A 72,089-nucleotide genomic window follows, 5' to 3' on the forward strand; every position below is an offset into this window, starting at 1 on the left:
AAACTCCCGACCCCCCAGCACTCTAGGTTGTCTCCTATCCCATCCTCCCCAATTTTCCAGATTCCACTCCTAGACCATTTCCAAATCCACTCCCAGTGGAGCCCATAGCTCAAGTGACTCCAGACCATTCCTGATACATCCACCAAGTGATAGTGCTCCCACTGCAGGTTCCCCTCCTGTTTCCTTGTGCTCTGATCACACTGCTCTGGACACAGGTCAACTCTACCAGGGGCCTCTTGCATTTATGGACCATGTAGGTACTCAGACTATGATAGGCCCTTTGTGTCCCTTAATTTCCTGCATGAGGAAATTGAGCTTCCTATCTGGGAGCAGTCACCATGCTCACCCAGATGCACACGAGATCTCACAGCCAGGAACTACTGCCAGCTCTAGTCCCTGTCCCTGTGCACAGAGGCTCTGCACACACCAAGAACAGTGACCCTGCCTGGGGAGGCTCAGAGGAAGCCTCACTGCTCAGTGTTCTCTCAGCTCTGTCACCTTTCACAGTGCTTTCTTTACACAAGACAAGGAAGGGCTCACTGCTCCCCGGCCTTGTCACCTGGAGAATGTTGTTCTTCAAGCCATAGTGAAGCCCTGCAGCCCTTCTCATTCTCCATGGATCCAACACAAGTTGCTGGGCAGAAGGAGCCTCTGTAGGCCCATTAGAGCCCTCAGCCCTGGAGGAGCACATCAGCAAACAGCAGAAGCAGCCACTGTCCCTGGGCATGCACAGCACTGACTGTCACTGTCCTCTCACACAGGTGAACATACTGATGGTAAAGCACACATGGAAAGCAAAGACCTGCACGCAGGGCTCAGCCTGCCACCTCCTATTCACACAGGGCCACTCTCTCTTCAAGGACAGCCCAAGCCCCAGGGACAGTGAATCCCAGCTGAGCTTTCAGCCCACTACACATGTGTGGGGACAGCTGTGGTGATGCACTCAACAGCATAGACAGGAGTGGTCTTTCAAGTCCCTAGAAGGAAAACCATGAACATGGCAAATCAGAAAGGAGCACAGTAAAAAGCACACATTTATTTCAGCTGCTGAGACAGTCAGTGTGCGGTTACTGTAGTGAAATCCTGGAGACAGTCACTATAGAGAGGAAATGTGATGAGGGGGAGAACCCCTCGACCTCCTGTTCCTGCAGGATGAGTGATCAGATGCTGGGTCCCCACTGAAGATCTCCCCTGCAGCATGCAGGCCATGTGCTCCTCAAGACCGTGAGGTATTTCTGGAGTCTGGGAAAACTCTCCTAAGTAATCATTCATTCAAAAATGGCCCAGGAGTGACAGTACAGAGGAGGTTCTCAGAAAGAGTGGTCTTGTTGGAGTCCTGTTTCTGAAGCCATCAAGGACAGCCCAGCACCTTCCTTTAATGCCTAAGCTCTTGCCATGTGTGAAGGCCTGGGACTACGAGAGCTCAGAGGCTGAGAATTCTCCACAGAGATTCAGATCCTGATACTGCAGAAGGCAGAACCCAGTCAAGGGCGGAGCTCTCTGCATCCTTTGGTTGGGTCCACAGAGGTGGGGACAAGAGATACCAGAAGCTCTGAGTTTCCACTTCCGTTCCTCTGTCCTGCAGCGCTGAGGTCTCCTCTGTCAGAGCTGGAGCCATCAGAGGAGGTGACACGATGCCTATGGTGCCTGTTCTGCTCTGCCTAGGTCAGGATAAGGTGGTGGAGGGGACCGGGTTGGGCTAGAGAGGGGTATCAGGTGAGACATCAGACAGAACCTATGACAGGACAGGAAACTCTCTTCCAGGGCTGAATGTGCACATGGCACTGCAAGGACCTGCAGGTGAGTCCTCCCCAGCAATCTGTGTCCTGCTTCAGCCTCAGCTCCTGGCCCTCAGTTGGAGGAACAGAGGATTGGCCTGAGCATGAGGATGGGGAGAGGCCTTGGAATGAAGTAGGGAACAGAGAGGGTCTTGGGCCCAGTCTCTGACTTCCTTACAGGGACCCTCCCCAAACCCACACTCTGGGCCAAGCCAGGCTCTATGGCCCCCTGGGCAAAGTATGTGATCATCTGGTGTCAGGAGATGCTGGGAGCCCAGAAGTACAATCTGTACAGAGAAGGAAGACCCAGGATCTTGGAGATGTCAATCTTACTCAACAACAAGGCCATGTTCTCCATCCCATCCATGACAGATGGCCATGCAGGGCGATATCACTGCTACTATCAGAGCACTGCTGGCTGGTCAGAGCACAGTGAGACCTTGGAGCTGGTGGTGACAGGTTAGAGGACAGTCAGGGTCCCAACTCCAGGATATGCCCTCAGTAAGGCGTTGGCACTTAGGGGTGTCTTCCTTTCACAGCACAGTGCTGGGGACAGTGTGGGAGGTATGAGTCCATTTCACATGCTGCCTATTTCTCTCCTAGGAGTCTACAGCAAACCCAGCCTTGCAGCCCTGCCCAACCACGCAGTGACATCAGGAGACAGTGTGACTCTCCAGTGTATCACAAGACAACAATTTGGTGGGTTCATTCTGACAAAGCGAGGATGAGACCATCTCTCCTGAACTCTGGACTCATGGCGACTTCCCAACAGACAGTTCCAGGTCCTGTTCCCTGTGGGTCCCGTGATTCCTGGGCACAGGTGGACATTTAGATACTATGGCTATTACAGGAAAAGCCCCCAGTGATCCCCTGTAGCTCATGGTCTCAGGTGGGAAGGCCCTGTCCCTGTCCTCTCTCTACTCAAAAATTTCCTTTACTTGTAAGGAAATTTTTTCTCAGTTTGAGTGAGGATGACCTAAGGATTCCAGCCAGGGGAGATTCCTTCCTCTATGCCAGCAGGGCTCCTCCAATGCATGCCCACCCAACTGGCTTGATTTGAATTTAGAAAGTGCCATGTGGGCAGGGGATAGTGTTGGAGAAACCTCAGGGGTGATTTTGGACAGTGATCACTGACAGGGTTCCCAGAGAGATCCCATGATGACACCTTCTCTTGTCTTCATTGCCAGGATCACCTAGTCCCTGCCCCCCAACCACAGGGCCCATCACCGCATCAGACTCATCCACAGGGTGCTCTGGGGACCCCCTCACGTGACCCTCAACACCCAGCTCCACAACAGGTGAGTCTTGGTCTCTGCCCTGAGCGTCCTGTGTCCAGGCTGCCTAGAGACTCTCAGCCCATCTCAGCCCTCGTCACAGCCTCAGCTTCACTCTTGTGCAGAAACCAGGGCTTCAGGTGGAGGTGTGGACAGGACCTGGGCAGGAGAGTATCATCTATTGTCCTTGATTTTCTCATCTGTAGACTGCCTGGGTGGAGAGAGCAGTGCCGTGTTGCAGGACTGTGAGGGTTTGAGGTGATGAATGCAAACCCCACACAGGACAGGGTCATCAGTAAGCACATAACTTCCTGATCTAGACATCACTCATGGCTATAGTCAAGGAAGGAACCTGAAAGTTCTGTCCTGCATCTTAGTGGTCTTCCTCCTCCTGCTCACACTCCTTGTGCTCTTATTACTCCAGGATCAGGGCCACTGCAGGAAGGCAGATGAGGAGGGAGATGGCCTGGGCTTCACTCAGGGAGTGATGGGAAGCTGGACTCAAGACCCTGAAAGCTGAAAGGATCCTGGTCTGACACCAGCCAAGAGACGCCTTGGCATCACACATGTGTTTCAGGGCTGCTCCTTCTTGTCACTAGGACCCGGCTCTGCTGCCACCTCCCCAGAAGACTTGTGCAGACTTGAGGTAAATTGTTCTCTCCTCCACTCATCCCCTCTCACCACACTCTGCTATTTTCTCTACACTTCCTCACCACATGATTTCTTAATCTACACCCCTGCCTTGTAGGCCTGAGCTCTCTGAGTGCAAGGATCCTCTTCTGCGTCTCCTCCCTGCACCTCACCAAGCTCCCTGCAGGCTGCTGCCTAGGGAGTGAGGAGTGGTGCTCTGCAGACCTCTCCTCCCTGAAGTCTCCATCACTAGCCCCACTGGGAGCGCTGCCTCCTCCAGGTTTCAGTCTGTGAGGTTGGTGTGGCTGATGCACCAAGCAGTCTGTGTCCTCAGAGCAGCCCAGAGCAGGGAACAGACAGTGGTGATGGAGCACAAGCCGGGCCCAGAGACCTAGGCAGTATACAGCGCTCTGAGCCACACAGGGCAGGGAAGGGCGAGTACATGTGGGAAGGGCAGGGAGGGCTCTAGGGAACGATTCAGAGAGGACCTTCTGAGCATATGTGTCTCAGGAAAGACCTGAACACAAGACATGTCTGTGACTGTCCAAGAGAAGAGCATTCCTGCCAGGGAACAGGAAGTATGATGTCAGCTGTGGACACGGCACCTTGTGCAGGAGCAGACTGAACTTCAGTGTCACTGGAGGTGATGGATGAAGGACAGAAGTGTCAGTGCTCAGGTGCAGAGCTCAGCAGGTCTCAATCCCAAGTGTCCCTAGGCCCTGATGGAGCTCGTGAAGCCTCTGGAAGCTTGCTCAGTGAGGATCTGAGCTGACTGCTGTTACAGTGCTCACTCTGGGGTCCCTGTGGCACTGAATGATGGCGCAGAGCAGAGTCATGGAGCAGCCTTTGTCACTCCCTACCTGCTGCAGAGCCCTGAGCATGAAGACCCCCAGGAAGTGATCTACACTCAGGTGCAGCCCTCTAGAAGGAGATGTGGCAAGGTCTCCCCTGCTAACCCCACATCAAGTGCATTCCAGGACCTGAGCATGAGATCCACAGGAGAGGACAGGCAGGTGAGTCTCATCACCTGTTGGTCCCCAATCTTTCACACTGCACCCACATTGCCATCTCTACTCTCTCTCCCTCCAGGAATCTGACTCTGAAAGTCCCCAGAGAGTGACCTACACCCAGATGAACAGCTTCAAGAAGAAATGGCAGCAACCACAACCCCTTCAACCCAGGAAGAGGAGCACCCAGCTGCACCCAGTGTGTACGCCTGCCTGGACACTCAGCAGTATGGGAGAGATCTCAGACCCCACAGTGCAAGTACTGAGACATGAGCATAGGTCAGAGCAGACCAACCCCATGGACACCCAGAATGTGAACTGCAGCTCCCTGGACCCCTGGCATGGACAGCCCAGGGCCCCTGAAATATCTTAAAATAGTTTGATTCTGCAGGAGTCATAGCTAATGTAGCATGTCTGGGGTATGTAACAACCATGTTTTCTAAATAATGATTGGGTAAAAGAAGAAACTCCAAACCTAGTGCAAAATGTATGGTAATGAAAAATTGCACATGAAACTGTGGAAATGCAAGAAATGAAGGACTTTTAATGTAACCCAAAGTCTTAAATAAAAACTCAGAAACAGAAAAAAGTCTGAAAATAAATCAATGACTCAAGTGCACATCAGAAGAAAAAAGGCAAATAAAGTTTTTAAAATGGTAGAAAGAAGGAAATAATAATCAAAATAAGGCATTGTAATTTGATTCTGCACTTCAGGCCCTGGAGCTAATAAAACTCTGGAGCTAACAAAAGTTGAGTGGGGCTGCGAGTTTTGCCTTCTCCACGTGTTGGTGATTTGAAGTGGAGAAGTGTTGTCTGAAAAACCACTGAAATCTTGGTGCCAACCATGAGGAAATGAGAGCCTGGCACCTAGAGAGGACACTTCCCCTTTCTCTCAGGCTGCTCACGAGACAACTCTGTGAAAGACAGAACTAGGCTTGGGGTTGTCCCATGTGTCTGTCCTTGCTGCCTTGAACCATGGTCTCATTCATCTGCACAGCCCAGGAAAGTGGATACAGACACCATGACCATCACCTACACAATCCTGCTCTGCCTAGGTGAGATGCGAGGAGGAGAGGAGGAGAGGGGACATCCTGGTCTAGGAGGGACCTCACCCTATAGCCAGGCCCTGTTCCATCAGGAGACCAGTGGCTCAGGAGGCTCTAGGGAGCAGAGGACCTGCTCAGGCTCCAGGACAAAGCTCTCACAGGGAACTCTCTTCCATGGCTGAGTCTGGGTCCCAGGACCCAGTGCAGACAGGTGAGTTTGTCCCCAGCTGTCATGGGTACCTCCTCCTCCTAGGGACAAGGGATTATCTCTGGATAGTAGAGATGGAGCACAGCAAGTGTGGGCTGGCACTGTGAGATCTGGAGGTCCTGGGGCTGACAGCTGGGATGTGAGGGGAGGAGGAAGGTCCTAGGACCCAGGTGTGATTTCCCTTCAGGGACCCTGTGCAAACCCAGGCTCTGGACTGAGCCAGGATCTGTGATACCATGGGAGGAACCTGTGAAACTTTGGTGTGAAAGGACCCTGGAGACTGCCCCTCCCTAGGCGTGTTGTAAAACTGCTTCACAAAGCTTCTATATATTCATGCATTATTTTAGAATTTTTCCCTAATTTTAATAATTTATAATTAAAATTTGATTGTTTGAATTTTATAGATAATTATAAAATGTACATAGGAAAGCTACTGAGTATATTGCTTTCCTGAACCCTGGACTCACAGGTCCCAGTGCCAAATTCCAGGTCCTGTTCCATGTGTGCCTCATGTTTCCCAGTCAAAGGTGGACTTTCAAATTCTACAGCTATCACAGGAGACATCCTCAGGCATGGTCCAGACCCAGTGACTCCCTGGGTCTCCTGGCCTCAGGTGGGGAAGTCTCGGTCCTGTCTAAAAGAAGTCTAGGGCACCAAGAAGGTAATTGCAGATATTTCTTCAGGACAGCTCCGGGTGAGGACGATGAATTTTAGAATTCTCTGATTCACGGCATAAGCATCTGCCTTGCAAGCAGGAGGTGGTGAGTTCGATCCCTGGTACCGATAAAAAAAAAAAAAAAAAAAAAAAAAAAAGAATTCTCTGATTCTGTGAGATGCTGGAATATTGATCAGAACAGCATTAAATCTGCATATCATCTTTGGAAGTCTGACCATTTTCACTATGTATGTTCTTCCTACCCAAGAGCAAGGATGTCTTTCTGTTTGATGATATCCTCTTCAATCTCTTCCTTCAGAGTACTCTTCAGAATAATTTTCAATGTAGAGATCTTTTACATCCTGCAGTAGATTGACTCCTAGGTATTTCAGTTTTTTAAATGCTATTATGAAAGGTGTTGTTTCCCTAACTTGTTTCTCAGTGAGTTTTTTATTCATGTACCGGAAGGCTATTCATTTCTCAGTATTTATTTTTGTATCCAGCTACACTACTGAATTTTGCTTATTAAATCTGGGAGACTTCCAACGAGTTTTTGAGTGCTTTATCATGTTATCTGCAAATAATGATAATTTAACTACTTCCTTTCCTATCATTATTCCTTTCATTTCTTTCTCTTGTCTAATTGCTCTGGCTAAAGTTTCCAGGACTATACTGAGTAGGAACAGAGACAGTGAACACTCTTGACTTGGTTCTGATTTTAGAGTGAGAGCTTTCACTTTTTGTCCATTTAGTATGATATTGACTGTTGGTTTTTTCATCAATGACTTTAGTCAAATTGAGATAAAGATCTTCTACGCCAATTTTCTGTAGGGTTTTTTTTTTATCATGAATGGGGGTTGGGTTTTTGTCAAAAGTTTTTCTTGCATCCATTGTGATGATTACATGTTTTTTTGCATTAAAATGATGTATTTCATTTATTGATTTACATATGTTGAACCTGCATCCTGGGATGACTCCAAGGGGGTGCATAGTTTAAAAGTAAATAACAATTTTCCAATTTTCAGAGAACCAGGATGTTGCATTCCTTAATTGTGATAAATAACTTCTTAGTATCAATTCTTCTTATCCTAACAATTAAAATTGTTTCTTATTAATAAAATTTAGGAATATTTTTAAAGCTAATTCATGAAAACTTCTATGCATGCATGTGTAATTTTAGAATTTTTTCACTAATTTTAATAATTTCTAGCTAAAATTCAGATTAATTGCTTAAATTTTGTGCTACTTGTAAAGTATTCATAGGAAAGCTCTTTACTTTGTATGTTACTATTGTTTTTAGTTAAGTTAGAATTCTCTGCCTCTTGGTTTTCAACTGATCGCTTTTAATTTAATGATAAAATTTGTTTCAAGGCTGGGAATATAGCTCAGCAGCACAGCAATTAGTTTGACTCCCAGTACTAAAAATATTTTATATCAAAGAAAATTAGACAAAAATTTCCCTTCAACTGAGGATATAGCTCAGCAGCACAGCACCTGCCTGGCAAGCATGAGGTCATAAGTTAGATTCCCAGTACCAAAAATAAAAATAAAATAAAATAAAATAAAATGTTTGTGGTTTGTAAATTCCACTATAGCTTTTCCTTCTTCAGTTATGTACATGTGTCACTTTACATCTGTCAACCATCATATGAATGTGCACACATCCTCACGGTTAGTGTTCATCATTCACCATATACATGCACTTGTAACAAGCAGGAACACTGCATTTGTGAACCGCTGACTTCATCCTCTCCTGGAACACACTGAGATTTGTGTGTGTGGCTCTGTGTTGCTGTGTACTCACTGCAGGTGCTCCTCACTGTGCAATGCTGAGCTAAAAGAAGTCACAGGGAGGAGGAGGCACCAGGGAGCCTGGCTGAATGGTGAAGGGGAGGCAGCCCCAGACTTCACCCTTTGTGCCCCTGATGTTCAAGAGAGACAGCCCTTGACCCTGGGCCTGGTGAATCAGCGAAACTCATCTCCAGGGGAATTAGCTCACATCTTCCCATGCACCAGGGTATACAATGGCTCCGTGTTACCCCTTTCTCCCTCAGTCCTTCAACACTATGAGATGGCTTCTCAGGTCTTGTTCATCTCTGAGGTTCCATGACGCATCCTCAGGCTTAGAGGTCTCCTCCTGGTTACATCTCGTCTACTATCATCCATGGTGGTTACAGTGCCCGTGTTGGTTACAGTGCGTTTGGATCTCATGGCTACTTCCCAGCTCTCTCTTGAGTTCCCACCCACCCTGACACAGCCCAATTGTTCTTGCTGCTGCTGGAGTGTCCGCCTTGGCTTTGATCCCCTCTTCTGACAAGTCCAGCTCCTCCTCCTCATGGCTCATTTTGAGATTTGCTGTATTCTTCAAATCAATTTTACGTAGTGCCTTGTGGTTTTTGTCAGACAGCTGTAATGATGTCCCAGATGAAGGGAGCTGCTGTCATCAGGCCTTCACTGATACACTGGTGATGTGAGGGGTCCATTGCTTCCTGATCTGAAAACCACCCCTGGCCGAGCCTCCCATGTCCAAGTACAGCTGACCACATAACCACTGGGGGACTGAGGTGAGTACAACAGAAGCAGAAGCTGAGGCCCAGAGAGAGTTACTAAAGTCCAGGCAGCATGGACAGAGAATGATAAGCAGGCATGAGAAGGAAGTCAGCCACCACCCAACTCAGGAGAATTGAACCCAGGAGTCAGGGGCGCTGAGGCTGTGAGAACGGCTCAGAATTCCTTCACAAGGAGATGGAGATTGGACTCCATGTGCTGCAAAAGGAAAGTCCACGCAGGGGAATTCAGCACACAAAACCCACAGCTATACATGGGAAATGAGCTGCTTTCCTTTAAGCGTCCTTCTGATCCCCTCCCTGGGACAGGGATCCAGGTGAGTGGCACAGCCAGGGCTCATTGCGTTTCTGCTCCTGTCCACCTGCAGCAGGCCTACACCAGTGACTTACACAGTCAGCAAGATGTCTTCCCAGCCCAGTGCACAAGAAAGGGTGCAGAAAACGAATAGCAAACTGAATGGAAGATTCCTTGCACTGAAGAATCTTGAAGACAACTTTTATTTTAATGTTGGTGTGCTGGGGGACTAAGTCAGAGTCCTAATCATCAGCCACAAGTCAGCTTGGAAGTTCAGTTTAAATACATTTCACAAGCAGGAAGTACAAGGCTGATAACTGATTATTGCATGATTGGTTGCATGAATTAAGTCATATATTGTCAAGTAACCTAGTTCTAAGTAGATGAAAAGGATCACAAGGTAGGGACACTGTGGGAAGGAGGGAAAGAGGGTTTGAATGGAATAGGGAGGGTTAAATATGTACTTCACTGGGCCAGTCTGTTTCAGACATGAAACCCGTGAAGAAAGTTGGAAAACTGTGCATATTTTTCTAGGGAGGGAAAGTCATAAGCATTAAAGCTGGAGGCAGAGGGGCTGGTCTAGCATTTTTTCTGAGAGAAGCAGCTGGACACAGACAGATGAGGTTGAGCTTAGCAGGCTTCACATGTAAAAGGCAGCAAGGGCATAGTCACAGGACATTAATCGATTTTGAATTTTGTTAGGATGTCCATGGGTTTGCTATTCTATGATGTTCCTCTTACAATGCCTTTGATTGGGTTAATCCAGGAAAATATCTTAAGGGATATTTCACATACTTGCAGTAATTTGTTTATGTCTTCTGATTTCACACTGAAGAAAAGTCACCCTCTTTAGCAAATGGGCCTCGGAGAGCTGGCTACATATGAAGAGGAGGGCAGCGAGAGACACATATCTCAATTAGTACTAAACAAAAATCAAAATACCTTTAAAACCTAACTAGTGAAACAGAAACACTTAACCTCCTGGAAGTCTGGATAGACAAAAGGCTTGAAATCATGGGTGCAGGCAAAAATGTTCTGGACAGAAATTCAGCTGCCCAGGAAATAACATCAAGAAGCAACAAACTGTCATATATCAAATTCAAACACTTTGGAAAGCAAAGGAAATAATCAACAGAGTGAAGAAGCAATAAAAAAGTAGGAAATTTTTTTTACCAGCTACAACTGATAGAGAGGACTAGCATCTAGAATATATAATGAACACAAAATTAGCTACCAAATAGAAGACTGTTACGGTTGATACATGGTGTCAACTTGAGAAGTGTAGAAGTTTAACTGACTAAGGAGGGAGCCAGGATCCTCTTGTAAATACCCTCATCCTAAACAGAGATTTCCAGAGTGCTACACCTGTCCTGGAGGAAGGGAGTGGCCAGTGTACAATATAAAGAGAAGACGCTTTGCTCCCTCTTTTTTTCTCTGGATGCTACCTCTAAGTGTTGCCCCAGTGCCATGACACCCTGCCATAGAGCCAGCATATTATGGATTGAAACCTTCAAACTTGTTAAGCTAAATATACTGTTCCTTAATTTTGGGTATCAGGTATTTGCCCCAGCAATGAGAGAAAACTAACCAAGAAAAAGACCTACTACAAAAATGAATGACTGAAATGACAAGACAATTCTCAGAAGAAACAGTAGATATACCAATAAAATACAAATAAAATGGTCAAAAACTCTGGCCAATAGAAAACTGCAAACTCAATGACACTGAGATTTCCTCTTACTGCAGAGAAAATGGTAAACTTCAAGCAATCAAATTGTAACAAATACTGTCAAGGATATAGTAAAAATGCAACCTCTTACATTGTTGGTGGGAATATAAACTAGCAAATAATTAAGGTAATAAATAAATAAATGTAAATATTCCTCAAAAAGCTAATGATGCAAATTCATTTGATTACGCTACCCCTTCTAGGGTATCTTCCCAAATTATTTAAAGACATATTACTCACACGTCAGTAATTACAGCACCATGTGTCTTAATAGCCAAATCTCAAAAGGGCCCTAGATGTCCATCAAGAGATGCATGGAGAGGGGCTGGGGATTTAGCTCAGCGGCATAAGCGCCTGCTTGCAAGCAGGCAGTGATGAGTTTGATCCCTGGTACCAATTTTAAAAAAAAGAGATGCATGGATGGAGAAAAGGTGACAGCCAGGTATCATGGCAGACATCTGCAATCCCAGAACCTGGGAAGCTAAGGCAGGAGGAGCACCTTGAATTCAAGGGATGCTTGGGCTTCCTATTGATTTCAAGGCCAGTCTGAATTATTTGGTTAGACCCTGTTTCCAAACACAAACAAACAAAAACAAGAACAGGAAAGGTGGTAGTTATACACAATGGTATACTATTTTTCTATTAAGAAGTACAAATTTGAAAAGTAGGAAAGGTTGTACTTTGAAAGCAATGCTTAATAAAACAAACCACCCACACAAGCTTAAATCCCATGTTTTCTCACATACAAGGAAACCAAAGAAAATATAAGAAACAAAAAGAAATAACAAAAATGTGTCACTTATACACAGTGGATCATTACTGTGGCATTAAAACGGTAAACTTGTTTTAATTTAGGAAATTGCATGAATCATGATAAGAATTTTAAGTTAAGTAAATCAGACCCAAATTTTTAACACTGAATCAAGCAAGGAAATAAAACTGTCTCATGTTTAGGCAAAATACAAAAGAAACACTAAGTATACACAAATTAAAGAACAAAATAGAAGTAGATCATAAAAAGGAAGAGGTAGAAGTTTTTTTAAGAGATGGAGAAAGACTGGAGGGAAGGGTGTAGGAGGGGGAGAAACATGATTCAAATGTTTGATGTGTGTGTTGCAGCTCCACACATTGAATGCCACTAGTATGCGCTGGAATCATGTAGCAATAAAAAGAGAACAAGGGATGGTTCAGTGTACACACGAAGAAGATGGTTTGGGTGTGTTACCTTTATTTCATATTAACATACATGCTTTTCTAATCACATCAGAGTCACTCCCATTTATTTACTGATAAAATTTATATGTTCCAATATGAAGCAACTAAAATTTTAGGTTCTAAATCTAGTTTTCCTGCTTAAAATATGTATACAGCTATACATGTGCACATAAGTTTCATATACACATCTGTAATTATGTGCATTTTACTGTACATCCATATATACAAACACAGGTAACTCTAAGTATTCATACAAAGTTTTAATATTGTTCAACTGGAATACTTTATTTACCACTGGTTATTCTACAAAGACTACACAACTAAAAGGCAGAAAAATGGGGCACCTCCCCTTTCTGGAATGTCTCCCAATCTAGAATATTGTTCTCTTCTCATATTTCCAGTAAGCACTTGCACTTTAATCTGCTTTGTCCACAATTTCATAATTCAGCTATGCAAAACGATGAGGTCAGTGTGTACAATAATAGATGTTTTCGGTTTGGAGGTGAAACCAATCAGATGGGATTATGTAGGTCTCAAAGTTGCAGCACTCTGGAAAATCTCTTCTCTTGCTAATGACCTCCAGACTACAGCTGTTTGTGATGGTGAACTTTGTCAGGTTTATGTTTGTGTAATTTTACGTTACTGTGTTCTAAATGTTAAATACACTGAAACATTATACAGTCCAGATAAAGTCCCTCTAATACTGAGGAAATAGTAACCTATGAAATACAGCTATAAACAAGTACATTCTGTCTAAAAGGACATTCACTAACGATAGCAAATTTAGATGACAGCTTTATGTCTTTTAATATTTAATAATTAGACAAAGCAAACCAATTGTCAAAGTTAACATTTCAATATATGGCAAAATCCTGATGTTTCTAGTGTAATAATGTCATCATAATTGTTCTACAAAAATGCTGTTTATATTTTATTTCAAATTTTCCCTATACAATTTCTGCAACTGTTATCTATTAACATTCTACAGGAATTTGTCTTCTAAAAGATTACTATGATTGATAAAAGAAATAATAGTTCTCTGCCATACTTTATATTTCAAACTGCTCAATATATTATAGACAAGATTAGAATAGCTAAGCCTACTTCTTGCACTTCAGCAATAGTGTAACTGACCTCCTGGTTGTTCAACAACTGAGACTGGGGAATCAAACCTGAACTGGGCCAGGAGAGCATTCAATAATGTGACCCTGAGCCTCTAAGGTCATCCAGGACCCAGGTATAATGGGACAGATCCAGCGAGTTATTAACCTCCTGAAGAGGGACATTGTTGGACCCCAGAGGGCAGGAGTCAACCGTGGTACCTTAGGGTCAAAGGATGACTACAAAAGAGGGAAAGCCTGCCAGACTGCCAAGGGAAGCCACATGGGCAGACCACAGCCATCCTGACAAATTACATTGCACAGTGAAATATTATACAGGAGCTAAGAGGCTCCTCGAATAACCACAAAGTAACCCTTGATAAGCCCTTCACTGACTTTGAGATAGATGGATAAATGATGATGAAAATAGATTGAATGATAGATAGACAGCAGACAGAGCAATTAGTTTCACTTAGCACAAGTCTTACTTACTATGACTTTATTTTAAACACTCAATGGAAAAGTATAACAAAAGACATACAGAGGAACACTAATGTTAAGGCAAAATCCTGGGCTCCAAACACACTAGCCCATGCCAGAGTCTCCAGTTACATATGTCACTCATCACCATTATGGCTCAAGACTACATGGTCACAGTGGCAGTGTAGAGACACAGCTAGAGCCTTGTGCTCCTTCAGTGAAACAGCCCTTCAAGATGACAGATTATATACATAATCTTCCTCACACAAAAATCAGAGGATCTCACAAGCTCATAAAGGATAAGTCACCAACATGAGGTGGAGGAAGACCTTAAAACAGTAAAAGGAAATATCAGACTCGTAGAAAACTCCCAGAATCAGGCAAATGTTTGACCCAGTTGTTTACACCCCTACGCCAACCCCTTGGAAACAGGGCCAAGATGTGGTTCCTTCTCTTCCTTATCTCAATCTCTCTTTTTATCATGGTTTCTATGCTGTGTCATATTTTCTATACTCTTAGTGAAGATTTTTCTTCTCATACAGGGGCTGCTGAAGTCCTCATTGTCAGAGAACCAGGTCCCACAAGGAAGAGATCCCTGCCTCTAAACCAGCTCCAAGCACAGGCCACTGCAGGCTTGGGGACAGCCAGCCCCAAGCCTCTCTCTGTGAGTCAGCACCCCTGGCAGACTGTGGAAGGAGAGAACCAACCCCTACAGGGAAAAAATCTCCACGCAGAAACCACATCATTTTCATTGTTTTGTTGGGTTGGGTTTTGATTTTCTTTTGTTTTGTTTATGTTAACTCTGATGGCATGAGCAGCTATTTAAAAGATAGCAAGACATGTTATTGAAGCTATTATTAATTTGCTTCTGGCTTGTTTTGATGCCCTTTACTGCATTCATTGTCTTGTTTTTATTGTTACTATTGTGTTCTGTTTGATTTTTAATATGTCCAAAGGTATTTGCAGTTATTTCAAAGACAACAAAGGCACTGTAGTAACTAATGTTGATTTCGTAAGGTTTGTAAGCCCTGTATCACTTATTCTGGTTTACTTTGATTGATTCAATTTTGTTTCATTTTCCTTGGTTTTATCCTTTTTAAAATAAAATAAAATAAAATAAAATAAAATAAAAAATGAATGAGTAAAGTCCTCATTGTCATGCAGACAGAGGCAGTGATAAATGTAGCAGACTGTAGCCGGTGCACTGGAGAGACCCTCTGAGGAGTGCCCTGATTATCACCCCACCTGCTCGGATCCTGCTCAGCTGGGAGAAGCTAGATGGGGGCTTGTCCATCTTCCCTCACAGCAGGTAGCTACACATCTTTGGAGTGAGACTTTACAAAGCAAGTTAGCAATTCAGCTTAGGTTGGGGTAGCTTGGAAGACCCAGTATCCACCAGTATTTAAGTTGCAATGAGAACAATAACAAGAGGCACTAATGACCTATAAACTCCTGACCCCAAGAGGAGGTTCCTATGTCCCAGTGGTGCTCCTATGAAGCAGGACCCTACCAGGCAGGGAGGGCCTAGTTGTCCGGGCTCAGGCATCCTCCTCTGGTGATCCGTTACCATCGTGCTCAGTCTGAATCTCTACCACTGTCTGCGTCTCACAGTGGAAATCCCTCTGCAAAATCACCCCTGGGAGGTGAGGTCATTACCATCTTCCCACTGTGAAGTAGAAGGTATAGGATGGCACATGCCCTAGGTAGCCACAGGTAAATGTCACCCAGATCTTCCCTGGAAACTAGAGATGCCATGTGTGCAGCAACTAGAGGGCCCAGGGTGAGGCAAGAAGCTGTGGACTGCAGCAGAGTGGGAAGGCTGCAAGAATGGCCCAGTGGTGTCCATGGGGAACCTGTTCAGAAGGTACTGCCTCTTCCTGAGATAGGGGAGCTGGGAGTGGAGTAGGAAGCAGTGTGGGCCCAGACCCTGGAAGTGAATCCTGGCTCTGTATGAAGTCTGAGGTACATATCCTGCCTCCTCCTCCCTGGTTCACCCAGCTGTCAGTGCCCCCTGGCTTCTCCAGTCCACCCAGGCAGAGAGAGGAGCAGCCTTGAGTTGTGTCTTCTCCTCCATGCCCACTGGTGAGCAGCAAACATCTGCACCCAGAGTCTTCATCTTCCTGCCCTGAGCACCCTGAAGCTGAAGGTCCCAGTGAGGACCCAGGCCATCCTGTCTGTGCCACCACAGTGGCCTATCTCTGCCTCACTCCAGGCTCTGCTGCCTACACTGCTCATCATTCCATCTTCTGAGGCCTCTGTTGTTCCCATTCTCACCAGCCAGAGCCTCTGCAGGGCTTCATCTTCCTCCAGTCACACAGCATCTGTGATGTCAGTATGGTGCAGCATCAGCAGAGCTCCCCACCTCCCCTGTGAACAGAAGGACAGACACAATATGCAGACGGACACAGACTCCCACACAGGCCAGCCCTCTCTGAGTCACTGCCACACTTGTGCCTTCTCACCATGGCTCCCTGGCACAAGGGGAGCTGGAAAGCACTGTCCCATCTCTGCATGTGCTGTGGGAAGAGAAGCCTTCAGGTTGCAGCCTGGTCCACCACACATGAGCTCCTGGGCTCAGGTCTGTGCAAAGTCCCAAGGGAAACCCACACTCCCCCAGAGGACACCCACAGGCTTCCTGCTGGGGCTCAGGCTCCTGCTCCAGAGTCACCACAGGTTTCCAGGAGTGCAGTCCTCCTGCCCTGCATCCCTACCTGGTGGCCCTCTGCAGAAAACAGAAAAGTGTACATGTTAAAGCTTTTCTGTCACTTTAAAGATGAAACTCAGTCATACAGAGGACACAAGGATGGGGCGGAACCTTTGCTGACTCTCTGTGCTTCTCTTCATAGAGGAACTTCTGACCCCATCCTGGTCCTGCCCTGGTCTCAGCCTGTGTCCTCTCCTATCTGTAGATTTGCCCTGATCCAAAATTGGTTCATTGTTCCCATCTGTAACTGAGACCTATCACCCCCTTGCTCCTTCATTCTTTCAGGAGAGGAATCTTCTGACCTGAAGGGTCTGAATCCCAGGAGTCCAGGGAAAGCGGGGTTCAGCTTCACAAACAACTCATACCTGGCACCATGACTGCACCTGGTGAAGGCCTGATTGGCACGGCTGGATGGCATGGATGATGGCAGGAGGACATGATGGCAAAGACAGGAGATCTACAAGAGGAAGGGATTGTCTGCTCCAGCCCTTAAGCTTCTGTGGGAAATGCAGCTGGCTCCAAGGAGCTGACAGTCAGGGCTGAGTGTGTCTCTGCTCTCCTCCATGTACAGCAGGATGGGCTGGGGGAGGGAGGGAAGAGACCCATGGGAGGCTCTGAGAGGAAGGCGTAACCTTGAGCACCAGCTCTTGGAAGGAGCAACTGAGAGGAGGGATGGCTCCAGGTGTACTTCCTGCTGTGTGCTGGCCTCAGGGAGGAGAGGACAGATCAAGTAGACAGTGGATGGGGAACAGGACCATCCAATTTCTATGTGAAAAGCACCTGGCTATCACCCTGCCTCAGCCTTGGGAAACCACAGCCTGACTCAGGGCAGGCAGTTCCTCTTCATGTACAGAACTGATGTGAAAAATCTGTGACTCGGGACCCAGCATTGAAGTAGCCACAACATGTGTGTGGCCTGCCAGGCACTGTGGTCTCCTCTAGCTACAAGGTCCTGGCCAGTGGTTGGAAATCATGACCCCAACTCTCACAACCCTGCTTTGCCTGGGTGAGCTTGGAAAAGAGGAGTGGATGCTGTGGTCTAGGAGGGTCCCCACCCCATAGCCAGGCTCTGGTCCATCAGAGATCCAGAGCTCAGGAGGCTCCATGGAGAAGACTTTCACAGGCTCCAGGGAAAACTTCTCACAGGGAACCCTCTTCCAGGGCTGAGTCTGGGACTCAGGATCCCAGTGCAGGCAGGTGAGTGTGTCCTAGCTGTCATAGGTCTCTCTTCTTCCTGGGGACAAGGGGCCACCCCTGGGCAGTGGGGATGTTGTGCAGCAGATGTGGGAGGTCTGGAGCATCCTGGGGCTGAGAGTTGGGATCAGAGGGGATGAGAAAGGTCCTGAGACACAGATATGATTTCCCTGCAGGGTCCCTGCCCAAACCCAGGCTCTGGGCTGAGACAGGACCTGTGATACCACAGGGGGAACCTGTGACCCTCTGGTGTGATGGGAGCCCAGCAATACCATCTGCTCAGAGACAGCAGCCCAGCATTCACAGACATGCAGACCTCACCTGAGCCCAGGAACAAGGCCAAGTTCTCTATCCCATCCATGGCAGTGTACTATGCAGGGCGATATTGCTGTTACTTCCAAATGCCATCTGGTTAGTCAGAGCCCAGTGATGCACTAAATCTGGTGGAGACAGGTGAGAGAGAACACTCAGGGTCCCAGCCCCAAACTCTGTTCTAAGGGAGGGGTTTGCTTTCAGGGTTGCCCCCATCTCATAGCCCAGCCTGGGGACAGTGTGGGAAGTGTGAGTCCATTTCACATTCTGCCTCCGTCTCTCTTGGGAGTCTATAGCAAACCCAGCATCTTGGCGCTGCCCAGCCCTGTGGTAACCTCAGGAGAGAATGTGACCCTCTGGTATGTCTCATGAGTGGGATTTGACAGTTTCGTTTTGACTAAGGAAGGAGGAGACAAGCTCTTCTGGGACCTGGTCTCACTGCAAGGATTCAGGGGGCAGGTCAAGGCCCTATTCCCTGTGGGCCCTGTGACCCCAGCCACAGATGGACGTTCAGATGCTATGGCTTTTTCTGGAACAAATCCCAGGTGTGGTCAGAGCCCAGTGATGTTCTGGAGCTCCTGAGAAAGTCCTTTCATTGGCCCATTCATGTTTGAGCCCCCAAATAATGACAGGGGCCCTAATACAAAAATCGCTAGGAGGAGGTTGGATCACAACATCTACAGAGCTTGAAACCTCAGTATAACAGTCATGGAAACCTGCAGAGCAGGACAGGAGGAAAGGGGTGGCAGGAATCTGCCACTCAGTCTGGTTCATTCTCTCTCCAGTGCTGTCTGGGAAGCCATCCCTCTTGACCCAGCATGGCCCTGTCCTGGACCTGGAGACAACTTGCCTCTTCAGGTTGCTTTGACCTCGGCTATGACAGGTTTGCTTTATCCAAGGATGGGGCAGGTGATCTCGCTCAGTGACCTGGGCCCTTGGAGGGGATCTCATGGGGGATGCTACAGATGCTATTATGGATATGGCCTCTTCTCTGAATGATCACCACCTCTTCTCTGAATGAGCCAGTGACCTCTGGACATCCTGATCACAGGTGAGGAGCCAAGGGCTCAGTCAAGGGCCTGGACACTACATCGGCCCTGCTGGGGGAGACAGGAGGTGATGGCCAGGGTGAGGCTGGGGTGTTATGGAGGGAGAAAGAGAGAGACAGGAGGGCAGAGTCAGAGGAAACAGAGACAGATGGAGAGTGAGGATCCTCAGAGACAGCTCTGTTGAAGCCTCAGCTCAGAACAAGCTGGGGCAGCCCCTCACTACCTCCTTTCCAGGACAGTTCTCTGCCACACCCTCCCTCACGGTGCAGCCAGGACCCACAGTGTTCTCAAGAGAGAACGTGACCCTGCTGTGTCAGTCACGGATTCCAATGAACATTTTCCTTCTGTCCAAGGAGGAGGCAGCCAATCCTCTACTGCATCTAAAATCAGAGTCCCAAGCTCAGCAATCCCAGGCAGAATTCTCCATGGGAGGTCAAACTCTGTGCTCCGGGAGGACCTAGAGGTGCTATGGCTCTCGGGACTCAGCTCCATATCTGTTGCCACAGCCCAGTGAGCTCCTATAGCTTGTGATCTCCAGTGAGGACCCTGAGCCCATTTTTTCCAAACTGAAAGGCACACTTAAGTGTCCTGCTTCTTAGTACAGCTGAGGGACACTGAGGATTCATTGTCCACAAGAAGGGAGGCTCACAAGGAGGGCCTCCCCTACAGACAGAGCTGAGGAGGGGAGAGGATAAAGTGAGCTATGCAGGGAATTAGCAGACTCAGCACTGAACCCGGTAGCCCCAGGCCTCGCTCCCACTGTCCCCATGTCACCATCAGAACCCAGGGTATACCATCTAGTAGATGCACTCCTGTCACCACTGTCACCCTGTCCTTCCTGAATCACCTATGGGTGCTGTACCCAGTGCACACCTGAGACTCTAGAGGGGCCATGCACTGGTCACTAGGTCCCTCGAGGATCCCTGCCAGCCTGTCACATCTGCTCTGCCAGTCTCTGTGTGCTCAGGGCTACTGTGCTCTCTGTTTCTATGATGTTTTAAAGAAAAACTCACCCTTACTGAAAAAATCTAGGAATCAGAAACCAGGAAGACTTTTGATATTTTTCAAGACTTAGACATGGGAAATGAAATCCAGTTCCTAACTATTCAATAGGTCAATGAAGAAATTAAAAGAAAACTTTCAAAATTTATTTAAACAAAGCTATGTGTTTATTGAAAGGAATCGTGCTTAAAGTCACTTAATTCACTGTGGTCTGTCTTCCCTTCGGTCCATATGTATCACTCTCCAGGTTTTCCAGTACATATTTACAGTTGTTATACATCACTGCTGGATAAGATTATTTATCATTATGTGCTAACCTGCTTCAAGTCTTTTGCCTCTTTTGTACTTACCAGTCCAGCTACTTCTGCTGACTTATAGTTTCTCTCTTTATGAGATGTCTCTCTCATCCCCTTGACTTCAGTCTGTTTGCTCAAATGCATCAGGATATCTTGTAGACAGTGCACAGTTAGATCTCGTTATTGGTTTCTTTGGTATTTTATTAAATCTAGCTTTCCACCACAAGACTTTTAATTTTTTTAAAAAGACATCTAATTGAAGGTTTTAAACCACTAACATTCAAGAGTATTTATAGGTTAAGCTCATATTTTCTCTTTGTGAATAGCTGCTTTGTCATCTTTGTAACTTTCTTCCTGTCTTTTTCTTGCCCTTGTGGTTTTGTGGCTATTTGTTGAGAATTCTTTGCACTCTCCTTGTGTCTGACTAAACAGATTCTAGTCAAATTGATTTATTAATAAGGCCCGTAAAATTAAAATGTTTCACTTACCACAGCATTTATTGCATATTTTATTCCTATTAAAGAGTACAAACTTTAGTTAATTTTAAAATAAATTCTTAAACTTTAATCATTCATAAAGGAGGTCTTGATTCCTTTTTTTTGTCTTTTTTATGAAACAGGGTTTCATCATGCAGTTCAGACTGGCCTTGACTCAATTTGTAGCTCAGGCTGGTCTTGAACTCCTAGTGACCTAACCCTGACACTCCTGCGTTAGCCTCCCATGTGCTGGGATTACAGGAGTGCACCACTACCCTTGTCTTGATTCTTTATACCACTGAAAAATACCCAAGTATATATAAGAAACCTTTCAGTTTAGGTAATTTGGATTTCTATAAACTTACTAGGGCACTGTCCCCTTCAGTGGATTTTCAGTGTGTCTCTGATTATATACTGATTGGTATGAACATTAGGGAATGGAAGTTTTCATTTGTTTCCCAGTAATACACTATGTTTTCACTTCCTGTAAGTATACATTAACTTATACTTCATTGTCTGAATATTCGCAACTGCACATCTGTATACACATGCACCTGGCACAAGCATGTAAACTTGAAATGCACGCATACATTTGCAACAGTACAGGAAGGCTTTTCTGGGAGCCATGTCATAGTCAGGAGAAGGGGAGCCAATTTGATCACAGAATCCCAGGGAGACACTGGCTCAGGTGTCTGGAACCCCTGTCCATTCTTCTGCCCCATGTGCATTCCTAGCAACTGCACCAGTAAAGAACAAGTCAGATCCCAATGGTGGGAGTAAGGACAGCTCTCAGCTGTGGAGCTGGGCTACCAAGAGTAGGTGCTGCCCTGGGCGGAGGCCCAAGAATGCAAAGGGCACCTTGGGTTTCCCTGGCTCTGTGACCTCTTTGTCCACTCTTCCCAGGCCCACACCCCCAAGATCACATGGTGGAGAACCTGGTGCAAATGGCCATGGCTGGCCTGGTCCTGGTGGATCTTGGGATTCTGCTATGCAAGGCTCCTCACAGCCAGAGAAGCCCCCGAGATGGAGCCAGCAGGTGAAAACAAGTGACAGAGGACAATGTCTCTTCTGAGGTGCAAAGGCCTGGGTGTTAATCCAATGTTTCTGGGAGATTCCAGAATGGCCCTGATGTTAAGTTGGGGACTGTCAGCTGAGAAGAATAAACTCACTGCTGGTTATCAGAAATGGCTGGGAGGGGCTGGGGATTTAGCTCAGCAGCATAAGCACCTGCCTTGCAAGCAGGCAATCGTGATTTCGATCCCTGGTACCGATAAAAAGTTTAAAAAAATGGCTGGAAGGTGTGTGAAAGCCGCTTCCTCCAGTATTCTGTGATTTTTCCCTTCCTCCTGGTGCTGAGACTTGACTGTCCCTTCTTTTCTCACCCCCAACACAGCAGGGCCCAGCCCAAGGCACGGGTTGTGACCATGCATTTTTTACCTCATAGTCCAGTCCTCTTCTATGTAATTCATTTGATTTTCATCTGTACATTCCTCAAAATGCACTAGTGCATCTGTCTACACAGCTTTGAAAATAAATCTGGATTAACTGAATAAATGGGCAAAAAGTAGATCCCAGACTTCCAAATCTAAGTATAATATGCTGCTACTGCACACCCTGAGGACCTTAGTTCACTATCCTTCAAATGCCACCTCACGGTTTCATAAGAAATGTCATCTTTTGGTATCAATACTCCACTGCCTAAAGTATCAGCTGAATGTCACCTGAGGGAGCCAGGTCTCTAAAGACAAATTTTTAGTCAGATACAGGCCATCACCCCATAATCTCTGCACTTTGGGGTGCTGAGGCTGGAGGATTGATTGCAAGTTCAAACCTATCCTGGATGATTTAGCAACTTACAATGACCTTGTCTCAAAAGAAGCAAGAAAAATGGGCTGTGGCTGTAGCTCAGTGTGAACATTCTGGGTTGATCCCCATTACTACAAGAACATAAGCACAAGTTTATAGCATTTGCCCATGACTGTGGGGTAAACATTCCCTTCCTGGGGACACGGGGAGAATTGTGTACTCTGCTACAGGCTGACCTCAGCACCAATCTAAGTAATAAATTGGGGCATGTGGAACACAAAGGAGAACATGAATTCATTAAGGCAGTGGTGTTTTCTTTCTACTTGGACTCATGGCCCTGAAGACTTTCTTTTAATTTCTATCCATGCATTCCAGAAGTTTTGTGCATGTGGCCCCAAAAGTTCCTCACCTCTGCATATTCATCTCATACATATGTCTGATCAATTCTTTATATATCCCATTTTATTATTTTGTACACAGGAGGGAGGAAGTGTGTTGTAATTGGTGGAGAAAGATCATCATGTCTTCAGCACATAGCAGCCACCAAGGGCTCTTAGGAAGGGAATTCTTCAGCCAAACAGTACCATTCCTGAGGCTATTTTGGATTAAAAATGGGTGGTCAACTTAACACAGCTGAATTAAATCAGCATAGTGCTGCATGTAGCTGGTCCTTTAAGGCACCACCACAACCTGAGGAAAGTTGCCAGTATAAAAGGAGTTGAGAAAAGGAAGGCATTGTGGGTTTCTCTTAAGTGTTGCTACTGTTTGGAGCCACTGGTTCTCCTGGAGGAGCTTGTTATGCTGGCTTCCCCAATATGAACTCAGCTGTTATCATTGGAGGAAAACAGGACCTAGTCCCTGAGAATGGCTGTAGGTCACTTTAGGGGAGCTTTGGTCCTTATTTTAAGCATTGCTTCCTGGCTCTGGAGGGTAAGATGTGTACTATTTAATCTCCAAGAGAAGTTGTCACCCTGGCTTCCTGATGTATTCAACTGTTCTCTTTGGAGGAGCTTGAGACCTTATAGTCACTGAGGATGTCTCTGGTACTTTTCAGGGGAGCCCTGGTCATTATTTTGAGTGTCACCTCTTGGCTCCAGTATAGAACCCTCAACTTACTAGCACAGATCCTTCACCCTACTGGCATAGAATTTCACACTTTCACAACTGACCTTTGGGTCTTGCAAGCACAAATCCACAAACTAGACCTGAATGAGTCCTTGGCTTGGATTCTAGACCTTCAGCTGGACTTGTGGGAGACATTGTCATGGGCTCTAGGTCTTCAGCTTGACTCATGGGGGACATTGCTGTGGGATCTAGGCTCTCACCTGAATTTTCTAGGTCTTAAGTGTTGTGGATAGGTTTCCTGCTCCTTCTTGCATTTAACTCTGAGTGACAGTCATTAAACAATATTATAAATTATTTGTCCTATACGTAATTATTCTCCTTATAATCCCTGATTGCAACACCATTTGTATTGTTCTTCATAAAAATCAACAGTTATCTGAAACATAAGTAGAGGCAACTTCTGCATGCAGCACAATCCTTCTTTCTAGCCCATGCCTTGTAAGCATAAATGTCAGGTCTACTTTTGCCTCCAACCCCTGGTTACTGAGCTCTGCCCAGTGCTATCCATGAAGCTCCGCCCAAAATGTCCAGGTACTCTCTAGACACATCTTCAACATTTTCCATCCTCCTAATTGCTGCTGGAGCCTAAAGAGACAAAAATTATCTTGGACATTGGGACAGAAAACTCTCACAAAGGTATCTCTTCCAGGGCCAAGCCTGGGACAGAGCTGCAATGACACTCAGGTGAGTCCTCACCAGCATCCCATGTCCTGTCCTATCCTCAGTCCCTCATCCCTTTTTGGGGGCACTTGCTTGGGTTGATGGTGAGGAATAGGAACAGGTCTTGGAATCATCTAGGGTACAAAGAATGTCCTGGACTCATCCACTGACTTCCTTGTACAGACCCTCCCCAAACCCGTGCATTGGGCTGAGCTGAGATCTTTGATGCCAAAGGGGAGACATGTGAGCTTCTTTTGTCAGGGTTCTGGAGCCTAGAAGTTCCATCTTTCAGAGAAGGGAAGTCAAGGGTCTGGGAGAGACTAACATGCAGGACAATATCACACTAGACTACTAATAAAGCAGCACAAGAAAAAAACAGGAAAACAGTTGTCTTCACAGAAACTCCCAGTACAGTAAAGTTGGTGAGGTCCAAGAGGAGAAACAAAAGGCCAGCTCACCCTTCCCATGAACCAGCAGCAGTCAAACATGGCCTGGGAGTATAGACAACAAGCCAATTAGTCCTTCCTGTGAACCAGTGTCAGAAAGGCAGGGCCCAGGAAGAGAATCAAGAAGCCAATTCTCCCTTCCTAGGAGCCAGTGGCAGCCCGAAGGGGCCTGGGGGGAGAAACAAGAGGCCTATTTACCCTTCTTGTGGGCCAGTGGCATCCATGTGAGGCCCAGAGGGAGGAAAAAAAGGGTGAATTTATCATTCCCATGAACCAATGGCGGTCATGCAGGGTCTGGGAGGAGAAAAAAGAAGCCAATTTGTTCTCCTGTGAGCCAGCTGCAGTCATATATGGCCTGGTAAGAGAGAAAACAAGCCAATTTGCCCTTTCCATGAATCAGTGGCAGAAAGGCCGCACTCACTCTTCTTGAGAGTCAGCTGCAACCAGGTGAGGTCCATGAGAAGAAACAAGATGCCAGTTTTCCCTTTCCACATGCCAGCCAATGTGTGGACTGGGAGATAAGAACCACCCCACCAACCCCCTAATCTTTCACCTCCATACCACTCCACCCCACCAATAAGCAATCAACTGATTTGGAAGAATACAGGATGAGATGATAGCAATTAAAGTACAAAAGCAACTGAATGCTTCTATTGTTTTATTGGCTTAGCAGGTCTAAAGCTGTTATTCTGAGCATCTACTTAGAGAATAACAATATGCAATATGGAAGCTATGGGGCTTTCCTTCTGTCCTGTTTTTGAAATCTAATATTGTTCTTACTCTTCTGGTATGTTCCATTTTATTATTTTGTTTTCTTCAATGTTCAGCTTTGGTTTTATTCTGTTCTGTTTTGTTTGATTTTCCTATGTCTGATGGTATGGGCAGCACTTTTGAAGGTTACAAGAGGCATTATAGTAGCTATTGTTGATTTCCTATTATCCTATTTTGAAATCCTGTGTCACTTTCATTGTTTTGTTTTCATTGTCTTTATTCTGCTTTATTTTGTTGGGTTTTATTCTCTTTAAAGTAAAAGTTAAAAACAAATAATATAATCCAGAAACCAACCAAGAAAGGGAAAAGTTTATACAATAAAAATTGCAGAAACCATAAGAAGGAACTCAAAAGGGAGACTCTTATTGGAAGATGATGGGATTGGCGGGAGGTGTGTGTGTTACAATGAGGAATGGGGGATGAATATAAACAATAAATATTTACACATTGAATCAGAAATTGTGAAACTAGTGGAGAGGGTGAGGAATGGGGAGATAGACAACTGAAAATTAACAGTGTTTCATGTGCATGTAGAAAATTGCCAGAGTGAATCCATTAATCTGAACAATCAATGCACATTAATTAATTTTTCTTTTTTTATTTAATGGAAAACAGTATAGTAAAGCATAACTTCATAACAAAGTAATAGGAGAATAATGATAGTTAATTCATTGCACATTATTATTTTTAGTGTAATTAATCAGGGTACAAGATATGGGCATAAACATTCTCCAAACAATATTAGCACAAAACTTTCTTTTCAATGAACTAAGAGAAATGACCAGCATAACTATTTTGTGTTTTATTTTTTTGTTTACTTCTTTTCCTTTCCTTCCTATGTCCTTTTCTCCATCCTAGTTTTACTATCCTTTTGAATAATTTCTTCACTTTTCACAATATCTATTGTGCATTTTGGACCATATTTATTCTTTCAGCTCCTCAAACCAAGGAGACAATACAATACTTAGACATGTGAGTCTGTCTGCTATTGGTATAAATGTTTATGTCTTTATCTTTTGACCACTTGGGAAGCCTCAGTGAGGACAATGAGTACAGCCCATTTGGCCGATGTTTCTGGCTCCAAGATTTGTTTCTGTAGAATCTGAGTCTGTGGTAATGGCAGCTCCACGACCCACTTGTAACTGCTCCCATCAGAGAAATATGATGGGACTCCAGATAGAGGCTCATCCGTCAAGTCTGATCGGAACCCCACAAGGTGGTTAATAGCCTCAATGCAGTCATGGAGAGGAAGGAAGGGTCATCGTCAGGCAACAGAGCAGCAGGATTTAAAATGTAAGGGCCGACGCCGCAGGGAAAGAGACCCCAAGGACTCAGCTCGTAGTGAGGAGTAAAAAGTTTATTTCCATGCTCATGGGGTCCCCCAGGCAAACGAGTGCGGAGGGCCCCGAGGGGAATTTGTGCAGGGTTTTTAAGGGCACAAGCGGGAAGCAAGCAGGTTTACAGAAGCAGATCGCATTGGTTAATTTTGAATGGCGCAGGACTTGGCAGATGCTGATTCGAGGGGTCTGGGGCTGAGTAACCATGGAGACTGAGGGTCCTGGTCTGATCTCAGAGTGCCAGGTACAACTCGGTCTCGTTTGAACAGCACATTCTTTTACTTATCTTTATCTTTACAGAGGACAGAACATCTAGTGGTTAATGACTAGCAGATGCATTCCTTCCTGTCCTGCTCTGATTATCTCAAGGGGGAGGTTAGGGAGTGAAACATTCTTTACTGCTTTGTTCTATGACTCGGGGGGTTAGGGGTTATAGCTGGGGAGTCAACTCTCTCAAAAACTGCTGTCTCCTTGAAACTGATGGTAGTCAGATCCAGAAGTAGCGCTTGATAGTGCATTACTCCAGAGTTCAACAGCGGGCCGATCTGGCAGAGCCTTGATGAGGATCTCCAGCTAATGGGAGGAGACCACAATTAAGAGTTTTTGTCCAAAAGTCAACTTCTGATCTTTCGAATTTTCATGGTTGTCAAATACCTTTTGAGATATCTCTAATAACTGGCTAAAAGGCATTTCTTCAAATTCCTCAAGCTTCTGTAATTTTTGCTTAATATCAGGGGCTGACTGAGTTACAAAGGCAATATTAATAGCCCTTGCATTTTCGGGTGCTACCGGATCTATAGGTGTATAAATGCGATAGGCCTCTTGTAATCTTTCCAGAAACCCTGAGGGAGATTCATTAGCCAGTTGTCTTACCTCTAGAACCTTGGACAAATTGGTGGGTTTCTGGTGGCCCCTTAAGGGCTATTAGAAACAACTGGCAATACTGCTCCAGAGCCTTCTTACCTCTATTCCTGTTAGGATTTCAATGGGGCAGGACAAAGGGAAAACATGGTTCAGGTGTTCAGGATCAGAGGACGGACTTTTATCTGGATCACTCAGCTTTTTGCCCAAAGGGTAAACACGCTCCTTCTCCCCCATGGTAAACAGTACCTGTAACAGCTACTGACAGTCATCCCAAGTGGGGCGATGAGTGAAAAAGATAGATGCCAAGAGATAAATGAGGCCTTGGGGAACCTTAGAAAAAGGTGGATTAGGGACATAAGTCCATGATTTTACTCCTGAGACAGATGACATATACATATATATCGATTTTGCCAGAAGGGCCAATAAGGCAACCAAAAGATTTTTAGGGGTTGGTGGAATTCCCCTTTTGGTGACTATATCTCTAGCCTCAAGGATCATGGCTTGAATATCATTTTATTGGATCACTTGCCTTTTATTTTTTTTTTTCTCTTTGGGGGAGCTGGAAACTGATTTTTTTGGCTGATTGGTAGGTCTCCCTGGGCCCAGACTGGTTGAGTTATCACCTAAGGCTGTGCTCAGCATTGGTTGTCTCTCCAAAAAATGCTGTGTATATCTACCTGTTAAGACAAAAGCAATAACCTCACTTTTATGTTATTAGCTGTACTGATCTTTTAAACTTTAAATTAAACCTGGAAAAGGCAAAACTTGGTCTATCTGTGGGAAAAATAAGAGTGTTAAAGAAACAGTCTTTTAAATCAATTATGATGAAAGGCCAGTCTCTAAGAACTGCAGTTGGATTTGGCAGTCTTGGCTGTAGAGCCCCTATAGAAAGTAAACAGGAATTTACAGTCTTTAATCCTGTAACCACCTCCATTTGCCTGACTTCTTTGGAATAACAAAGACAGGAGTATTCCCAAGGGCTAACTGAGCTTTCTAAATGGGCTTGTTGTAATTGCTCTTTAATTAATTCATGTAATTGAGTTAGCTTCTCCTTTTAAGGGGTCATTGATCTACCCAAACAGGCTCCTAAGTTTTCTATTATAAAGACAGCTATTTTGAGAGGAAAAGCATCACTGGCCCTTGTCAAAAACCTGCTGATATCCAATACCTTGGATATCATCTTTAGGTATAATCTTAACAAGCTCTTTGAGTCCTTGTAAGTTTTTTCCTAGTCCTTTAGCTTTTTTATATTCCATTTTAATCATTAATTTTTTGGGGGATTAGAATCTGTTAGTTAAGTTTCCAAATTGGAACTTGTTTGTTCAGCTTTAAAATCAGAATCGCTAGTTGGCACTAATTTTCACTTTTGTAATAAATCTCTTCCCCACAAGTTAACTGGTACAGGTGCCACATACAGTAAAAAGAAACCCTTTTGTTGGTTTGGTCCCTCATAAGGCAAAGGTGAGGCACTCTAAAACGTGCTGAGGGGTCCCCAGTCTGATAAGGAATGTGATGTCCCTTTTGTGTCAGCCATGTTGCACGCCATTGTTCTAATGCAATTACAGACACATCTGCATCAATCAGTGTCTATCAGACACCTCAAAGTATTTACCATTAATTTTTATAAAAGCATAGAGGCCTGTTTTAGTCACTTCCTTTGTAAAATAAATTTCTCTCTCCGTTTTGCTCTGAGGGTCTTGCTCCCTCCTGAGTTGTCTATATATAACAAAAGAAGGCTTTTCTCTAGGTAACAAAATCAGCTGCCCCACATAGCCACCCCCCGCCCCGTTCAAAAACACAGATGTCCACAGCACATGCAAGAACTTGTATTTTATCTCCACAGTCACCATCAATCACACTGGGCACAATAGTTATTCCTTTTAAATTTAGATCAGCCTTTCCCAGCACAAGACCTTTAGGTAGGGAAAGGACCCCAAATTCCTGTGGGAATTGGGTGAGCTTATCACCTCCAATAAGAGTGATTCTGCAAGTGGCAGGAAGATCTAATCCTGCATTTTGTTTAAGATTTTTAGCAATTGTATTTAAAAAGGCTTATGAATAAAATATTCCTGATCATTAGCATCTGTTACAATTCCAACTGGGATGTGGCTGCCTTTTCTTGCACTACCTGTAAGTTTCTAGATAGAACCTTATAAGATAATTTTTTGTAAAGGCTTGGGCTCCTGCTGAGGTGATCCCTCTAGGGATTTTGTTTCGGTGACAGACACCTCAGCAGGGAACTCTCTTTACTCTAGGTCCAAATCAGAGTCTGCCACAGTGAGCTTTGACCTGACCAGATTCCAGGTTGAGAATGCCCCAAGGGAAATAATTTGTCCTGCCCTATGGGCTCATTTTAACATATTTTTAAACCCTTTTTCCCCCCAAATATCAATCTCTGTAGTGCCTGTTTGAGGAAAACATGAGTTATATTTGGTTACCTCTTCTAATGTGGTTAAGCCTTTCTTTGGCATGCAAGCACCTGAATAAGCAGCCTTTGGAGCAGTAGTAAATACCTTTGCTCCTCTGCTGGAACCATTTGCCCCATATTTTACTCCCAGATAAAATGGCTTTTCACTGCGGGAACACTCACCCCACTTGTTTCTTCCTTTTCTCCAGTCTCTTTGGAGGCGTTTTTCCCTCCGCAGACAGGACCTGGCCAGGGGCCCTGGGACAACAGGTCTGGATTCTGAGATGGGGGCATCAGGAAGAGAGGGCTGAGGTCTCTGCCCTTGGCTGTCAGAGTGAACCAGCTTAGATTAAACCAAGATTCTCTGAGTCTCAAGCCATCCATCCCTTCACTTTGGCCCTGTCTGAGAGGTCAGGTGTGGAGAACCCAGGGGCAGAGGCCCCAGCCCTCTCCTCTCCTGGGTTAACCCTGTTTGGTGGACTCTTCTCTCCCATCTGATCATGTCTCATGGCCTCTCCTGCAGGCAGGTCACTACTAATCATTTAAGGGCAGTAAGGACAGGGATTGGGACTCTTCACCTGAGAAAATGAAGTCCAGGATGTCACTGGACAGTAACAGAAGGTACTGAGAACGACAGTCCCTGTAGGACCTTGCAAGGACTGAGGTCTTAGAGAGAAGGCGGGTGGTGAGGGAAGGGGCTGCCCCACCTTATTCTGAGCTGAGGCCTCTGCATGCTCTTTCTGAGGATCCTCAGTCTGTCTGTTTCTGTTTTCCCCTGCTGGCCTTCCCTCTTCCTCTGACTCTCTCCTTCCTGACACCCCACTGTCACCCTGGCCATCAACTCCTATGACCTATGCAGAGTCTGGGTCCCTGACTGAACCCTGGGCTCTTTGTGTGTGATCAGGATACCCATGGAATCACTGAGGGCTGGCCATACCTGGGGTGTGTCATGTAATAGCTGTAGCATCTGAGTGTCCCCTGTGACCAGGGCTCACAAGGCCAATGGGAACAGTCATGAACCTGCCCACTGTGGTCTCCCTGAGTCTAGTGTCTAGCAGAGCTTTTTTCCCATTCTCAGTTTCTGTTTCCCTTTGCATAGTTCTTTCCATTTCACATTTTTTCCTGCTCTGTAAACACTTACTCTTATGGGACTGGGGATTTAGCTCAGCAGTATAAATGCCTGCCTGGCAAGCACAAGGTTGTGAGTTTGATGCCCCGTACCAAAAACAAAATACAAACCACTCTTAGCTTTTTTGTAGATTTCAAGTATTTAATACCATTTCAGTAACTACAGTGAAGCAGAAATGAGGCAGGAAAGTGGAGAGATGTCAGTCACAGATCCAAATATAGATGCAGAAAGAATGAATTATGCAGATCTGTCTGCACTGCATTGACCATGCCTCACACAGCTTGGATAAGAAAGATTTCTTTCTCCTTTGGAGCAAATGTTCTCTTTTGAGATAAGAACACTGATAAAGAAATTCTCCACTGGGCACAAGGAAAGACCTGAAGAGATGTGTTGTGTGTCTTCCTCTGGCTGAAGACAGGAGAACTCCACTGCCCAATATGCTACCTGCACCATGCTCTCATCTTCAGAGCAGCACTCCTTTGTGAAAAGTGAAAACTCCTGATGATCAATCAGAATTTCAATAACTCTAGCAATGTGTACAGTGACAACCTTCAAAGGACTGTGGTAAAACGCAGTTCATAAGAATAGCCATTATTCATAAATGACAGAAATAAAGATGTACGGAAGCCTCTGAGAAATTAGATGCACCATGATTTTCTTTAAAAAATGACATGCTGTGCCAGAGGTTTAGCTCAGCAGCATAAACGCCTGCTTGATAAAAGTGACACCCTGCAAAATAACACTGAGTTTTCAAAAATATTACGAATTCATAGATGATATTTTCCTCAATTTAATGGCATCACAGGTAAAGTAAAGCAGACATAAACTTAATTTTCACAGATTTTAAGGGACAGGTGGCCCTAACAATGATGCAAAGGACAAGGTAGCCAGGCCGGACAGCTTTGACAGTGTGGGGAAAGGGCTGGAAATGTACAAATAAGTAAACATAGTGACCCAGGATAAAATGGAAAGTGAAGACAGATCAGTAATTATGTAACATAATCCTCTACTAAACTGTAGTCCTTGAAGAGGATGCTTGTAATAATAAATCGTCAATATTTGTATATTGATCACTACACTCATGTGGCAGGGGATGCTGCCTAGATGAGCAGAGTCATATCCGGGTCTCTCAGGGCAGTGGGTGCACAGCAATGTCTTCCTGTGGTTCCCGGTGCAGCAGTACAGGATATATAGTGTGCATGCATTGGGATTGTTTGGCCATATGTTCTGTGTGGCCCCAGTTAGAGCTACTGCATTCTGAATCTCAGTTGAAACTTTCCCATGCACCAGCCTCCATGGTGCTATAGTGAGAAGGAGGTGGTCATCTTCCTTTGTGGGCAGCAAGCAGTAAATTTGCAGAGTGTGACCTTGGGCTGTGACAATCCCACCCTGTTTGTTTTCTAATTTTTCTCAGTTCCTACCTCTTGTCTATCAGGAGAAACATCATGCGCCAAATCAGTCAGTCTCCCATATCCTGTAAATTCTGGAAGGGAAGGCAGCAGAGGGTCATGGTTGAGAAGCCTGTCCTGAGACATGGGATCCACAGGAACCTTGGGAGGTTTATGTACTTCTGTTGCCCAGCTAAATCAGTGCAGGCTAGCACCCAAGACCAGGCACAGTCATGGAGGGCAGGGTCCAGATGGGCATGTGTCACTTCCTGTATGACTATCTGTCCAGGATATTATCTGGCCTGGATTCTCTGTGCCACATGCTCTATTCTCTCTGTCCCTTTGTGCCTCTCAAAGAAAAAGGTTTCCTGGATGGGAGGTATGGATAAGGTGCAGGTGACATAGCAGACTTTCCAGTGAATCCTCTGGCAGCACAAATGCAAGGTGGCCCATTATCTGAGGATATCATTCTGTTTGGGGAGCTGAGATGACTCTGCCTTATGCTAAACCAATCTCCTGCAGGATCCTGTGATGCTCAGAGTCTGGGGTCCACGGTGAGCTGGAATCACCTCTGTGAGGAAGAACCCCCAGTGCTGGTCACTAGGACCCCTATGAAGACCAGGAGCTGCCTACTGTTCTCCAGCCTGCCCAGGATGCAGAGATGAAGGGCTTTCCTGCTGCAGAGTCTGAGAGGAATCTCTTTGAAAGCATTTTGATAAATAATCCCACATTTGATTTCTACTGTTTGAATTTAGGAGATTTCAGCCTATTCTCCCGTGCATACAGTATTATTAATATAGAAAATTCCACAGAAACTTGGCTTAGGTTTGATCGGTGCTCTAAGTGACATAGCTGTTTTGGGAGACCTGTTATGTGCATGCTGGTGTGAGCTGCACGTTGCCCAAACACCAGGTAGCCCTGGGTATATGGAGGCTTTGAGTTAGGGAAAACCTCAAAAGAATATAAATGAAGAAACCACTGATAGCCAAGAAGGGGACAATGGTTCTACATTCCCTCCTTAAACCCTGTACCCTGCAGTCTGATGAAGTCATGACAATCTTACTTTCAGCTTGGCTGAGCCCTGCTTTCCCTGGGATGATGTGATACTGTGTGCTCAGCTATGCTCACTCAGGTTGGGACCCTGATCTCTGAGCTTTACAGTGGGTTTCTAAACAACAAGCTCACTGAGCGCTGTTCTGTATCTGATAACACAGCACAAAGAGGATCAAAGGTTGGGAGAGACAGGAATTCCCAGAGCTATCCATAGCTGCCAACCCACATATCTCATGGTGCCACCTTCAGGGCTGCAGTCTTGAGTTCTTATCCCTCCCCTTCCTCCTGTCAGAATCTTGCAGCCAAAGACACTCTGGAGCTGAAAAAGATGTGAGAATACAGAATCCCCTGGCAATAGATATCTCTTACATTAAAATTAGAATAAATGACAAAAGCTAAACTTCATCCCATTGCACACATCTGCCAGTACTCAGGAGCTCACAGGGCACAGGGGAGTGGAAGCTGTGATGCAGAAAAGCAGGAATTCAGCCTCGCTATAACTTTCTCCCTACTCTAGTTCAGTGGTGGGAATTCAGATTCACAGGTCCGTTTTGTCAGGGAGCTGGGTCTTGCACGGAGACTCACAGGCCGTAATATGTGATGTGGATGGCAAATTACTTGGACTACTGGCATCAGATAACAAGCAGAATCCCTCCTGCACTATCTCACACCTCCTGTCCTCAGGAAATTGCTGGAATGGAGACTTTGCCCCAGTGCTAAGACTATGACTCTGTCATCAGCCAGGTGTGCTTGGCCAGAGAGCCATGGCCGCTCTCTGCATTCCCTGTGCTCTGAAAGGGGGTTTCTGCTGAGTACCAAGGCTCCCTTCATCCCTCTTCTTCCCTGGAATCAGTGTCTGTGCAGAACAAGCCCTGGCCCACTACTCTGAACTAGGGGCTTCCTAGCTGTTGCAATTAGCATGCGGTTTCCTTCCCATGGAATTCTCCGTGTTTCTGGGGCACTCAGCGTGGACACACAGTTTTCCTTCATCTATCAGCCCCAGTAAAGAGGATTTGTGGACTCCGTAGTGTCTGTGGCCCTCAGTGCACAATTCATTGCTCAGTGCTCAATCTCACTGGCCTCTCATAGCTGAAATATCAGTGCTCTGAGGCCCAGGTGATTCCCATTCACCTCTCTGAGCCAGCTGTCCTCCAGGGATCCTGTCCACTGGAGAGTTCAGGAACATGTGCTGGGGAATTATGCTGATGTCCACTCCTGGCCAAGGAAGACTGTACAGACCCTAGGATCCTCTAATGTGACCCAGTCACTCTCATCCCCCTGGGGCAGTAAGGTGATGGTGCTTCTTCTTCTGTCTGAGGTCTGTGGCTGAGGGGTGCATGCCGGTGAGCAGGCAGAGAGGAATCCACACACACTGTGAGCCTGCGGTGTGCAGGTCGGCCACCCACACTTTAGGACACAGCCTACCCTGCACAGGATGGGGTGAGGAGGGACAGTGACAGACATCCACACCCTTTCTCTTCCTGGACACGGCATGGAGCTTGGCCTGGTGCAGCTCACCTGGTGCTAAGAGGAAGCGGCATGAGCAGTAAATATTCTTAGGTTTGCAGCACAACACATCCAGCCTCTCGGTGTTACAATTTCTGGGTTTTCCTTTTTCAAGAGTGATTGAGAGATTACAAATCAGGCCTTAAAAATGTTTTCACATTTTTGTGTTCAGCGTTTCCACTGTGCGCTTGAGTGTGGCTGCAAAGCATTATATGTGGGGAAAATGTGTTAACCAATTCTCCACTGGAAGAAGTTTTGCAACTGTTATCTTCCTCGCTACAATCACCTGACCCAAAAATACAGTGGTCAAACTACTGTATTTGGTTTGGGAGGGAGTATCATTTGTTACTTTATCCCTGCTATATGGACCTTAGCAACAGGATCCCCAGAAAGTGACCTACACCCAGGTGAAGCCCTCTAGTCAGAGATGTGGTGGGGTCTCCCCTGCCTGTACCATGTCAAGGCCATGCTAGGACCTGAGGTTCAGACCCACAGTGAAGGACAAGCAGAGGGAAAGGCAGGTGAGTCCCATTATCTGTAGTCTCCAGTCTTTCCCACACTGCACCTGCATTCCCATCTACCTACCCTCCCTCCTAGAAGCTGACTCTAAAGTTCCCCAGGGAGTGGCCTGCACCCAGCTGAACAGCTTCAAGCTTACACAGGAGCCAAGTGCAGCCCCTTCCTCCCAGGAAGAGGAGAGCTCAACTGTGCCCAGCATGTATGCCCATCTAGTTGGAGAAATTTCAGACCCCACAGTGCAAATATTGACACACAGAGACCTCAGGAGAGAAAGGAGCTGTCCCTATCCACCTACGGACCACAGGCAGCCTGCGGGCTGGCTTGGGACCCTGAGGTATCCTAGACCTCGCCTGATCTTGTGGTCCAAGAGACAGCTACACCGGGGCTGGGGATTTAGCTCAGCGGCATAAGCGCCTGCCTTGCAAGCAGGCAGTTGTGAGTTTGATCCCTGGTACCGATAAAAACGAAAAAGACCAAAAAAAAAAAAAAAAAAGAGAGACAGCTACACCAACACATTTGCGTATATAAAACATTAGTTTTTAAGAAAACTTAGGTGGTTAATGTGCCTGTGTAGTAAAATAACTGAGATTCAGTTAAATAACTGAGACCAAGGAAATCACGAAGTGATCCCATTAATCATGAGTTTAAAAGCACACACTAAGCTTATGAAGTATCTGTACTTTAGAGTAAAAAAAAAAAAAGAATTAAATAAAAATACTTACAATACACACAAAAAACGGAGCAATTTACCTTTGGATGAAAATTACATCAATTTTGACAAATAAAGTAAGGAATAATGATCATAGCAACCAATAGTAATTTAAATTAGAAAATTAAAAATATAAATGTTTAGTTAAAATCTAATAAAGTTTGTAAAGCCCTGGGAACATTTTATAGGAAAGCAAATATTCACAAAAGAAATACAGAAGGAACATGTCTCAACCTTTGCATTTGGAAAAGCTGATGTTCCCACCAGAAATTTTGCCTCATTTTTCTTTAGAGAAAAAGGACAGCACAGGACCTCTGGGTTAAACAGTAGCAAACAACACACTTTGGTATCTAAAAGTGTGAGGAAAGTGGATTTGCCCAAAGAATCAGAGATGCTCTGGTAATTAACATCAGTGTATTTTAACATGTTTATAGAAAAAATATGTTCACCCGAACAGATGAAGAAAATAATTCTACAGAAAGTCACCAAGTGTCCACAATTTCAAATGATAAATGAGTGCTCAGTTGAAGTTGAAAGAATTTTATAAAGAACCTGGAAGAAGCGTCCTACTTACAAAGGAATAATTGGTGATTCTGAATCATGAATTAGGAAGGAGAGAAGGAACTGTGTCACGGGGCTTCTTTTCCACATTACTCAGGAGGTCCATGCAAGGGCGTGAAGGAAAGCTGATGACAACACATAGCAATGACAATGATGACAGAGAAAGCTAGGAATGAGCTGTGGCTCTTCAGAAATTCAAAGCATCATCCTGTGAGAGCAGCTTGTGTATATAAGAAATGGAAATCACTAGGAGGAAGATAATAAAGATATCAAAATACTGGAAGCAAAATGAAAATGTAGACTCCAGACATTTGTGGATACCGGGAAAAGCAGAGCTGCCCCAGGAGAGGGAACAGAGGAGCCCTCAGTCTGTGCTCCTAGGAAATACAGGTGGTAAGTATGCACACACAGTGCTGTGTCAGGAAGTGTTTCCGGGGTGAGAGGTAGATCCTTGGGGAGGATTATGAGGACAGAGAGGAAAGTTAGACCTAGAGGTGTCAGGCCATCAGCCAGCTCCCGGGAGGTGACCTAGGACAGTGTCTCAGGTGAGGGACAAAGGGACAGTTCGCGTCCTGTGGTGTCACCAAAAGGGTCCATGAAAGCAGGATATGGGGACCTCACTGTAACCAAAACATGCAGATGCTGCCAGGTGTGAGGGACCTGGGAGCTGAGGTCACAGTGTGGATGGCTCCAATTCAAGGGCAGAGCAGCACTGGCTCCTGCCACATCCACCCTTGTACCACATGGACAGTTTCCCCACTGTGCTTTTTCTCTGGAAAGAATTTTGCTGGGCTGCCTGGGGCCACCACAGGTAAAGAGAGCTCAGTGTCCCCTTTAGTGGTCACAATTCAGGGTCCATCTGCTCCTCATCCACTGTTGCCATGTGTGCAGGAAGCAGAGGTGGCCCTGGGTGTATCGAGGGCCTATGTCTCTTGCTGTGAGATGCTCCTGAAACAGGGCTGAATTTCTACTGTGAGGCTTTCCAGTTCCACTCAGTTCCATTTTACAACGATCACTTAGAGTCATTCTGTGCCAGACCTCAAAAAATGCTAGAGTCCTCCCTGGCCCAGCATGAAGATCACCCATAGGACCCAGTGCAGGTACAGTGAAGCACTGTTGCTTATTCCTGGTGTGGACTGGATGGTTGCTCCTTCAGTAAGAACCACACTCTGCTTTTATTGCAGGGTCTTTAGACCCAAGGAAACATGAGGTTTAAATTGGATGAATAAGAAGCAGTGTACAGTGAGTGCATGGATACTAACTTTTTCCTCAGTACATATAAGCCATCACCACACTGAGTGATCCTCTGTCGACTGTAGGAGCACTGTGCTCTGTTCACCATCAACACTGATCCCATTTGTTATGTGTCCCTGGGTTTTACTTCAAGCAGGGTTCAGTGATGAGCCTGACTACTTGGAGCAGGTGAGCTCTGTTACTTGCTCTGAACCTGCACAATTTGCAAGCTGATGAATAGAAACTTCATCTTCAATAGAAACGTCCTGCACACACCTCAACTTCAAGTCAGGGTGATGACCCCAAAGACTCAAGCACTCATAAGTGTGGTTTTGGATAGAGTCTGGATTATGGGACTGGATCATGGATGTGTGACACTGGAGTCATTCACTGATGGGTTTCTGAGTGGGTGTGATGTTGGCAGGTGAAATCTGGTGAGAGGAGGTGGCTGCTGTGAGCATGAAATGGCAAATAAGTGTCTTCCCCAGCCCTTTGACTCCACTTACTGCTTTCCGCTCACCACACCAGGTACTGTTTTCCCCTCCCACACCACCTGGGCTTGGAGACAGACGACTGTGAACTAAAGCCTCTAAAAACTATGTCACAATAATCCTTTCCTCAATTAACATGTGAGTGTCCATTATTTTGTACGAACAATAAGAGAGTATGATAACCCCCAGGAGTATCTAGAAAATCTTCCTCACTGGGTCTGATGCCTATGTTGGGTATGAGATGACTGAGCTCACAGCACCTCTGTCTGAGGACTCAGAATGTCTGACTGACTTACATGGAAAATTCCACCTCATGTTCTCAGGTCAGGGCAACCACCTCCGCATGAACTCAGAGGGGAAGGGAGCACAGGGCCATGTGATACAGGGTGAAAGCTTGATGGGGAGCTATGCCCAGTGCAACAAGGTGTGCTGATGGGCTGACAGACATGGGAAAATCCCGTCAGAAGCACCGGGATAAGGAGCTGGGATAGCACTGCAGGTTGGGTGTGTTTCCTGAGTAATGGATGCAAGTGTAGAGGATATAATTGAAGATGTTACAGATATAGATAAATATTGGTATTGGTATAGATTTAGACAGCCAGTAAATTCTGTCTTTTGACTGGTAGAATCCACAGCCTCAGGAGCAAAAAGGGAGCATTGTAAGTGACCTGCATCATCCTCAACCTCACACAGGAGAAGTGTAAGCCCCATGTGTAACCTTGGGGGATGCTGGGCTAGAAATCCTTCCCAGTTGGAAACTCAACCACTAAGAATTTAAAAGAATTGATTTGATTTGGTTTCTTTATCACAAAAGATCATTAGATGAGGAAACTTTAGTTTCATTGTTGGTCCTGGCCAATTTTCTTTGGATATGAGATAGCTCACCAGGTTCCATGTCTGGATCTCTGCACAGATGAGTGCTGAGGGCTGAGTCATGCCCCACACTATACCTGTGCTCCTGTGGTTGCCTACAGTCTTCGTGAATGTGAGCTCATGTCATAAAGGAAAGCCCAGTGTTCATTAGAAATTTATGGAAGGACAACCAACCTGAAAATGGAAATTTCAACAATACAGCTGTATGGTGTAGTCCACTAGCAGCAGGGACCTGTGTCCACCTTAAGGCATCTCCAGGGCTGGGGAAGGACGGCCATTGTGAGGAGCATCATGCTGTGCCAATGGACAGACAGAGAGAGAAACGAGACCCACAGGAGGTTCTGAGAGGAAGGACCTGCCCAGAATGCCCATGCTCTGGGAGGCAGCAGCTGTGAAAGTCTCTGGGTCTTTTGGCTGCTGTAACCTGGAACTCAGTGAGGTGAGGATCAATCAGGAACACGAAGGAGGAAGGAGAAACTCCACATTAGTCTGCAGCCCGACAGGATCAGTGTGGGGAAAAACAGCCCTGTGTCAGTGGATATCAGTTTTGCTTCCTGTGGGGCTCCTGATGTGACCACCCTATAAAGGGCAGAAATCAATCCTTAGCTGTCAAATGGTATGATAAGCACTGTGGTCTCCACACAGTCTCACCTGGAGGTAGGAGACACCATGACCGCCACACTCACTGCCCTGCTCTGCATTGGTGAGAAATGAGCAAGGGGATGGGAATCTCTAGCCTGCTAGTCATAGCCAGGCCCTGGTTGAGCAGGAGAATGGGGTTCAAGAGGCTCCCAGGAGCAGAGGAGCTGCTCAGGCCCCATGGCAAAGCTCTCACATGGAACTCTCTTCCAGGGCTGAGTCTGAGCCACAGGACCCCAGTGAAAACAGGTACATATGTCCCAGATTCCTCCTTTTCCTAGGGACATGGGGTGACTTCCAAGCAGTAGGGGTGGAGCACAGCAGCTATGGGCTGGTGCTGGGCAATCTGGAGGGTCCTGGGACTGAGAGCTGGGATCTGAGGGGAGGAGGAAGGTTCTGGGACCCAGCTGTGATTTTCTTGCAGGGATCCTGCCCAAACAAGGCTCTGGACTGAGTCAGGCTCTGTGATACCATGTTGTAAACCTATTACTGTCTGGTCTGAGAAGACTATGGGATCCCAGGAATATGGTCTGTACAAAGAGAGAAGCCAGAAACCCTGGACAAGACAAACATTGACAGAACTCAAGAACATGGCCATGTTCTCCATCCAATCCACGACAAAGAATCACGCAGGGCTACATTACTGCTACCCTGTCTGGCTACTCAGAGCCCATTGAGCCCCTGGAGCTGGTGGTGATAGGTGAGAGGTCACTCAGGGTCTCAGCCCCAGGCTCTGTCCTCAGAAAGGGGTCTGCTCTCAGGAGTGACCCTTCTCACAGTCCAGCTCTGGGAACAGTGTGAGAGATGTGAGTCCATTTCACATGCTGCCTCCTACTCTTTTAGGATTCTACAGTAAACACAGCCTCTCAGCCCTAGCCAGTCCTGTGGTGACCTCAGTAAGGAAGGTGACCCTCCTGTGTGTGGCACAGCTGGGATCTGACAGGTTCATTCAGACCAAGGAAGGAGGAGACAAGCTCTCCTGGACACTGGACTCACAGCGGGCAGGCCAAGGCCCTGTTCTCTGTGGGCCCTGTGACCACCAGACACAAGTGGACATTCAGATGCTACAGCTGTTACTGGAACCAACCCCTGCTGTGGTCAGAGCCCAGTGACCTGCTGGAGTTCCAGATCTCAGGTGAGGAAACCCGAGCTTTTTCCTTTCATGACTGAGGACCTGAACTAGAGACCTTGCAAGCACCTTGTGGTGAGATGGGTGAGGCGCCCAAGGATGCTAATCTCAGGGACAGAGTTGGGGACAGTGAGATCGGAGATATCAGAGCCAGGACAAGACAGGGAAAGTTCACATCATAGTGTCCAGAAGGGTGCAGTGTCATCAGGCGACTCCTAGGGTGTCTTTTGCTCATCACAGATCAGCCTTAAACTTGAGCCACATGGGACTCACTGTGTGTAGTCAGAACATATCACCCCCTTTCACCTGCTTCCTTGCAGGTATCCCCCCAAAACCCAAGCTCCTGGCTCAGCCAGGCTCTAGGATACCCTCCGGGATTCCTGTGACCCTCTGGTGTGAGGGGACCCAGGAGGCGCAGCTATATAATCTGTACAGAAAGGACGGCCCAGAATTCTCAGACACACACAGAGTCAGGGAACAAGGCCAAGTTCTCCATCCCATCTGTGACAGAAGACAATGGAGGGAGATATCATTGTTACCATAGCAGCCCTGCTGGCTGGTCTGAACCCAGTGATGCCCTGGAGCTGGTGGTGACAGGTGAGAGGACACTCAGAGACCCAGCCCCAAGTTTTGTCCTCAGGAGGGAGTCTGATCTCAGGGGTGTCCCCCTCTCACAGCCCAGCCCTGGGCACAGTGTGGGAGGTGTGAGTCCATTTCATGCTGCCTCCTTGTCTCATAGGAGTCTACAGCAAGCCCAGCCTCTCAGCCCTGCCCAGCTCTGTGGTGACCTCAGGGGAGACTGTGACCTTGCAATGTGGCTCATGGGAGGGATTTGACAGGTTCTTTGTGATTAAGGAAGGAGAAGACAAGTTCTTCTGGACACTATACTCACAACCAGGCCCTACCCAACAGGTCCTCGCCCTGTTCCCTGTGGGAACTTTGAACCCCACGGAGAGGTGGACTTTCAGGTGCTATGGCTGTTATGCTACCAAGCCACATGTGTGGTCGGAGCCCAGCGATGCCCTGGAGCTCCTGGTCTCAGGTGAGGAAGTCCTTTCTTTGACCCAATCATGTTTGAGTCCCTAAATAACTGACAGAGGCCATTTTACAGATCGTCCCTAGGAGGAGGTTGGGGCAGGATATATGCGCTTCATGGGGTGGTTTCAAAGCTAAGAGAAAAGTTGGGGTCCGGCCTGGGAGAAGAACAGCACCAGAAGTGAGGATTAGGGAGCTCAGGCCCTCACCTTCCCTTTCTTCCTAGGAATTATTGAAGATCAGCCCAGCACAGCAGAGTCTGAATCCCCAGGTGGTAAGTGAAAGTCCTACTGGGAGGGTCCCAGGGCAGGGGCTGACCTGGGGGTTGCTGCATCCTCCTCTGGAGATGCTGACTTGGACCAGCTCCTTTGTGCGGGCCTCAGTTTCTCCAGGTATAAGGAGTGGCCTGGCCCTGACCTTCAAGTTCCTCAGTGAAGACCTTGCTGTGAACCTCGGAAAGGAAGCTTCCCAGGAGAGATCCAGGATGTGACTGCAGGGATCCTGTCCCTCTCTGCAGTGACAGTGACAGTGGGGAGGGTGCCGGGCAGAGCAGCAGCACTCAGATTCTCTCCCTGCCGCTCAGGAGCTCAGCTCTGGTGGGAGAAGTAGCTTGGAAGTCAGACATCCTGGGCTCATTCTCCACCTGCCCCATCCTTCTGTCACCTGGGACCCAAAACTGACCTGAAGCGGCACCACCAGTTCTACCTCAGGACTTCATGTCCCAGTGAAGCCCTCTGTCCCACAAAGTCACCCTGTGTCCTGTTCCTGGCACTGGTCTGAGACCCCAGAGCACAGAGGGGAGGGTCCAAGGGGAAAATCCCTCCATGAGGAGGCTGACACAGGCTGGAACTCCCTGCCCAGGCTCCCACCCTGAAGTCTCCCATGGAGATGATGGGTAGGGAGAGAACCCAAAGGGACACAGGTGAGATGGGAGGAAGTGGGACTGGACTGAGGGACAGAACAGGGCCCTGTCCTCTCCTCCTGACATCTCCACTGCAGAGTCAGCTGCTCTGCTGTTTCCAGCACCTCAGTCATGGCCCTGCCCACGTGGGTGGGGGAGACACTGTCACCTAATGCCTGAGAGTATTGCACACATCCTAGCACTATGTGTGAATTTCAGGGCAGGATCAGTCTCCAGAGGAGCCGGGAAGGGGACACTGAGGGAGCCTGGTGGCTTCCTGGGGCTCTGAGGACAGGGTGCCTGCTTCCCGGTGGTCAGAGGGGTGGAGGTGTCTGAGGGCCTGGCAGGAAGCAGGGCTCTGGAGGGCAGAAGGCAGCCTTGCTGGGGTCCAACTGCGGGTGAGGCTGAGCCCCCAGCACAGCCACTTCTGAAGAGACAAGCGCTGCTGGCACTATGGGGCAGGTCCCCTCCTGAGTCCCCTGGGGCCTTTGAGCTCAGTTCTCACCTGAGACTTGGGAAGGAGCAGCGCTGCTGGGAGGGGTCACTGGGTTCCCCACCAGGCAGGGTTGCTGTGCAATCTTGTTTGGGTCATTGCGCATTTCCTGTTTGTACTCCTGTGCAGTTGCTCTGTCTTTTCAAATGTAAAGAGACACTTTTCTGTGGAAATGGAGTTACAGATATATGAAACCTTAAATAACACTTGCCTGCACTTCTGTTTTCACAGGAATAGATTATCCTTGTATGTCAATTATAGAGAATAACAATATCACACATATCTAATATGGTTGAATTGGGCTTTAATTTATTAATAAACTTTAGAAATATTTCAAAGTTGTATTCATATGAATTACAAACATTTTAAAGGAATGTTTAAATTGATCAACATTTTAATTATTTGAAAATAATTCTGTGATTCATATTTTTGAATAATAACACTAATAACCAAAAGGATATTAGGTTTAATCCTTTTATGCTACCCTATGTTTATTTACTTATTTGTTTGTTTATTTATTTATGGTACTGCGAAGTGAAATCAGGACCTTGCACTTGCCAGGAAGGCACTATACCACTGAGCTACAGCCCAGGCCTCCATACTGATTTTTTTATTCTCCTCTCTCCTCCAGCTTTTCAAGCAATGTGTTTAGATTACTGATAAAACTTGTGTCCAGTACACTAAAATGAAAATTATATTTCATAAAATCTCAATAGGTCGCAAATGTTCTTGATTAAAATGTGCATGCACAAGGCTATACATGTCTCCACTGTAATCTAAATATGCACTAATGCTGTATTTATGTTTGTTCTCTACAACTTTTCATCTATATTCTCAATGTCGTTCAATCAATATATTTTTCTTCTGTATTGTTGGTCATTTAACATAGATTTTCATTCTGAAAGTAGAAGCACTGTTTCCATGAAGCAGTAACACTTTTGCCATGTGGAACACAAACTTCCTTGTACACGCTAGTATCTGTGTCTGTGTGTGCACCACACTACAGATGTTTCTAACTGCATGACGATGAGTTAACAGAAGTCATAGGGAGGCAGAGGCACCAGGGGACCTGACTGGGGGGAGAAGGGGTGCACCCCGGACTTCATCTCATGTGCTCCTGATCCTCTGGAGCCCTGAGGACTAGCCCTCACCCTTGGACCCTGGGTCTTCACTAGTGGTCAGGAAACCCCTCTCCAGGGGAGGCTGGATATCCTGCATCCCACACTAAGCACAATATCTTGTGTCCCACACTAAGTACAGAGCTCACAGAAATTGGCTATGTAGGAATTAGAGATCACTTTTGTCATGAATCCTAGGCTTTGTGAACTCAGCTAAACTTTGCTCCTAAGGGACTCAGATGCAAGTCCTGAGCTCATGCAGCAGTGAGGCTGATGAGTCTAAGTGACCAGAGGTGACACTGCTGCGCAGCAAAGCCTCACTAAGAGACTGTATCACGTTTGTCATGATATTGAGAAACAAGGATGTGGAGGTGGGGAGAGGCTCGCGTTTGTTTGTTCAAAGCTTTACATGTCCCACTCATCTTCCTTGGTTCCCAGGAGCACCTGAGACCATCAGCCCATCACAGAACAGCTCAGAGCCCAAGACAGGTGAGGAAGGAGAATTCTGTTATGTGGCTGGACACAGGGGTCAGGTCATGTCCGGGAGTGCAGGTGGACATGCAGGGACCAGGGGGTATTCTGCTATGTTCTGACCTCTGTGACTTCTTTGTCCCCATCCCAGCCTCACAGCCCCAGGATTACACAGTGGGGAATCTCGTCCAGATAGGCCTGGCTGGCCTGGTCCTGGTGGCCCTTGGGATTCTGCTCTTCCAGGCTCACTGCAGTCAGAGAAGGACCCAAGATGCAGCCAGAATGTGAGGACAAGAATGAGCCTTCAGTGCAGGCAGTGCTTGGGCCTTGGACATGAATTCTACAAACTGAAGTGGCTCTAGAACAAACTCCTGGGTCCAAGTTGGGTTACCCATCCACTGAGAGGCCTGAGGGAGATGATGAGGTTTGGGTGCAGGGGAGTCTGGTGTGGTCTGAAGAGAACTCTTTCTCTGTAAAATGGCTCACCTAGGGTGTCCCCATTCTTCCTTAATCCTGAGCACCTCTGCTACAGGCCTTCCCCACACCTGTGGCCCTGAGCCCTGTGAGACACAGGCAGAGGCTGCTCAGCCTTGCTGGGGTCTGACTGCGGTTGAGGCTGAGGCCCCAGCACAGCTGCTCCTGCAGAGAGAAGCACAAGGTTGCGGGCTCCACTGGGCATGACCCCTCCAAAGGCCCCTTGGACCTCTGTGCTCAGTGCCCTCCTGTGACTCAGGAGGGGCCGGCACTGCCCCCAGGGTCACTTGGGGTCTCTGCCCAGCTGATCTGCAATGCAATGTGGTTGGGTTCTGTTATGCATTTGGACTTCACACTTGTGTGACTTTACTGCCATTTTCGTAAACTAAAAATAACAGTTTTTTGTGAAATTTAAAGATATGTGAAATTGCCCTTAAAAATATAATTACACCCCTAGCTTCTGGGAATTTTATCAGATACAATAATTGCAGAGAACAACTTTTTAATGCTGTTTTCTATTCAAGATGGTGAAAATTGAGGTTCATTTATAAATTATAGAAACATTTCAGATTTTCAGATGAAAATCTTATATTCACAAAAATTTTGTAATATGATCCCATATTTTAAAAATTGATAACTTAAAACTTGGTGATTTTATATTTTCTGAATAACAGTTTGTTATACAACAAAGCTGTTGGTTTGCATATATTACTAGTACTTTATATTAAGATTGTCCTTCCAATAACTTTTTAATGATCTAAATTCACTGATAAACTATATCAAGTAAATTTAATTTCTCAATTGCATGCCTACCTCAATTATCTTTATATACATAGTGATATATTATTATATCTAGCTCTACATAGTTCAGAATAAGAATATTTATTCATATTCTGTCTTTCTTTTCTTTTTTTCTGTACTGGAATAAGGACTTTACTGCACAGGTTGAATGTTAAAAACTGACTGTGTCCATATTTTCTGTAACACAAAGAACTTAAGAGATCACTTGTTCAGAAGAATCCTGGAGGCAGAGACTCAAAAGTCAGAAATTAACATGGGATGAGTGTCCTAGGAGCACCTATATAAGCATTGTGCTCATTGTGTAAGTTTCATACATTTACGTTTCTTTTCCCTTTTAACCCCATTATTCATTTATTCCACTTGCAACTTTTTACATGTTTATTATAGGTCATTCTACATGAATTTACATGTCTATAAACTAGATGCACTGATTTTAGGAACTGCTGACCTTTCCACCACGTGAAACACAGATACAAATGTGTGTGTGTATGTGTGTGCATGTGCGTGCATGTGTGCATGCATGTGTGTGTGTGTGTGTGTTTGTGTGTGACTCTGTAGTTATTTCAAACCATGAAATAATCAATTGGGATGATAGGGAAAGAGCCCCAGGCTTGGTCACAGGCCTCGACATTCACCCTCTTAAACCTGAATTTCAGTTGTCCTATGGGTCAGAGCTTCATATCTGGTCAGTAAATGAAGAGAAATTCACCTCCAAGAGAATAAGTGTACATTGTCCTGAATTCCAGATAAACCAAAAGTGTTCAGTTATTTCCCAACTTGAAATCTTAATTTTTCTCATTCTGAGCTCTTTGAACTCAGGCTGCCTTCATTCCAAAGTTACTCCAACTCAAGTTCTGAATTCACAGAGTGCATTGAGGGTGAATACTACACTGGGAAAGGGCTCCTTATGGATGGTCATGAAGTCATGTCATGATCGTAAGATACAAGGGTGTGGAACCCAGAATAAAGGCTCTGGTCCTTCAGTGATTCACACATTTTTTTCTTTCTTGATTCTCAGGAAAAGTGGAGACCCTTAGTCCACTACAAACCCAGTTAAACTCCAAATCAGGGGAGTAAAAACACTTCTCAGTTATGGAGCTGCATTCACAAGGTGAAATCTTCTTTAGGGAAGCAGGTGCCCCTGGTGGATATTCCGGAATTCTGGGGTGATGTTGGTCTTCTCTGACCTCTTTGTCACTAACTCCTCCTGCAAACCTCAGGATCACACAGTGGACAACCTCATCTGGATGGGCCTGGCTGACCTGGTCCTGGTGGTCCTCAGAATTCCATTATTCCAGGCTTGACACAGCTAGAGTTGGATCCACATGCATCCAGGAGCTGAACACATGAGAGAGAACCCTCACTGAGTACTCATAGTGGTGGAGACTTGTCTTCCTGGGATGCATTTTGAGTTTCATTTTGCATGTGGGTTGACACTCATGTTCACCTTATTCAGCCCAGTATTTGAGGGGTTTCGTAGAGTCCAACAGTCTGATGGAGGTTTGATCCCCATCATCATACAGAGAAGAGAGAAAAATGGCATTATTAGCCTACAGTAAAAAACAGAACTTTCATGGCAGCCTTAACAATATAAAGGAAATCAGTGAAAATGATAGAGCCTCAACTACTCATGTATTTACATGTGATAAGAATGAATAAAAGCTATAGCTATACCAATGTTAACCCTAGAAAATGAAACTTCCCTAGCAATATAGCCACAAAGGCCAACCAAATTTTGTCTTTCAATGAACATCTAGTCAATGCATCAGCTCCAAAATTATTAATAACAGAAAAGAAGTCAACAATATATGTTAGAATCAACTATACAGCTAAAAATTTAGTAAGGTTTATAAACAATAACAATAGCTATGTAATGTATGGGGAAAGGAAAAAGAAACAAGTAAAATTTGAAAACAATGAAAAAGGAGAAGAGATGAGAAATGTAAGGTAAAGTACCCAATTTGAGAATGAAAGAAATTAGTAGAATTAGGATAAAGGTACTAAAATAATCTAAAAAAATGACTAAAAACAAAGAAGAAAAGAAAACATAGCAGAAATAAACAAAAAAAAGATATTTCCCCTTGTGTTTGGGTGAGTGGTTTCTTCCCAAGGTCACTGGGATGGAATACACAGATACAGGGGAGCAGTGAGTCACAGCAAGAGCTTATTCTCTTCTACCCACGTCTTCTGTGTGCATGCTGGGTCCTGCCCCACACTTCCTACTGGGCAGTGTCAATCAATGATGTGGTGTCTCCTTATATGATTATATTCATTCTAGCAGCTCTTAGTGTTTGTGACCCTGTATGCCCCAAGTCACTGCTATCTTCACCCAGCTTCATGGTCTGCGGTCCTGTGAAAACCCCTGCTCTAGAGCTCTCTCTGTCCATACACGCCAGTATGTGGCAACTGTTCAAGATGAAGAATGTTCTTGACCACATTGGCATACAGGAAAAACATGCAGGAATCCAAATTCTGTGCCTTCCACTTTCACATGTGACTGTGACTGTCTCAGAAAATCACATGCAAATGGCATGTCTTATCACAAAAGGCACAGACCACTATGTCACACCTGATCAGAGCTCACCACTGCTTACACTTCTCAGGGAGTCCATGTCTGTGACTGTCTCTTCTCACTGTCTCCCACCCAGGAGGTGTAGTAGGGTGATCCAGAAACCCTGAATGTAGTTACATTGTGACTTCTCGTTCCTGGAACTGTTTAGTCCTAAGCAATTAACCTGTTCCCCAAATGTGTCATGATTAAGCACTCTCAAATGTGACAGAGACTACAATGGATTTCTTATCCAACTATAACCAGCCATGTGAAGAAGTTGCTTTCAGACTAAAATTCAAAATTTATGTTTGCAGTTTAACCACAGGATTTTCGTGGGGGCTAGCATTGCTAGTTCAGTCCGCTGTTTCTCCTGAGTCCTCCAAGCCTGGCAAGATTTACCTTGTGTTCACAGTCACAGGATACCTTCTCAACCTTTGGATTGGCATACCAGGCTGCCTTCTTTTCTCTACACTATGTGCAGTTTATTCGGTTTCTTTGTGATTTCCAGTTTTCTTGGATTGCTCTTCCTTGATCCCCAGGGCTATGTTTCCTTAGTATTTCTGTAAGTCATTGTTTCCCAGGTGTCTGGTTTTCCAGTTGTGGAGAGGCTGTGTTATGCTCCTGAGTTTTAATCTACCATCTTCCAGGAGATTTTTGGGTGAACTAACATCTATCAGAGCAACTAGAGGGTTCAAATGGTAGAAACAGTGCAGTATACTTCAGCTTTAATAAAATAAGCTGACACTTTAAGTTATGGCCAAGTTGGGCTATATGGATCCAAGTCTTAGAAAATGTTCTAAAGACTTTTTCTAATTGTGAATCACCTCAGCCAATGGGAACATTTAAATGTGCTTTGCACAGCATGAGAGGTCCTTCTCTCAAAACATGGCAAGGAATGCAAAGCAGTCACCTGAGCACTCCTAGAAACAGGAAGATCCTGGCTGGTGCTTTTAACACTAGAGCCCAGAAGGGAGAGGGGAGGATGACTCAGGCATAGCTGCTGTGTTAAGGTTCAGGACAGCACTGCCTGGAAAGGAAATGTGGGTGTCAAGGGAGAGGGTAACTGTAACCACAAAGTGACACCTGTCATGGCTTTCATTCAAACACAATAACAATTATACATATGTGTGTATCAGGCTGTCTTGAAAGCACAATTTAAGCTTCCATAACAAGGTCTAAAACTAAAAACCTTAGTAACACCGTAAGAGGAAAGCACTCGCTCACTGCAAAAAAAAAAAAAAAAAAAAAAAAAACACCCCAGCCCCTCATTTGATAGAAACATTTAATATAGTATTTATATTTTATGAATATTAAATGAAGAAAGTTCAAGAGCAGTTCACCTTGAGATCCTGTAATTGAAGTGACATATTGTCTAGCTTTATTGTGAGCCTCCTTACTGCATTACTGAGGAGACTTTGGTGTATTTGAACTATAGAAGTTGTTTTCCATACAACTGCAGTGTAAAGCATTGCCACCGTCTAGCTGATTGACACACTTTAGAGCCACACACCTGCAGACAGCATTTGTGTCTTTTGTTCTGCTGTGTGTGTATTTATTGTTTTATAATTTTATTACCTAGAGTAATCAAAAGGGGATATTAAGGAAGCAAAAATGGTCAATAAATTGAGTATTGCATTCTTTTAATTACTTAAGAGTACAAGATATAGGCATTTAATTGTCCAAAGGTTTCTGCTTTACCCCATTCCATTTTCTCTTATCTTTTGAACATTTTTTTCCAATTAAAATTTTTTCCATGCTTTGAAAACACTGACTCTGAGGTGGTTTGCAGATATCAAGTGTACAGTACCATTTTGGTAACTGAAGTAAAGCAGAGCTGTGATGGGGAAGTGGAGAGATGTAGGTCAGGAGTCCTAATGTAGATGCAGGAGGAATTCGTCATGGAGATCTGTCCATACCATGCTGACCACATCTCACACAGCTGTGGATGAGGAGGTTTTCTTTCTTCTTTAGAGCAAAGTATGTTCTCTTTCAAGATAAGGAGACTGATGAAAAAATTCTCCACTGGGCACAAGGAAAGATCTGAACATAAGCTTTGTGATAGGAGAATTTCACTGCCCAATGTGCTACCTGCTCCATGCTCTCATCTTCAGAGCAGCTCTTCTTTGTTAAAAGTGAAAAATCATGATGACAAAGGAGAATTTAAACTTCTCTAGTGCCATCAAAAGTGAAAACCGTGGGCCATTTATAGGTCGGTGGTAGAGCATCTGCCTGGCAAAAGCGAGGTCATGATCACTGGCAAAAAAAGAAAAGAAAAGAAACAAAGAAACAAAGAAACAAAGAAACAAAGAGAAAAATATAACCTCCTATCCATGACTATAGTAAATAACTCTTAATAACAATAGGATTGACTCATAAAATGACAGAAATAAAAATGTATGAAAATCCCTGGGAAATTAGATGCACCATGATTTTCTCTAAAAAATGAAATCATGCAAAACAGAACCAAAGTTTTTAAAATGTTACATGTTCATTGAAGATATTTTACTCATTTCACTGAAATCACAAGTAAGGTAAAGTGGACAGAAAATAGTCAATTTTCAAAGATTTTAAAGAAATGCTAACATAGCAAATCATAAAAGGAGAGGACAACCAAGGCTGAAACCTGTGATAGAGTGTGGGAAAAGGGTTGAAAATGTACAAAATAAATAAAAATAGGGACCAGTATAATATAGAAATAGAAATGAGATCAATACCATAATCCTCTAATAAACTGCAAGCTATGAAGGAGACCTATGGAATTAGTTGAGTGCATTTGTTATATAAATTATCAATATTTTTATATTCATCACTATGCACAGGTAGCAGGGGATGCTGCCTAGAGGAGCAGAATCACATCCAGGTCTCACAGGGCAGTGAGTACACAGCAATTTCTCCCTGTGGTTCCAGGTGCAGCAGTATAGGATGTGCAGTGTGCATGCACTGGGATTGTTTGGCAGGCAGTGGGTTTGTTGTAGCCCTGGTTAGAGCTGGTGCACCCTGGGCCTTGTCTGAAACTTTCTCACACACCTTCCCCACTTCACTGTGGGGAGAAAGAGCTGGTCATCTTCTTTTATGGGCAGCAAGTGGTGAACTTTGGGGATGGTGACTTGGGACTGTGACCATTGCACCCTGTTTATTTTCTATCTTTTCTCACTTCCTGCCTACTGTCTTGCAGAAGAAACACCATGCCCCAAATCTGTCATCCTCCTGTGTTCTGTAAACCCAGGAAAGTAAGGCAGCAGAAGGTCATGATGGAGAAGTCTGTGTTGAGACATGGGGTACTCAGGACCCTTGGGAGGCTGAGTTCAGGCACTCCTGGTACCCAGCCTGATTGACCCAGGTCAACACAAGGACCTGGCAAATTCTTCAAGTGCAGGATCCACATGGATATGGGTCCCCTCCTGTGTGATTATCTCCAGGATATTGTCTGAACTGGATGCTCTATGCCACATGCTGTGCCCTCTGTGTCTGTGCCTGCCCCTTGAATATAAAGGGCTTCCCTAGTGAGAGGTATGGATTAGGGACAGGTGATATAGCAGACTTTGCAATGAATCCTCTAGCAGCTCACCTGCAAGGTGTCCCAGTACCTGAGGGTATCATTCTGTTCACGGAGTTGACACAACTCTGCCTTGTGCTAAGCCAGTCTCCTGCAGGAACCTGTGATGCTCAGAGTCTGGGCACTGGTATGAGCTGGAATCACCTCTGTGAGGAGGAAGCTTCCCATTGATGGCAACTAAGACCTCTGTGAAGACCAGGAGCTGCCTGCTCTTCTTCAGCCTGTCCAGGAGGAGGAGATAAAGGGCTTTCCTGCTGCAGAGTCAGAGAGGAACCTCTATTAGAGAATTGTGATAACTGATTCCACATTTTGAGTTTCATTGCTTCAGTCTGGGAGATTTCAGCCTATTTTACATACAGTGGAATTAATACATACAGTACATACAGTAGAATTAATACATACAGTAGTATTAATAACGAAAGTTGTGAAGAGAAACCTGGCTCAGGCTTGGTCACCACTCTGAGAAATTGCTGTTGTAGGAGAGCTGTCGTGTCCATGCCAGGGTGAGCTGTACATTGCCAAAACACCAGGTAGTGCTGGACATACAGATGCTCTGGAGTGGAGAAATCCTCACAGGGATGCAAGTGAAGAAACCTCTGAGGGCCATGAGTGCGAGAATGGCTTCACACTCCCTCTCTAAATCAGGACCCTCTGCTCTCTCCTGCGTGGTCATGACAATCTTCCTACCAGATTAGATAAACTTTGGTTTCCCTAGAGATTATGTGATGCTATATGGTCAGCTATCCTCACACAGATTGTCCCCCCCCCCCATCTCTGAGCTCCACACTGGATTTCTAAATAACAACCCCACTGAATTTTGTTCTGCATCTGACACTGCAGCACAAACAGGACCAAATGATGGGTGGGACAGGAGCTCCCTGAGCAGACAGCCTCCCCTCAGCTGCCAACCTCCACATCCCATGGTGCTGCTTTCAGGGTGCAATCTTGGGCTGTTATCCCTCCCCTTCCTCCTGTAAGAACACTGCAGGCAAAGACACAACAAGTGGCAATGATATGAGACTTCAAACACCCCATAGCAGGGTTCACTCACTGCCCTTTCCCCTAGGACTGTGAGCTAAGCCCAGAATCATCTGAAACTCAGCACCCACCAAGCCATGCAGAGGCCAGGCCACTCCAATCTGTGAGCCCACAGAGCATGTAGGGCAACAACCTGGGACTCTCTTGGGTAGGTTTCCTTTATAGCAATTCTGCTCCTTCTCAAGGTGGCACCTGATAAATCTGCATAGGGCAGGATCTTGATTAACAATCTAGGATAATTTAGCCATACCCAGCCTCCTGTGACTCCATTAGTGACATTAGACCTGTGAGGATGTGAGCCACACTTGAGTTCTCAGTATTGGTGGCTAAAGTTTCTGAAACTCCCTTGAAATAATCTTATAGTGCTTGGTGGGAATGTCCAAACCAATCTTTCTTGAAATTTTCCAGGAGACTTTCACAGTGATGACATCTATTCTGTATCTGAACTATCTATCAAGTAGGGCAGTAACTAGCAGTGCATATCACTTATATTTAAATTAGAATAAATGAAAAAAGTTAAACTTCAGCTCTTCACCAAGATCTGTCAGAAATCAGAATATCACAACACACAGGTTAGTGCACGCTGTGAGGTAGAAAATCAGGAATTCAGCCCTGTTCCTTGATAACAACTTCTCTCATGCTCTAGGTTGGTGGTGGGAATTTAGAATCACAGGTCCATTTCATCACAGAGCTGAGTTTCAAGTAAAAGAGGCACAGACAATAACATTTGAGGTTGCTGGCAACATGACTTTGTCTCCTGACATCAGGTAACCAGCAAAATCCCTCCTGCACCACCTTGTACCTCCTGGCATCCTGGAAATTGCTGGGATGGAGACTTTGACCCAGCACTGAGGCTGTGAACCTGTCCTGAGCCTGGTGTCCTGTGGACAAGGAGCCACGGCTGCTCTCTGCAGTCCCTGTGCTCCGGAAGCAGGTTTCTTCTGACCGCACAAGGCTCCCTTTATCCTTCTACTGGTGTGAGGAGGGACATAGAGAGGTGCCATGTTACTTGAGTAATTATCATCAGTGTATTTAACCATAGTGACAGAAAAAATGTGTTCACCTGAGCAGATAAAAAAAATTCTATAGAAATATAGCAGGTGTCACAATTTCAAATAATAGTGTGAGTTCTCAATTGAATTGGAAAGAAATTTACAAATCACCTAGAAGAAGATTTCTGCTTACAAAGGAGGAATTGATGCATTTTCCTCAAGTATTAGGAAGGAGAGAAGGAATTGTGTCACTGGACTTTTGTTCAGCAGTTCTCTGGAAGTGTAGGCAAGGGTGTGAAGGCAACATGATGACAACAAATGACAAGGATGACAGAGAAAGCTAAAAACTGGGCTATGACTCTTCAGAAATTACAAAAGTCATCATGTGAAGGCATGTTGATCGTCTACATAGAAAACAGACAGCCACTAGGAGGAAGATAATAAACATACCAAAATATTGGATGAAAAATCAAAATGTAGAGTGCAGATAATTGTGGATACTGGGAAAACCAGAGCTGCTCCAGCAGAAGGAACAGAGGCGCCCTCAACCTGTGCTCCCAGGAAATCCAGGAGGTGAGGACTCATACACAGTGCTGTGTTAGGAAGTGTTCCCTGGGATGGGAAGGGAAAGGCTCATGGAGGATTAGGAGGACAGAGAGGAAAGTTAGACCCAGAGATGTCAGGCCTTCAGCTAAATCCCAGAGGTGACCTAGGACAGTCTCTCAGGAGACAGTGACAAGGGGACAGGTCACACCCTGTAGTGTCTCCAGAAGGGTCCATGAGAGCAGGATACATGGATCAAACCATGCAGGTGCTGCCAGTTGTGTGGGACCTGGGAGTTGAGGTCACATTGTGGATGGCTCCAGTTTAAGGGCAGAGTGGCATCAGCTCCTGCCACAGCCACCCTTGCACCATATACACAGTTTTCCCACCATGCTCTATGCCCGGAGGGATCTTTTCTGTGCTGCCATGTGGCACCCCAGGTAAGAGAGTTCTTGGTGTCCAGCTCCAGTGCTAACAGTGTGGGCTCCATCTGATCCTCAGCCCATTGATTACTGCCATGTTTGCAGGAAGTAGAGGTGATCCTGGGTGTGTTGAGGGCCCATGGCTTCTGCTGTGAGATGTTCCTGAACCAGGAATGTATTTGCACTGCAGGGCTTTCCAGCAGGTGACATATGTGCCCATTTGGTTTCATTTTATACTGATCACCTAGAGTCATTATGCACCAGACCTCAAAAAATATTACAGTTCTCCCTAGTCTAGCATGAAGATCACCCATAGGACCCAGTGCAGGTGCCAGCAAAGCACCACTCCTCATGCTTGGTGGGTACAGGCTGGTGGCTCCTTCAGTAAGAACCACACTCTGCTTTTACTGCAGCATCGTTAGACCTGAGGGAAGGTGAGGTTTATATTGCGTGGATGAGGAGCACTGTCCAGCAAAGGAGCCGATATTAACCTTTCCTCAGTACACACAAACTTTTATTACACTGAGTGATTCTCTGTGCTCTGTTTACCATCAACCTTGACCCCAGTGGTCATGTGCCCCTGGGTGTCACTCTGTACTGGTTTCAGTAATGAGCCCACCTCACTGGACCAGGTGAGCTCTGTCACTTGTTCTGAACCAACTTACAAGTTGAGGAATAGAAGCCTCATCTACTGGAGTAAGTTTGGACACACTTGAACCTCATACCTGGTTAATGATCCCCAAATCATCATTCACTCATAAGTGTGGCTTTGGGGAAGAGCCTGGATTATGTGACTGGATCGTGGCTGTGTGGCACTGGAGTCATCCACTCATGGGTTTCTGAGTGGCTGAGATGTTAGCAGCTGAAACCTGGTGAGAAAATGCTTTTGCTTTGGCTTCTTCATCACAGGACATCAGTCAATGAAGAAACTGCTTAGTGCAGTCCTCTGTCCTGGACAATTTTCCTTCATGATCATGAGGACTTGGGCATGAGAAAACTCACCAGGCTCCATGTCTGGATCTCTGCACAGATGAGTGCTGTGGACTGAGTAGCACCAAACACTACATGTGTGCTCCTGGGGTGAGCTTCAGTCTTCATGAATGTGAGCTCCTGTCATAAAGGAAAGTGCCATGTTCATTAGGAATTGGGAAACCATTGGGTTCACATTTTTGAGCTATAAATATACCTCAAACTAGATGATATGCCCTGAAAGTGGGAATTTCAGCAACACAGATGGACTTATACTTCTCCGGAGTAAGTTTCTGTGGAACTATGGAATGTGTCTCCCCACCTGAGCCCTATGCTGTGATGACCCGCACCTCACAGAAGACCCTGCAGATGGGGAAGAGGTGAGGGAGTGACATTGGGTATAGAGAGGGCACACAGGGACCCGATGGCCTGGAGCACACACTCAAGAAGGAATCACTTCAGTTAGTAAGGGAAAGACAGCAGGGAGTAAGGAGAGATACTTAGTAAATGAAAAGGAGATCCAGAGAGTGAGAGAGAGGGAGGAGAAGGAGGATAAAAGAATTCAGATGTGTAGAATACATGTGTCTACTCCAGGGGGAATGGAAACATTACTTCCTGTCAACCTGTACTCAGAAATATTAATAAAACAAAAAACTGCCAAGAAGTCTAAAAATAAATGCATGGGTACTGTCTCTGTCTGTCTGTCTCTGTCTCTGTCTCTGTCTCTCTCTTTCTCTTTCTCTCTCTGTCTCTCTCTGTCTTTCTCTGTCTCTCTCCCTTCCTGACTCTGTTATGAACATCTTTCCCTGACATTTTGCTGTGCTGTTTCTGTCTCCCTAAAGCAGTGCAGCTGGGTGACTGTGCCCTGTAATCCATGTTGCTGAGAGTTGAGAAAATCCTTTCCTCACTTACTTTTTTCAGGTACTTAGTCACACCCACAAAATACTCACACAAACACCTCCCAAAGAGCACTGGAGGGGGTTCCTTAAGTTTAGACCAAAGGTACTGAACAACAGCACCAGGCACAAGTGGGAGGGCACCAGCTCAGCATCTGTGAGGCCCTTGGTGTGGTCAGGGAGACTCCGTGAACAGAATGATCACAGGACACCAGCAGCATGAAAGCATTTCAACCTGCAGGACACATTGGTGAAGGTAAGTATATAAGGGAATGCAGAAAACTGAGGCACCATCACCGCAGGGTGTGGATCACACTAACTCTGGGGTGGAAGTTACACATGGCACAGCTGAGTGGAGCCCACTGATACATCCCTTGCATAGCACATGCGGTCCCTTCGGTTTGGTTCACAGCACTAAAAAGTGTTTAACAGAAAACCTATGTAACTGTACCTTCTGGGCACGCTGGCACAAGTCTGTAATTCTAGTACTCAGGAGGATCATCATAAACTCCAGCCAACCCTGGCTACATAAGAAAATTCAAAGCCAGCCCGAACTACGTAGCAGGAACCTGTATCTGTAATAGCAAAAAATAAAGCAAAATTAATTTTAAAAAACTACAGCCTTAAAATGTGTCAGTGGATAAGTGACTTAAACCATGTAAACGAAGCCCTTATAAAATGTACGGTAAAGGAACAGACTCACTGTATGTAGTCGCAGTGAACATATGAGAGTAGAAGGGGTGATGTGAGGTGAAGCATGGCTTTCTCAAACCTCCTGGTAAGCACAAAGTAAAAATTCACAAGGGATGCAGGACAGGAGAGTCTGCAGGGCAATTCTGGGCATCTGAGAGAGGCACCGCATCAATATAAACTGTGGAAAGGGATTGTGGTGCAGCCCAGTAGGGGAGCACTTTCCTGGGGTGCGTGGAGGCCTGAGTTCAATCCATAGCAGCTAAGTAAAAATAAAATGAAAACATGTGAAAAAGCAAAAGAAGTAGAAGGAAATTTACATTTAGAAATTTGCTCATTTTCCATTTATGAAAAATTTAAAATAAGTTAAAATAAGTACCTTATCTAGGGATTCTGAGTAATCACAAACATGCAAATAAAGTAAGTTCTTAAATGTAAGAGTTGATTTTCAGTTGCATTAACACAGCTGACTTCTTTCTTCCATGAGAATCCCCACCCCACTACTGCTAATCACCCGAGTCTCCCTAACCCCCTGCACCCTATCTGGTGTTGTGGGCTTTTCTCCTCCATGCCCCTGACCTGCATGGAGGTCCTTCCTGTAAGGGTTCATGGCCTCTCTGCTCTCCTCCCTCCTCAGCAGGAGCCTACATCTTCCCTAGAGCATCTCCAGGGCTGGGGGAGGCTGGCCATGGTTAGGAGCATTGTTCTGTGCAGGTAGAGGGGCTGAGGGAGGGAGGACATCTCTATGAAGGAAGGACCAGCCCAGGGCAGCTGTGCTCTGGAAGGGTTATGCAGTGAAGGCTGCAGCTCTATTGGCTGCTGTGTCCTGGACCTCAGTGAGGTGAGGACCAATTAGAACATGGAGGAAGAAGGGGAAACTCCACATCAGTCTGGAGCCCAGCCAGCTTTGACCCTGGGAAAAAACAGCATGGTTGTTGGTAAATGTCAGTTCTGTTTCCTCTGAAGGTCCTGATGTGACCACCCTATGAAGGGCAGAAACTGTTTCCCAGCTATGAAACTTAGTGTTTCTCTATCCACAAAGTCTCACTTGGAGGTAGGAGACACCATGACCATGACCGCCATACTCACAGCCCTGCTCTACTTTGGTGAGAACTGAACATGGGGATGGGAACCCTAGTCTGGACTCCACAGCCAGATCCTAGTCCATCAGGAGACTAGGGGCTCAGGATGCTTCAGGGAGCAGAGGACCTACTTAGGCTCCAGGGTAAAACTCTCACAGGGAACTCTCTTATATGGTTGGGTCCAGGCTCCAGGATCCCAGTGCAGGCAGATGAGTATGTCCCTAGCTGTCCTAGGGTCCCTCCTCCTCCTTAGGACAAGGAGGAGGTGTGGGTTGGTGCTGGAAGGTCTGCAGGGTCCTGAGGTTGAGATCTGAGCTCAAGGTCCTTGGACCCAGCTGTATTTCTCTGCAGGGACCCTGCCCAAACCCAGGCTCCATGTTGAGCCAGGATCTATAATACAATGTGGAGAACCTGTGACCCTCTATCGTGAGGTGACTCTGGGGTCCTAGGAGTATCATCTGTAAGAGAGGACAGCCCAGAATTCTTAGACACACAGATGTCACCTGAGCCAAAGAACAAGGCCAAGTTCTCCATCCCATATATGACAGAAGGTGATGCAGGGTGATACCACTGTTACCATCACAGCCCTGCCAGCTGGTCAGAGCACAGTGATGGCCTGGAGCTGGTGGTGACAGGTGAGAGGACATTCAGGGTCCCATCCCCAGGCTCTGCCCTCAGGAAGGGGTCTGTTCTCAGTGGTATCCCCTCTCACAGTCGAGTTCTGGGGACAGTGTGGGAGGTGTGAGTCCATTTCACATTCTACCTCCTCTCCTAGGAGCCTACAGCAAACCCAGCCTCTCTGCCCAGCCCTGTGGTGACCTCAGGAGGGAAGGTGACCCTCCAGTGTGGGCCACTGCTGAGGTTTGAGGTTCTTTGTAATTAAGGAAGGAGGGTATAATCTGCACTGGGCAGAACTCACAGCCAAGCCCCTGGGGGCAGGTCCAGGCCCTGTTCCTTTTGGGTCCTCTGACCCCCAGGCAGATGTGGATGTCCAGGTGCTATGACCGCTTTACTACCAAATCTCAGGTGTGTTCAGGGCCCCGTGGTGCCCTGGAGCTCCTGATCTCAGGTAGGGAAATCCTTTCTTTGACTCAGTTATGTTTGAGTCCCTAAAGAATTGACAGGGACCTTACTACACAGGATCTCTAAGAAGAGGTTGGGTTAGGACATCTGGGATGCATGGGGTGGTTTCAAAGCTAAGAGAAATGTTGGGGTCATGACTGGGAGAGGATCTGAAGTGGGAATCAGGGAGCCCTGACTCTCACCTCCCCATCCCTTCTATGAGGCCCTGAAGATCAATCCCTCATGCCAGAGTCCATGGCCCAAGATAGAGATTAAGGGTGCTTCTGGGAGGGGTCCAGGGCAGGGACTGAGCTATGGGGCTGCTGCAGCCTCCTCTGAGATGCTGACTCTGACCAGCCTCTCCTGTGTGGGCCTCAGTTTCCCCAGGTGTAAAGAAGAGGCCTGGCCCAGACCTTCAAGTTCTCTCAGTGCTGACCTTGCTGTGAGCCCTGGAGAGGCGGCCTCCCAGTGGAGCCTACAGTTGTGACTACAGGGGCTCTCTCCCTTTGTGCAGTGACAGTGACAGTGGGGATGATGCCAGGCATACCAGCAGCACTCAGATTCTCTTCCTGCAGCTCTGGGAGCTCAGTTTTGAGAGTTGAAGTCAGACTTCCTGGGCTCAGTCCCCACCTGCCCCTTCCTTCTGTGTCACCCAGATCCCAGGACTCACCCAAAATGGCACTGGCCAAGTCTCTCTCATGACTCTGTGTCCCAGTGAGGGTCTCTGTCTCTGTCCCCTCTGAGCCCATAATGTTACCCTGTGTCCTGTCTGGGACACAGGGCTGAGACCACATGAGGTGGTAATGGTGGAGGTTAGGGTCCAAAGGGGAGGGTCCTCCCATGAGAAGGCTGGTGCAGGCTGGAGCTCCCTTCTCAGGCTCCCACTCTGCGGTCTGCCACAGAGCTAATGGGCAGGGAGAGATGCAAGGGGACACATGTGTGATGAGAGGAATTTGGACCGAACTGAGAGTGAGGCAGGGCCCAGTCCTCTTCTCTTGTTGTCCCCTCCACAGAGTCAGTTGCTCTGCTATCCCTGGGCCTCAGCCAGGGCCCTGCCCACATGGGTGGGGGAGACACTGTCACCCAGCCTCTGGGAGTCTTGGGCACATTTCAGTGCTGTGTGTGATTTTCAGGGCAGGATCAGTCTCCAGAGGAGCAGGGAGGATGACATTGATAGAACCTGGTACTTTCCTGAGGCTCTAAAGACAGAGGACAGGATGCCTGCTGCCCTGTGATCAGAGGGCTGGAGGTGACTGAGATCCAGGCAGGAAGTAGGGTTCTGGATGGCAGAGGGCAGCCTCACTGGGGTCCCTCTGTAGTAAGGCTGAGCCCCCATCACAGTGGCTCCGACAGACAGAAGCACCAGGCTGTGGGCATTGCCAGACACAGCCCCACCTGAGTCCCCTGGGCCTCTGCTCAGTGCTCACTTGAGACTTAGGAGGGGCTGGCACTGCTCCCAGGGTCCCTAAGGTCCCCACCTGGCAGGGCACCTGTGTGATGCTGGCTGATACTGCTGTGCACCTGTTGTTTGCAATTTGTTTCTTTTTTACTGAAAATTTTATTTATTTTTTTTCTTTTAAAGAGATTAAGACAAAATAGGGCATAACAAAGCAGATCAGATCAGAACAATGCAAGCAACACAGCATTTTGCCACAAGACAACCCTCAATTAACAGTAACTCCCATAATGTCTTTTCATTTGAAATAGTTGAGCATGGCTTCATATATGATAGTATCAAACATAACTACACAGTATAAAACCATTCAAGAGAATGAAAGCATTACAGGGCTTTCAGAATCAAATAGCAGAGAATGAACAATGGATACTATATTATCTCATTTTCCATAGAAAATTTGTTTATACTATCACACATAATAATATCCAATAAGATATAACATGATAGAACCAAAGGAAACAGAAAAACAAAAGCACAGCAAGACTTCAGAGTAAGATGATACTAATTCAGCTCTGGCTATTCTAATGTCTTGTTTTGTTCAAAATAGCTGCTCATACTATCACAGATAATAAAATCAAACAAAATAGGATAAAACCATTCCAACTAATGAATGCAGACATTATAAGGCTTCAAAGCAATGTAATGGTGAATCATGATTATCATAAACTCTTATGTACTCTTACTATTTCTTACACTAGGGAGACTATATGGTATTTATACATGTGAGTTTGGTTTATTTTGCTTATGAGCATGGTTTCAAGTTGCATCCATTTATTTACAAATATCTCAATGTGATCATTCTTTATAGCTGAGTAGTACTCCATTGTATAAAAATACCACAGGTTTTTTTTTTTTTTTTTTATCCATTCCTCAGTTTATGGACACTTCAGTTGTTTCCAAGATCTGGCTATCACAAATTGTGCTTCTGATCTGCCTGCGGTTTCCTGCCAGGACCAGCGAGTTGGGTCGGCACGGCATCCTGCCCTAGTCTAGGAGAACTCTCTTTGTCGCTCGGGGACCAGCACGTGGTTTCCTGCTGGGACCAGCAAGTGGAGCCTAGGCAAGGAATCCTGCCCCAGGAATCCCACCCTGGTCTGAGAGCTCTCTTCATTGCTGGGGATCGACCTGCGGTTTCCTGCCGGGACCAGTGAGTCGGGTAGGCGTGAAATCCCACCCCACTCTAGGGGAACTCTCTTTGTCACCTGGGGACCAGTGCGCAGTTCCTGCCCAGCCCAGCCAGTTGTGCCTAGGCATGGAATCCTGTCCCAGTCTCGGGGAACACTCTTCCTTGCTTGAGGGCCAGGCCGTGCTTCCCTGTGGGCCCAGCTAGTTGGGCCTAGACACGGTCTGGGGAAACTCTCTCCCTCACTTGGAACAACACTTGAGGCTCAAAAATATAGGAAAATGACAAAATGAAAGACCAAAATGCAACATCAAACACCCAGCCCATCCCAAGAAAGCCTAGGAATCACATGCATAGAAGAAAACACATCCAACATACCTGAAATAATAGTAACTGAAATAAAGAAACAACTCCGGGAAACCTTAAAGGAATTCAAATTACAAATAATCTCTCAGGTAAAAGAAGAAATGATAAAAGAAATGAAGGAGATGCTGAGCATATCTAAAGAAGACACAATTTAAAAATTTGGAGGACCTAAACAAAAAGATGGAACCCCTGGATAAACAATATAAGAAATAAACAGAATACATAAAGCAGATGCAAAGAGATATACAGGAAATCAAAAACTCCATTGAAAGTTGTAAAAACCGCTTCAATGAATGTGAAGATAGAATCTCAGACCTCAAAGACAAGATTGCAGCTAGTGAACAGGAGAGGAAAGATCTTTTAAAAATAACAAGAAATCAGGAAATAACAATTCAATACCTGCAAGACGATGCAAAGTGAAACAACATAAGGTTGATAAGGATAAATGAAAAAGAAGGGGACAACATAAAGGATGTCAAGAGGATATTTAGAGAATAGCTGAAAATGTCCCAAACACGAGATTAGAAACTGATACCAAGATCAGTGAAGCATATAGAACTCCAAATAGCCATAACCAAAATAAATCTACACCCAGACATATAATAATTAACATACCAGATTCAAACAAAAGCATGGAATATTAAAAGCTGTCAGAGAGAAAAGACAGATCACCTATAAAGGAAAACCTATCAGAATCACAGCAGACTTCTCAGCACAAGCAATAAAGTCAAGAAATGCATGGACTGAAGTATTTCAGATCCTAAAGGAAAATGATTTCCAACCTAGGCTGATGTACCCTGCAAAACTGTCCTTCAAAATCAATGGAGAAATAAGATACTTTCATGACAAAGAACAGCTGAAAAACTTCATGATCACCAAGGCAACCTTATAAAGAATACTAGCCTAGAAAGACAGCCTAGATAAACTTAGGAAAAAACCACTAAACAAAGCAGACAATTAAACAGAGCAGAAAGATAAAGATGCAACAGCAAAAAGATAGCACGTCAACAACAAACCAATATATAACAGTTCTAACCATTAATGTAAATGGTCTCAATGCACCAATTAAAAGAAACGGACTGGCAGAATGGATCAAGAAACAGGATCCAACCATATGCTGTGTACAAGAAACCCATCTAACCCAAAAGGATACTCACAGACTAAAAGTCAAAGGATAGAAAACAATACTTCCTGCAACAAGAACCCAAAAAAAAGAGATGGTAGCTATTCTGTTTGCAGTTAATCTGAATTTCAAACCAATAATGATCAGAAGGGATAAAGAAGGACACTACATACTGGTTAGGGGAAAACTTCAAGAGGAAGAGATAACTATCTTAAATATATATGCACCAAACTCCAGAGCACCCTGTTATATAAAATGAGCACAAACAGAAATGAAAAACCAAATTAGCAGTAACACAATTCTAACAGGAGATCTTAACACACCATTGACACCAACGGACAGATCAACCAAACAGAAAATCAACAAAGAAATAAAAGAACTGAATCACACCTGTGAACAAATGGACTTAATAGACCTACAGAGTATATCACCCAACAACAACAGAATACACATTCTTCTCAACAGTACATGGGTCATTCTCTAAAATAGACCATATATTAATTCACAGAACATATTTAAATAAATGCAAAAGAGTCAAAATTATGCCTTGCATGCTATCAGACCATAGCGCTATGAAATTAGAAATTAATGATAAAAGATACTGCAAAATCCCACAAACACATGAAAACTGAATAACACACTCTTGAATAATCAGTGGGTCACAGAGGAAATTAAAGAACAAATTAAACAATACCTACAATCAAATGAAAACACAAATACAACTTACCAGAATCTGTGGGATGCAATGAAAGCTGTCCTCAGAGGAAAGTTTATTGCACTGGGTTCTCACATTAGGAAAACAGAATGAATAAAAATAAATAACCTGATGTTACATCTCAAACATCTAGAAACAGAAGAGTAAGTCAAGCCCGAAGCCAAAAAAAGAGATTATAAAAATCAGAGCAGAAATCAATGCAATAGAGACCAAAAAAACAATGCAAAAAATCAGTGAATCAAAGAGCTGCTTCTTTGAAAGAATAAATAAAATCAACAAGCCCTTAGCCAACCTCATTAAAAAAGGGAAGAAAAAGCTCAAATTCATGCAATAAGGAGTGAAAGAGGTGAAATTATTACAGATGCTATAGAAATACAGAAGATCATCAACACCTATTTCAAAAACCTCTACTCTCAAAGGTTTGATAACACAGAGGAAATAGACAGATGCCCAGAAGCATACGAAGTACCAAAGGTCACAAAGATGTAAAACTACTGAATAACCCAATTTCTATTAATGAAATTGAAAACGTGCTTTACCTACAAACAAGAGCCGAGGCCCAGACGTATTCACTGCAGAATTCTACAAGAAATACAAAGATGACCTAATGCCAACACTCCTCAAACTCTTCAATGAAATTGAAAGGGAAGGAATCCTTCCTAAATCATTCCTAGAAGCAAATATCACTCTAGTACCAAAACCAGAGAAGGACCCAACTGAAAAAGAGAACTATAGACCAATCTCCCTAATGAACACAGATGCAAAAATCCTCAATAAAATATTGGCAAATAGAATGCAGCAAATCATCAAGAAGATCATACACCATGACCAAGCGGGATTCATCCCAGGCATGCAGGGATGGTTCAATATATGTAAATCAATAAATGTAATCCACCATATCAATAAAGCCAAAAGTAAGACTCACATGATCATTTTTATAGGTGCAGACAAAGCCTTTGAGAAGGTCCAACATTCACTCATAAGAACCTTACAGAAAATTGGAATAGATGGTCTTTACCTCAATATAATTAAGGCCATCTATGACAAACCAACAGCCAATATCATACTAAATGGCCAAAAATTGAAGGCATTTACTTTAAAATCAGGCACAAGACAAGGATGTCCCTTATCACCACTTGTATTTAATATAGTACTGGAAATACTGGCCAGAGCAATTAGACAAGAGAGAGAAATAAAAGGCGTAAAGACAGGAAAAGAAGAAGTTAAATTGTCATTATTTGCAGATGACATGATACTTTGTATAGAAGATTCCCAAAACTCCATTGAATGACTCCTAGATATAATAAATAAATTCAGTAATGTAGCTGGATAGTGAATCAGTACTCAAAAATCAATAGCATTCCTATACACTAACAACAAAGTCACAGAGAGAGAAATAAGTGAGGCCACACCCTTCACACTAGCAACCCAAAAAATGAAATATTTAGGAATTACTGTCATGAAAGAAGTGACAGACCTATACAGGGAAAATTATAATACACTGGAAAATGAAATTGAAGATGATCTCAGAAAATGGAAAGACATCCCTTGCTCATGGGTAGGAAGAATAAATATTGTGAAAACGACCATTCTCCCAAAACATTTATAAAGATTCAATGCAATCCCGATAAAAATACCATCAACATACCTCATAGAACTCGAGCAATCACTCCTAAAATTCATCTGGAGTGAGAAGAGACCTAGAATAGCAAGGACAGTGCTAAGCAGCAAAGGCAAGGCAGGAGGTATCACAATCCCTGACTTGAAGTTATACTACAGGGCAACTGTAGTAAAATCAACATTGTACTGGAACCAAAACAGCTGAAGATCAGTGGAATAGATTAGAAGATACAACCACAACTACAAACACACTCAACCACCTTATCTTTGATAAAGGGTCCAAACATGTTCACTAGAAGAATGACAGTCTCTTTAATAAATGGTTTTGGAAAAACTGGCTCTCCATATGCCAAAAACCAAAACTAGACCCATGCCTATCACCATGTACTAAAATAAAATCTAAATGGATCAAAGATCTTAATATTAAAACAGAAACAATAAATCTATTGGAAGACAAATTGGGTAAAAACCTTGAAGACATAGGAGTAGTTAAACAATTCATGAATAGGACTCAAACCGGATGGGAAATACTTCCCAGCGTCAATAATTGGGATCGCCTCTTATTAAAAAGTTTCTGCATGTCAAAAGAAATCTCCAGCATAGTGAAATCAAAACTCACAAACTAGGAAAAAATCTTAGTGAACTGCCCTTCAGACAAAGGACTTCTGTCTAAAACATATAAACAATTAAAAAAACAGACCCCTAAAATTCAAAGACCCAATCCAAAAATGGGCATCTGAGATGAATAAACAATTTTCAGATGAAGAAATTCAAATGGCAAATAAATACATGAAAAAATGTTCACCATCACTGGTCATTAGAGAAATGCAAATTAAAACCACACTGAGATTTCATCTCACTCCTGAAAGAATAGCGAAGATCAAGAAAACCACCAACAATAAATGCTGGAGAGGCTGTGGGGAAAAAGGAACGGTCCTACACTGTTGGTGGGAGTGTAGACTAGTACAACCACTGTGGAGGTCAGTCTGGAGATTTCTCAAAAAGCTGGGACTGGAAGCCCCATTTGACCCAGCTATTCCACTTCTAGGCATATTCCCAGAAGAACTGAAAGCATTATATCACAGTGATATATGTTCACCCATGTCTATAGCAGCACAATTTGTAATAGCCAGAACTTAGAAACAACCTAAGTGTCCATCAGCTGAGGAATGGACAAAAAAAGTTGTGGTATTTTTATACAATGGAGCACTACTGAGCTATAAAGAATGATCACATTGAGATATTTATAAATAAATGGATGCAGCTTGAGACCGTACTCATAAGTGAAATAAATCAAACCCATATGTATAAATATCGAATAGTTTCCCTAGTGTAAGAAATGATAAGAATACATAAAAGTATGTGGTAATCATGATTCCCAGTCATATTGGTTTGAATCCATATAATGTTATCACTCATTAATTGCAATGGTTTTAACCTGGGTTGTTCGATTTTTGTATTGGTGATAGGACAAATAGCTATTCTAAAGAAAACAACACATCATAAAAGCTAGTGCTGATTTAATATCATCTTGTTTTGAAGTCCCATCAAGCTGTTATACACTTGTTTCCACTGGTTTTAACATGTGGTATCTTACTATATTTTACTATATGGGATAGTATAAACAAAAATTTTTATAGGCAGAGAGATAATATAGAAACCGTTGTTGGTTTTCTGTTAACTGGTTCTAAATACCCTGTAATTTCTTTATTCTCTTGAATAGCTTCAGACTGACTTGATATGCTTGATGCTATAGTATATGAAGTTGTACTCAAATAATTCAAGGAAGGAGGCACTATTGTGACTACTATTATGTTAGATTATCTGGGGGTGAAACACAATGATGCTTAAATTGTTTGGTTCTGACCTGTGTTGTTCTAATACACTGTCCTCTTTTACCTCAGTCGCACCCTTTTTTAAAACTAATTTATTTTTTTCTTACATTTTTTTTCAATTAAGGGAAAACTAAATTAAAAAATAGCGGGATATATTATAGTAACCTTTTTGTTTTCCTATTAACCTGATATGATCCCCAGTATTGCTCTCCCCATCTTGTTCTGGCAGATTTTACTATATTCTAATTTGTTTGATAGTATCAAGTTTGAGGGTATAGGCAACCACTTTGAAGGCAATAAGATTCACTAAGATGCCCATTATGGTTTGATTATTATCTTCTTTTGAAATCCTGTAAGGTCTCCAGTGTAGGTTTTATTGGTCCTGTTCTGTACTGTTTTGATCAATTCTATTATACCTGATGATATAAGCAACTTTTTAAAAAAAAATAGCAAGAGGCACAATGGTAACCATTTTAGATCACCTGATATTCTATTTTTACATCATGTACTATGCCCATCCTTTTGTTCTAACCGACCCTGTTTTGTTTAGCCATGTTAGGTTTTATTCTCTCAAAAAAAAATAATAAGAATTGTGGGAGTAAAAAACCCAAAAAGTGTAATTGTTATTAAAAAGAGAGGAAAGGAAGGTGGTCTAAGGGATATAACTGCATGTATGTTTGAGTGTGTAGGATGGAAATCCATATTACTGAACTTTTGTTGGATCATTGATCGGCACTGTCTCCAATATCATTGTATGAATGTTCACTTTACATACTTTAATTTTATAATTTGGACAACTATTTCAAAGATGACAATATGTAACTTATTAACTAGTGATATCTTACTGTATTTTTTCCTTGAAATTCTGTATTATTTGTACTCTTTTACTGCTTTGTTTTTTAATTTTATTTCCTTTCCTTTTTTTCTCTTTAAATAAAAATTTTGCTGCTATAAACATGATGCACATGTATCACTGTGGTATGATGTTTTTTTCCTGAAAATTTTAAACAAAACAGTGCTAATTCAGTTTAAATCCATGGATTTATAGTTTAAAAGCATACAATTCCACCTCAGATTTTCAGAACTTTAGATTATACTTATATATCAACTCTACATCCTATATAAAGTATTTCAAGATGAGGCTAGTTAATGAGCTTTAGGACATTTTAACATTTTATTCATAAAGTCATGCATGTTCATAGTCAATTTTAAAAATTGTTCAACTAATTTAATAATTTAAAATTCGGATCTGTAACACTTTACATTTTGTAAGCATTAAATGTTCATGGAAAATGTATCGATTTATGTATATTTACTTTATTTCAAAGTCACTCAAATTTCTCTCTCTAATAAATATTTTCAACCTGTTTAAATTTGCAGATAGACTACATCAATCATGAGTAGATAGAAATTTTGTTTCTTCTTTTCTTTTCTATTTTATTTTTTGAGATAGGATCTAAGTATGTAGTTTAGGCTGGTCCTGAACTGACTATGTAGCCCAGGCTGGCCTGGAACTCAGATAATTCTCCTGCCTCAGCCTCTTGAATGCTGGGATTGCAGGTCTGTATTATTATGCCTAACTCTGGCAATGTTCTCTAAATTAGAGACCACTTCTTCTGCCTCACACACACATGTGCAGTTACATATACTTCTGCTATCACATAACCAGGCACACATGCAGTGGTTCACATGCAGACCGTGTGTCTGCACCTACAGGTGTTCACACCTCCAGGCATTCATCTGCATTCCCAGCACTGCTCAACAGGAGAACTTTGATCCGTTTATTGCTAGTCACTCGGCATGGATTTACACTTCTAGGAGAGGGAAATTCATTTCTTACAAAGCTCAGCATTTCCTGGGAGATGCTCCTCCCTGTACTTGGAGGCACAGACCCTAGAACCCCTGGTGATGCTCTGGGCCCAGCTCCACCCTCACACCGTGTGTAAAGACCCTGGCCCTGGCCTTTCTTCTGGTGCCGGGTGTGAACTATGTGCTCCCATGTCCGGGGGTCACAAGGTGTGTGTCCTGACTGCCAGGGGCCCTAGGACTGTGCACCACCCTGCCCCTCCTGCTCCACGAGGAGACCCCATGTTATCCCAGAATGGGCTGCGTGCGAGGGACCTGAGCCACCAGAGCTCCTCCCTTCATGCTTGCCAAGCTCACAGTGCAGGTCACACTGAGCTTCTCCAGAGCCTCCGCTGTGTGCTTGTCTGAAAATGAGCGCCTGCTGGTTACCCTCTCCCCGCGTGCCCTGCTCCAGGCCTCAGGAAGCCCCAGCCCCACTTTGGCTTTGTGAGTTTGACATTTCGATGTCTTGTTCATGGACTCAGCCAGGTTCGCTCTGAGAGTAACATTTCCATCAGTGAACATAGGGTGCAGTGCTGTCTTCCCCATACTGACCCTGTTTCCTTTAGATTCACATTTAGAAGCGGGATCGCTGGACCTTGTGTTGTAGTTTTAATTTTCCGAGGCGTCTCCTTTCCCTATGTGGCACCCTTTGCATTCCCAGCTGTGGTGGGGGAGGGACCCAGCCCCCCACCCCCCAGTGAGAGATGGGAGGAGGGCTGGGGTTAGGAGGAGACAGTGTGTGTATGAGGACACTTAGCCCCAGAGCCTTCTAATGTTACCTATAGGAGGAGCTTTGAGTGTCTTTACTGTTACCTGTAGGAGGAGCTTTGAGTGTCGTTGGAACTTTAAGAAATTCCAGTTTTCACCCTCACAGGAGTGCTCTGTGGTTCCCATTTTTATTATGAAGAACTGTGGGCTTTCTGTCTCACAATCCCCTGCCTAAGGCCAGGACTCACTGGACTTGGAGTCCTTCCTGGGTAGCGTCCATCTATCCTGTCCTGCAGATTTACTCGGAGCTCCCTTCCCAATCAAGGCTGTCTTCTGTGCCCCCAGGAAGAGAGGGAAAGGAGAGGGGAGGCCACATTCCACCCCCTGGCTCAACGAGGCTGTTGAGGGGGAGCCATCTGTGTCACCATCACGATGTCTAGGCCTTGCTGCCCAGGACTCTCAGCTACAGGCCTTGGCCCCATGGCCCACCTTCCTCTCGGCCCTTGGTGAGTCTGAGACAATGGAGAGGGCTAGAGGG

General features: G+C 45.0%; 3 pseudogenes; all 3 read left to right on the plus strand.

Annotated features, from left to right (window-relative positions):
* The first annotated feature begins 1,778 nt into the window (after positions 1–1,778).
* LOC134477089 (leukocyte immunoglobulin-like receptor subfamily A member 6) lies at positions 1,779–7,140 on the plus strand (annotated as a pseudogene).
* A 10,520-nt stretch (positions 7,141–17,660) lies between these two features.
* Positions 17,661–18,808, plus strand: LOC111755547 (leukocyte immunoglobulin-like receptor subfamily A member 5; annotated as a pseudogene).
* Positions 18,809–41,743: 22,935 nt separating this feature from the next.
* On the plus strand, positions 41,744–45,969 carry LOC106026631 (leukocyte immunoglobulin-like receptor subfamily A member 5; annotated as a pseudogene).
* Positions 45,970–72,089: the final 26,120 nt, after the last annotated feature.

The sequence above is a fragment of the Cavia porcellus genome, unplaced genomic scaffold (genome assembly GCF_034190915.1).
Source record: "Cavia porcellus strain 051 isolate PalLab524CR breed Dunkin Hartley unplaced genomic scaffold, mCavPor4.1 scaffold_7, whole genome shotgun sequence".
NCBI lineage: Eukaryota > Metazoa > Chordata > Mammalia > Rodentia > Caviidae > Cavia > Cavia porcellus.